This window comes from Lissotriton vulgaris, chromosome 5 (assembly GCF_964263255.1).
Source record: "Lissotriton vulgaris chromosome 5, aLisVul1.2, whole genome shotgun sequence".
Classification (NCBI taxonomy): domain Eukaryota; kingdom Metazoa; phylum Chordata; class Amphibia; order Caudata; family Salamandridae; genus Lissotriton; species Lissotriton vulgaris.
In genome coordinates, this window is record NC_141693.1 from 1,943,282,872 (window position 1) to 1,943,354,960 (window position 72,089).

General features: G+C 43.7%; 1 protein-coding gene across 1 annotated transcript; it reads right to left on the reverse strand.

Annotated features, from left to right (window-relative positions):
* Nucleotides 1-12,309: 12,309 nt before the first annotated feature.
* LTB (lymphotoxin beta) lies at nucleotides 12,310-52,917 on the reverse strand. The gene is made up of 4 exons (XM_086924604.1): nucleotides 52,700-52,917; nucleotides 33,791-33,836; nucleotides 29,479-29,544; nucleotides 12,310-13,130 (listed from the first exon to the last, which is right to left on the reverse strand). Exons 1-4 carry the CDS (start codon nucleotides 52,865-52,867, stop codon nucleotides 12,715-12,717), a joined length of 696 nt encoding a protein of 231 aa, XP_086780730.1. The 5' UTR covers nucleotides 52,868-52,917; the 3' UTR covers nucleotides 12,310-12,714.
* Between the last annotated feature and the right edge of the window lie 19,172 nt (nucleotides 52,918-72,089).

Sequence of the window (72,089 nt, forward strand, 5' to 3'; positions counted from 1 at the left end):
TGTGGAGTGTGTAACTTTGGTTGACGCCATTGAGGAAAGGAACTTTGCTATTTCAGAAGAGGATTGGAAAGAAGCTTGTTTGAAGGATGTCATTTTGTCTCAAGCTTTGGAATTTTCTTCTAAAGTATGGCTTGATATGAGGAATTTATCTGGTGATTTGAAGAATTTTTCTCACATAGCTGAGGAACTTTCTGCGAAGGATGGCATTTTGTTGAGGAGATAAATTTGTTCCGCCAAGCAGATTGAGGAACGTGATTGTAAAGCTAGCGTACAAAGGTCACTTGGGTGTAACAAAGACAAGTATGAGAATTAAATCTCATTACTGGTGGCCTGGCATTGATGCACAGGTGAGGGCTTTAGTGAATAATTGTGAGGAGTGTTTATTGTCAGATAAACATTGGAAAACGCATGATTCTCCTTTGCAGCATACTCAGTTTTCTGAGGCAGCGTGGGAGAAAGTAGGTCTGGACTTTTCAGGTCCGTATAATGTTCTGCCAGAGGGAAAAAGATATCTTATCCTGGCCGTAGACTACTTTTCTAAGTGGATGTATTACAAGTTCCTGGAGGCACCTAATTCAGATAATACTATTTCATTTTTTGAAAGGGTGTTTTTACTGGAAGGAGCCCCTCAGGTTTTGGTGACAGATAATGGCACTCATTTTGTTTCTGACAAAATGCGCAAGTTTTTGGAATTGCATGATATCAAACAACTTAAGGTGGCGCTTTATTCCCCTTCTTCCAATGGTTTGGTAGAACGTGGGAATAAAATCTTGAAAGAAGGTATTCAAACTGCGATAGCTTCTGGATTGGATGTGGGTACATTTTTGGAGAAAAAAAATGTGGAATTATAATACCTCACCACATTGTACAACTCAGGTTTCTCCCTTTGAATTGTTAAGGGGCAGGAAGGTTCATTCTTCTTTATTACCTTCTTGGCTTTATAAAAAGAATCCTAATCTGAGTAAGGGTGGTCAGGAGGAACTAGATTTTGCAGTTAAACAGAAACAAGAAGTGATGAAGAGAAATTTTGATAGAGTCAAAAATGTGAAGGATGTACAAATTGATATTGGGGAGTGGGTTATGATTAAGAAACCCTTCAGAGTTTCTAAAGGAAATTACATTTTTACAAGTCCTGTTCAGGTTGCTAAAATTAGTAAAAATGCTGTGTTTTGGGGGGAGAAAAGCTGGTGGAATGTAAGACAGGTGGTAAAATTGTCTGAAGATCAAGCTGCTTTGATCTGTAAGAAGAGAAGTTTGTTGTCATAAGAAGGGTGTGATTGGATGCACTAGTTGCAGCAGGATGTTAAGTGTGATTCTTCTTCTTCTTCTTCGTCGTGCAGTGCTGAGAAGGTTCCCATTCCTTCTTGCAGTCGGAGTGGTCATATCAGGAAAGTTCCCTCAAGATAAAATGAATTTATTTCATATTGAGTTTTATTGATTTATTTATTTATTTGTTTATTTTTTTCTCTTCTCTTTGTGTGTTTTTGCAAAGAGGGGAAGGTAATGTAGTGGTCTTGTATTTGTGCTTGTTTGGCACGCATATACACGTCATGTGAGGAATGTATTGTACGTCATGTAAAGAATGTATTTCTTTGATTGTGAGGAGCCTTCTGCAGTCTGGGGTTCGATGGGCTTAGTTTGTTGCTTGCCGGACTCCGGGCTGATGAGGCGTTCCTCCTGTGGTTGTAACCTTTGGAATAAACTTACTCCTAAATCTACTTTGGAGCCTTTGGATTATTAAGATCCATTGGTCTTCTACAGTAAGGTACAGTATGAGGTGATGTGCAGGGCATGGGGTGGGTGGTGGTAATGTCTTAGGAGGGGGTAGGTGGGGCACGGACCCAAGTTCTATTTTTCTGGCCCCACTTAACACCCTCCCCATGCCTCAACTCCCGACCTCACCCACTACAGCTGCAGAATATGACAGGTGGTGACATAGAAAAAAAACACTTGCACTGCACCTTTCCACACATATTCATTAGTACTGCTGCCATTTATTATAAAGGTTTTTGCTTAAAATATTTACATCTGACTATGTGTTTAGATATATATGTATATAGATATAAAAACATATAGCACTCAGATTTAAACATTTTAGATAAACATGTACATATACACATGCGATCGCCACTGTGTAGTTATAGTTAGGCCATTGTTTTGATAGGAAATGCGTTTTTTGTGATGCTAATAACTTTGCCACCGTTTGAATAAACTTCACAAAACTTGCCAAAAAAGTGCTCATTTTTGCCTAGTTCGTGCATGGAAAGTTTCAGGATGATCTGTCAAGCAGGCATGAGAAAAAACAGGGGCGGTCCCAAAAGGCAAACTTCCCATGCATTTTCTATAGACTTCTTTAAGAAGGGCAACAGCAAAATGTGCTGAACGGAATTACAACAAATTTGGAGTGAATCTAGGTCTTGGTAGGCAGATTGTGTTTTTTGTGATTTGGTGTAAATACGTTTAGTAGTTTTAAGAAATTAACGTTGAAAAATATTTGTAAATCTGGATGGTTGGGTGAACCCAATTAAAAAAAATAAAGCATTCGGATTGGCCCAGGGAGCTTTTTCCCTTGGACCACTTCACTCCTGCGGGAGCAAGCGCTCTGATTGGCTGACAGGAACATGAGAAAATTATTGCCGGCAGCCATCACAGGACGTGGGGGTCTCCAGTCCTGAAGTAAGTAAAAAAATATATATATATAAATGGGCAGGGTAGGGAAACCCAGTCCCCCCACGCATCATGGGTGTGGACCCACAGGGACCCTTCCAGAACAACATTTTAAAAAAAGGAAATGTTTTCTATAATGTTGTGGGACTCCCACTGGATTGAAAAAAACAAATTGCGGCCTGGGGCTGCGTTGCTTAATTCAGAGGAGGGGGGCACGCGCCCCCCTCCCCAAGCTAATATAGGGACCAGGAAACCCATCCCCCTGGGTCATATTACATTAGGAAGGTTCATTCCCTACGTTGCTGAGTCATATAGACCTGGGGAGCCAACCCCCGGGTGCAAACTGCCCAAAAATGGGGAGTGGGGCCATGCGGCTCCCGTCCTCAAGCCTTTAAAAGCTCCAGGGACCCCATCACCCAGGGCAGATACATATAACTGAGCTATTGAAGGTCCTGGGGAGCCCACCACTGGGGCCAAAATGCCAAAAAAGGGAGGGGGAATGTGCTGCCCTGTGCCCCAGCACTGGTGAGTACCCTGGGTTGGTCCAGGGCACCCACCTATATTAAAGGTAGGCCGGGGCCTGATATCGGGGGCCATAAAATGCTCAGGGAGGGGACAGGATAACCTCCCCTTTCCTCTAAAAAATACACAGCCCTAGGTGATAGCGTCCTAGGGCCTTTTTAAGAATCGGGGATGGGGGTGCAGAGCCCCCCTCCCCTTCAAAATATATGCAGCCCTAGAGAATGAGGTCCCTAGGGCCTAATAAGGCCCAGGTTGGGGGGTTACATGGCCCCCTCTCCTTTTATTTAAATTATGGTCTCCAGGACCATAAAAGGCCTACAGAGGGGGGCAGCATGCCCCCCCCCTCATATCTAAATATTGGCCTGGCTCCAGGGAGATGGTGATCCCTCGGGCCCACAGCAGCCACGGGGAGGGGGGCTGCATGTACCCTCCTCCCCATAATATATATATTACTATGCCTTCTTGCCCTCATTTTTGTGCGGATAGAATATTTGTGATTTTCACATGGAAACTTTACAAAAGTTACTTTTTGGTCCTGGCAGGGTCCTTGGGAGACCCCATCACCAGCCCTATTCCTACCCTGCCCCGTTCTCTTCTTTTTTACCTTTTTGTTTGTTCAAGTACCAAAAGGGCTGCCAACACTTCCTGCTTGAAATGTTGGCACCCAATCAGATGTCAGAATGAGATCTATTGGATTCGCGAAGGGTCCACACCTCTAGATATCTATTATGGTCTCTGGGATGAGATCCCCAGGCAATACTGGCCACGCTGCACCTTTCCCCCATTTTCCATGGCGATGGGCAGCTCAACTTGCCGAAGGGACTGAAGCATGTGTCCTGCCAATTTTGATGGTGCATTCTTGATGCAGAGGAATGTGAAGACATCTCCACCAAACAAAGAAGCACTTACTTCATATAATTAAGAGGAAGTACCCTTGTTTGGTGGAGATTCAGCTCTTTGTCTGTAGTCTTGTATCTTCTCTATACAAGGATTCATGTTGTCACTGAGTTCTATATGAAGACACTCGAGAAACAATCAAATTGCCAAAATGACACGTATACAAGGTCACTAGAGACATTACCTTGTGGTCATTTATGTAGGTGTAGGACTGAGTATGCACAAGAGAAAACCAAAGGTTAAAGTAATGTTATAGTTAGGTGTCATGAAAAGATCTGTTTTTGTTTGAAAAAACCCATAGAAATGCACTGTAAAAAATAAAGGTTAAAGTAACTCTATAGTTTAGTGACAGCATTAACGTTTGAATTACAAAGAAACCCCACAGAAATTCACCCCCATCATGCGCTGCTTATGACCTGACATATTGTATCACTCATGGAATGTTTTATGACATAATTTATGACAACCCTTCCCGGGCCAATTTTGGCCACGTGAACCCATCCCTCAGCACCAGGCCATTTGAAGCTGGGTGCCCCTGCTGCACCCAGGCCTCCTAGTGTGCAGTGTTGGGGACCGCAAAGAGAGCTTTAAAGCCAACACGGTCGCTGCCGGCTCCCCACTCCCAGCAGGAGCCAACATTGGTCCCGCAGGCATGGAGCAGCCAAACATTCTTCTCCCTGCATGCCTGCCCCCTTGACGGTGGGCAGGAAAACAGATGAAAAGTCAGTTCCCAGTGAGCGCAAGCAGTTTTTCTGCTCCCGCCCGCTGGGAGTGGACTTACTGTTTGCTCTCGCTTGGCGGGATCTGTCAAAGCTCCCGCCAAGTGAGAGTAAAAGGCTCTGACCTGGGATGTTGCGCTCCGAGACATAGGGAGCTGGCTCTGTGGGGTGGCGGTCCACAGGCCCAATAACGGGTCCAGAATTTGTAATTCTAGAGCCTGCTCCAGAGAGGTGGTGGTCCCCAAGGACAAAAATGCCCTAGGAGGAGGACTGTACAGTCCCACTCCCATTTCAAATTATGACCACACCCTGGCGATGTGGTGGCCCCTGGGGCCATAAATGGCAAGACATGGGGGCTGAACGGCCACCCCTTTATCTTCGATCAGCATGGCCCTGGAGAGGTGGCAGACCCCAGGACCATAAAAGGCCTACAGAGGGGGCCGCATGGCCCCCCTCTCATATTTAAATATTGGCCTGGCTCCAGGGAGATGGTGATCCCTCTGGCCCACAGCAGCCACGGGGAGGGGGGCTGCATGTACCCTCCTCCCCATAATATATATCGTACTATGCCTTCTTGCCCTCATTTTTGTGCCGATAGAATATTTGTGATTTTCACCAGCCCTATTCCTACCCTGCCCCGTTCTCGTCTTTTTTACCTTTTTGTTTGTTCAAGTACCAAAAGGGCTGCCAACACTTCCTGCTTGAAATGTTGGCAGCCAATTAGATGTCAGTATGAGATCTATTGGATTCGCGAAGGGTCCACACCTCTAGATATCTATATTGATTTTTGCTTTAATATATCTAAAAGTACTGCACAGATTTACACCAAATCACAAAAGGGCTCTTTCAAGACCAAGAGCTACTTATCTGCCAAATGTGGTGTTGTTCTGTCCAGCAGTTTGGGCTGTAGTCGTGTCTAAAATCCCTATGAAAAATTGAATGAAAAACAGACACATTTTTTGTCCCCCTCCCAGCCCCCATTTTTTCTCTGCCGCACTTGATGGATCACCACAAAAACCTACCTTGCACAGCTAGAAACAGGAGGTCACTTTGTTTGGAAAACTTTGTGAAGATTCATCAAACAACACCAAAGTTATAAGCAAACCCCCACAAAAAATTCCTATGGAATTCCTATAACTACCTTATTTATATATCTGTGTGTGTGTATATATCCTCAAACTCCTGTATGAGAAAGGGAATCATCAGCACTCTGAGTCAGGGTATTGCATCCTATTTGTTCTGTCAGGTTGCACAGGACACTGGAACATCAGAGAGACACGTTTCGGCAGTAACACTGCCTTTTTCAATCTGAGGTGCGCCATGTTACTTTGTCTTTTTCTACTTAAAAACAATCAACATAAATGATGCAATATTTTTTGCAGCAAGATTAAAGATGTGTACGCACTGCGGAGGGACAATTCAAATTATATGCACAAAACACCACTTTGGGGAGAGTTTTGGGATGTGTCAAGCTCTTGCGGTGGCGCTGTTTCTTTGTGCACCACCATCGATTTGGCAGCAGACCAGCATGCAGCAAACTTGGTAGTTGGATATAAATATAATATATATATTACTTGCCAGGTGCGCATGTGTGTGAGTGTATGTGTATATATATATATATATATATATATATATATATATATATATATATATATATATATATATATATATATATATATATATATATATATAGAGAGAGAGAGAGAGAGAGAGAGAGAGATAGATAGAGAAAGAGTGAGCTTTGTAAGTTACCCTACCAGTTTTATCTGTGGCCCAATGTGTACCCCCACCCTAAATGTGACTTCTGGAGACATGATAGGGAGGCATTCTAAGGAGATGTACAGAGTCTAAATGAGTGATGGAGATTATCTCTGAGGAGATGAGTGGGCTCAAGAGGAATGATGGAGATGATCATGCTCTAGATGAGAGATGGAGATGAGCTGGCTCTAGAGGAGCAATAGAGATGAGAAGGCTCTAGAAGAGTAATGGAGATGAACAGTCTCTGGAAGAGTCATGGGATGATCAGGCTCTAGAGGAGTGATGAAGATGAACATGTACTAGAGGGGTGATGGGGATGATCTCTGAGGAGATGTGCAGACTCTAGAGGAGTGATGGAGCTGGGTAGGCTATAGAGGAGGGATGTATGACATCACAACGCATGCTTTTACTCCGCATGCCATTACTCTGAGAGGTGCAGACTAGAGGAGTGATGGAGTTGAGCTTTAGTGTGATATTCAGGCTCTAGAGAAGTGATGGAGATGAGCAGGCTCTAGAGGAATGATGGAGATGAACAGGCTCTAGAGAAGTGATAAAGATGAACATTCTTTAGAGGAGTGCTGAGGGTGATTCATGAGGTGATTAGCAGCCTCTACAGGAATGATGGGGATGAACAGGCTTAAGAGGAGGGACAGGTTTGATCTCCTATGAGATTTACAGGCTCTAGAGGAGTGATGGAGATGAACAGGCTCTAGAGGAGTGATGTGTATGAGCTCTGGGTTAATGTACATGCTCTAGAGGATTTATGGAGATGGGTAGGCTCTAGAGGAGTAATGGAGGTGAACAGGCTCTGAAAGAGTGATGGGATGATCTCTGGGGAGATGGACAGGCACTAGAGGAGTGATGGGAATGAGCAGGCGCTGGAAGAGTGATGGAGATGAGCAGGCTCTATAGTAGTGATGGGTTAAACTCTAAGGAGATGTACAGGGCGTAGAGTGAAAGTGATCAGCTCTGTGGAGACAAAGATTATATGGACCCTGATGTTGAGCTTGGAGGAGCGATATACAGGGAGGGCGGTGGAGGTGGTGATCTTTAGGGGATGCACAGAGAGAGGGATCTCAGCTCTGTAGACATGTTAAGGGCGTGGATTGAGGGCAGTGAACTTTGAGGAGGTGTACCAATCGAGGAGTGAGGGAGAAAGCTCTGTGGAGACTGATGCACTAGGCCTAAAGGGATAAGTGGAGACTTTTAAGTAGACACACACATAATGTGATGTAACATGGAGTATCTTGAAGGCAAACATTGGTCCGCAGGGGGTGGTGTTGGTGGTTGTCTTCAATGTCATGGGTGAGTCCGTAAAAGCACTCAGGAGATGGTGATGGGATAAAGAGGAGACAGGACATCAATAATGACGTTCAGGGATTGTGTCAGTGAGGATGATCTCAGTCTTTATTGGGCCTCAGCTTCAGTGAGGCGGGCTCGTAGAATGACCACTTAGTGTCAGGTACAAGTTGGTTACTGTGCGCATGAGAGAGAAAGCCTATGAGAAGCGCAGGATTGAGACCCCTAAGAACTGCATGCATTGGGGTGCCCCAAGAAAACCTCAAGAAGATCTGCAGCGGTGAAGTAGCCCTTTAAGGGTACCTATACTTAAGTGGGTGAAGAAGACGGTCATTGACGGGGTCCCAGGCCATGTGAAGTTTTGGGGGCTTTGATGTAAGACAGTGAGATAGAAGTCCACTGAGGAAGACTACGGGGTGTCTGGAGTGATGGAGCTTAGGTCTAAGGATGCAGAGCTGGTCTTTTCGTATCTCAGTACCATTTCACAGAGCTTTATTGAATGAAAATCGAACAAAGTAATACATTTTGCTAAACTTGTGTAGACATTGACAGTTTATTGAAAAGCATTTGTTAGAAAACCTTTACATTATAAAGCACATGCCTTTTTGTTTTCAAAGAAGAAACTATTTATTGGGTCTGTAAATGTAACATGACCACTTTAGTGGCAAATGACTTAACAATTAACATATTTTTTGCACACCAGATATGTGTGTGTGGCAATTATGAGAATATATGAGCTCGAGCCATATACAAGGTCATCAGTTATCCATTAGACTAGGGAACCATGTTGATTCAGTAAGGGAATCAGTTCAATGTAGATACAGTTTCAGCAGCTCCTTCTCCCCTGTCATTTGTGGTACAACCTGTGCCTTGTGCATTTTGCCCCAACTGTTTCCGACATACTCTGCTACCCACAGTGGTTAATTTGTAAAAAACATAAGTGCTGGGGCTCTCGTCAGGAGTCAGCTACCAAAAGTTCAATTCTCCTGTTAGCACCGCCAAAAACTGAAACAAGTACTAACCATGAACTTGGGGAGAGGATGTTGCATAACGGTCAGAGCTGCCAACTGAGGAGCTGGGGAACCAGGTTCGAGTCTTGGCCTCAGCTCAACAACATCCTGTGATTCTGGTCAAATCACAATCTACCCGTGCCTACTATAAATAGAGGTGTCCTTAACTGGTTCTCTGGAAAAGCACTGGTGTTGATGTTTAAGTGCCTGTGATGAGCACTGGAAACCACTGGCTCAAATTAAGCACTGCCCAGCGTCCATCCACCCAGCTCTTCGCATACTTGTTGGGGCAGTTGCGATCTTCAGATGCTACTCTTTCAGCTGCCATGCACCAGTTCATGCTGTTTTAGTCTACGAACGTCTGGACCAGTGGGCTTCCCCGTTATTTTGCGATGTCTCTTCTGAACCCCACAAGGCCCTCGTTCACAGATCGGTTTTGATATCCGGTCATATCATGAATTCCCAGGTCTCCATGATCACTGCTGGAGCAGTTAGCTCAGTTGTTTTGCCGATGGCTTCCCAGACCCCTGTCCCACTTCCTGAAAGAATTTCTCTATGTGGGTACAGTTCCACGCGGTATGTCATAGTTTGTCCTTTCCCAATAGTCCCTAAGGCAGTGGTCTTCAAACTTTTTAATTGCGCCCCCCCCCCTCAGTTTTGAAAAACAATTCGCCGGGCCCCCCCTCAAAATATTTCACAATTATTTTATTTATTGGCAATATTTAAATATGTCTAGACTTATTTAAACATTGCAGCTAAGTTCTATCACTGTTTTAGAAATGCAAACAAATACAAGATTTACAAACATACTATTCCGGTGAGGCAGGCCTTACTATTGTGCAAAGGATCCAGTGTGGTTATTCAAAATGGCAGTGGAGAAAATTTGAAGTCTCTTCCCTTTTGACACCTTCTCCCAGCCAGTATTTAAATGACAAAGGATGTTAATGATGGCCCATTACAGACGTTCTTACAGCTGCTCATTTTTTAAGGCTGAAAACAAAGCTTAATGTTTCTTTTGGCCAGAGTCTGCCCCCCCCCCTCCACCCCCCCTGGGATCACTTGAGGCCCCCCCAGGTAGGCCCGCTCCCCAGTTTGAAGACCTCCGCCCTAAGGCATGGATCATCTCTTGGTACCCACATCTGTGTAGGTGTCCCTTGGTATAGTATATTTTATGCATTATTTTTAGATAGACTAGCATGAAGGTTGACTTTATCAAATACTCCCCTGGGCTAAGTGTCCCCACCCACATGTCGTCTTCAAGTGTTGCTGCGTCGTTTACCCATCAGCTCTCTGGGCGTGTTAACCATGAGTGTAGCGTAAGTCTGGGATACCGCTTTCTTCTGCATGGCTGTATTGAGCAGTTCATTTCTAGCAATGAGTTTTCCATTGTTTCCATGTCTGCTTCTATGCATGCAATCAATGCATGTCTGAGCTGTGGGGACCTAAATGTTCATGTTTTGCTAAATATATATTTAGTTTGTATGTAAGTGAGTGGGGCCATGCCAGTCTCATCCCAGACATTCCAAAGGATGGAGATACACATTTTGACTCAATCAAGGAACCTGTCGAGTGTATTCACTGTTTTACTTCTCAGGCCTACAACACAATGGTGTCTTATGGTCTCATTACAAGTAATGGTGCTAATTATCGCACCTGGTACATAACGATACCCTGTGGTTAGTTATTGATTGGGTGCGATAAATAGCACCTGTTATGAGATATTGGGAATAATATGCAGATTTTAGTGTTTAACACACCAAAAAGCCACAAGGTGCGGTACATACAGTACACATTTCCCCTGTTAAATTTCAGCAGACTTGACCAGCAGATATGTAACAAATGTTGAGTTATTTAACACATCCGATAATTATCTGACGCATTAAATAAAACCAAATTTGCAATTCAGTCTCATGCGTAAACAGTGGTTTATGCATGGAACAGAATTAACCAACCAACTTGTAATGAGGGCCTTAGTACTTTGCTCCAGCCCATTTCTCCGTTGAGTTGTTACCATGTCTGAACCACAGTGGAGGAGCTTGGCAGCATGTGTTATTGAAGGCGGCCTCCATACGGTACATGCAAATATCCCTTGCTGTCAAGTATGTGTTTGTCAACCCCCGAAGACCAGATCTTCAAGGGGTATGAACGCCCATCAGTTGATTACTTGTAGTAGGGATGCCTCATGTTATTTCTTTGTTTTTAGGAGACCTATGTCTCCCTTGTCTGTGGATCTTTGTAGGGTTCTGAGTGCTAGTCTATGGGAACTGACCACCGAAAGTAATGATCTGGTCATGTCACCTATTTTTATTTTTAAACCTCAGTATAGTGAATGGTGTATTGTGTAGCACATACAGGAATTTCGCAAGAGCTACTATTTTGAACTTGGCTGCTCTCCCCAGCAGTGGCAGGGAGAGTTAGATGTCCATCCCTCGGTTCCACAAGAGTGACTCTGTGTTGTCTCTGAGGAGTATTTAAAGGGTTCATATTCGGGCTTAAAGGGAATAGATCACATTCTAGTTGGGGTCCAGTATTCCGTTGGGAATAACAATGAATTTTCCCAGTTTGTCATAGATCTCAAATATACATTTCAGTCACCAAGTAGTTGCCCAGGCCCTTCATATACAATAGTACATCGTTAACATATTATGATACTCTTTCATCCTATTCCTGGTTGCATTCCCATATCTGAACCCCTTCTAATCCACTCCACAAAGGATTCTATCTTCAGCGTGAACAGCATGGGTGATAAGGGGCAACCTTGACTTGTTCCACTGCCGATAGGAAATATCTTGAACTGTGCACCAATAACTCGCACTTTGGCCATCAATCCATTGTTGTACAGTAGTCTGGCCTATGACATGAAATGAGGACTAAAGCCCATCTTTATAGCACCCAAAACATGAACTTCTATTCTACCAAGTCAAAAGCTATATTAATATCGAGTGACAGTACGGCAATGGGTTAATTGGCCTTTGTAACATGGTAACTTGTTAGAGTCATCTTAAATTCAATCTAGTCAATTTCTGTGGCGAAACCCCAAATTGGTCCTGATGTTCCAAACCAGTTATCAGTAGTACAGCCAATTAGCTAACACCTGATTCACAAAGTTAAACTTAGACTCAAAGGCACGTTAATACTAGTCACTTTATTTCTAGTAAACTTACCAGTAGTTAAGTTACTACTAAAATCAGTAGTAGTTACTAGTAGTAACTTACCTTTGTGATTACTCGCTATTAGGAAGGGGCGTGCCAAGGGCATCCCTTCCTAATAGTGACTCGCACTTCAATATACGATTGTTTTGCGACTGAAATTTGCTGTTGCAAAACACTGACAGTTTACCACCAGCTTCAAGTAGGTGGTAAGACAAAGGCGTCCTCTGGTGATATTTATGGGTGAGCTAGGAGTGTGCATGTAGCACGGGAGGAGCTTTGCATGGTGTTGGAGTAATGCTGAATGCCAGTGCAGAGATGCACCCGGTGTGTGAGGCTGAGAAGAGAGCTTCCTCTGAAGAGCTTTAAAGAGTTCTGGAGTGAGCTAGAAGACCTAGGATGTTGAGTGTGGATAATAACCTTGCGTATTATGATATAGTAAACCCCTCATTCCCTTACGGTTGACTAACGTAGTACCAACCTGCCCTTAATAAAGGAGGTTCATCCTGAACCCCAAAACCAAGCAGCAACTTTAAGCATGGCACTGACTTGCTATGAAACAACACTTAGACATTTTAGCCTGGTATCGAATTTTAGCCACTAAAATGTAAATCTCACAGGTGGCCCCCAAAATATATTTTTGGTTCTTAATCCTCAATACAGCATGTGGGCTTTCTGTATCTGTTGTCCACATCATGGCACCACCACGGCCCCGAAGAAGGTATACCCTTCACGGTAGTCCACCAGATCAGGATGACTAACTTTGACGGACAAGCGATGATTCTTTAAAAGCTGTACCAAGGCCCCCTGGTTGATGGAGGTGTACCAGACAGTTGCGTGGTTTCCATGGCTGCACACGGTCTCCATGGCCTGCAGCAGTCGGATGTCCTCCTTGTAGGAGCTGTGGTACGTATAGAGCTCGCTGTATAGAGTCAATGAACTTCCACTGCTGTGGCAGCTGCTGTTTCGGAATCCCACCTGGCAGTAAACGTAGTAGAAGCCGGCACGCGGGATCACCAACGAGAAGCTGTTGTCCTGTGCTTCATGGTTTGAGAAGACCTGTTTCCACACCAAAGTCTTCCTGTGGTTTAGGTTGCTTGGGTCCATCCCTGTGGGAAAAGGAACAAAGGCAAAATGCTGTTCAGTAAATTAATTTTTCAGTGTTTCCATCAAAAACTCTATGGTTATTAAATATGGAGTTACTGTGGGGGGCTCTTCCACAGCACAGGTGATGTGGAAAAGGGTGCACATGATGATGCGAAGTAGGGGGGCACATTCATTTGCAGAAGGTGGGCACAGGGTGATGTTAGAGATGTGTTAACCTACTCCATGTCAATCATGGACATCACTGCCAGTCCTGATTTCGAGTACTTGCAAATTTCGCATGCAATTTCAAGGGTGCAAGGGTGTCAAAAGAACACCCTATTGTACCTCTGAATTTGTGATGTGCACCCATTTTGCGCACACACATGCCCTTGACCCAAGGGCAGGTGTGTGTTCTAACCTGAAACTTTGAAAAATGCACTTTAGTGCATTTTTCAAAGTTTCCGCTAAATACCATCAGTTTGAAATAACTGGTATTTAGCGGTATTTAGCGCTCCATAATAGCGAAATCGCTATTTTAAATGCAATCTTGCATTGCATTTAAGGAATCGCCATTTGCGATTCCCTAAATGCAATCTCAAATGGTGATTTTTGCATTTAGGTTGATGCATCCCAAATACAAAAATTGTGGTCGCAAAGGTGCAGATTCAGTGAATCTGCCCCTTTGCGACTGCACTTTCAAATGATGCATGTGCCCCTAAATGTTTAATTAAAATTAGCTTGACTAAAAGTTTTGTGATTTTGAAATTGACTTTGCTTGTTTAGCGTGTTTTCAAGGTTTCATTACCTAGAGAACGGAGTATTTTGTTTGTATTCGTTTCTAGATAGTACAGTCTGACAAAAGAAATCTTCGCAAGAAATGTGAAGTCCTAATGAGCAGATGTAGCCTCCTATTCATCGTGTGTCAGGAACGAGGAATGCTCAAGGTTGCAGTAACTGTCCAAGTTCTGTGGGATGGGAACACCTGGTGATGCTGCAAACACACAGCACAAGAAGATACATCATTGGTACTTGGTGGGGTGGAAGGCGAGATACAATAGTGTTCACACTGTTAGAAGAGAGTCGTTTCCCATAGACTTTGAGAGGTTCAGACCTCTCTGCCTCCTTTATTCTTGCAAGTGTGAAGCTTCATGCTAAACACTTATTCCTGTTGTGTAAGGCTTTCGCTGGAGTCAACATTAGGCTGACACCTTCTGGAACTTCTGAAATTTCCTTCAGACCCTATTCTATTATAGCCTTATAGCCCGCCGTAGAGGGCTATACCAGCTATTAAAGGCCCTCTCCAACGTTAAAGGCCCCGAGCCGAAGGCAAGGGCCTTTAACAAGGGAGAGGGACTTTAATAGCGGTATAGCCCATCTACGAAGGGCTATAAGGCTATTAGAACATTCTGTCACTAGAGGACAGAATGTTCTAACAAAACAAACAAAGCCTTTTGGGAGCGTGAGGGGATTGGAATCCCCTCAGGTTCCCTGAAGCCTTTTTTCACAGCCAGAGCTGTGAACAAAGAAACATTGGAATGTTGGAGCTCCAGGCTTATACCAGCCATTATAAGCCCAGAGCACTCCATTGTTTTCAATGGAGCTCCCAACATTCCAATGTTCTAATAACCATTCTTATTCTAAACTTAGAATCTTGATTAGATGACTTTAGAATGTATTCATGTTTAGGAGAAAAAATCGGAGTGTCTTTAAGAAACACCTATTTCTAATTTTCAATTTCTGTATTGCTGTGGCTGTGATAAATTTATCCTATTAAAACTGAACTGATTGAGATATTTCAGCTTGTCAGCTGTAATCGTGTATCTTTTTAATATTCTCCTGAAATGCATATATGTTGGATTGACTTTAATTGGAAATAGAACAAGAATTCAATTACTGATTCTTGGCCCTTATTGTGGGGCCAAATGGGCTTGACAAAGATTGTTTTTTTTTCTTGCCCATGCCTTGAAACGCCTCTGCCTTAACCGTTCAAAGATTGCTAAAATAAACTTAATTAAGCTGAATAATATTGAAACCTGGAAGCAAACGTGATAAGCCCACAGATGATATTCAGAGAACACGGTAACTTCTGTCTACTTCCGGCTCCTCACAGGAGGATGTTACGCGGTTTCATTCTTGGTAAGACCGCCTAGCGCTTCTCCGAATCCAGCCCAGCTGAACTCTTTGCATGTGGAGAAAGCTCTGAGCTCTCCAGTTCACTAGCAACACTACAGGATATTGTGCATTAAGCTGTGTGTGCCTCGTGCTGCCCTAACCCTCCATGAGGTGCTTCGCCTGTGGGCAGGAGGAGAACGTGGTGCCTCATGGCAGCCCTCGTACCTCTGGCTTCACTCCCAGCCCTGCCAAGTCCACACATTGCGGGTTAGCCTAACACAGTTGGATGTATGACGTTACAACGCATGCTTTTACCACGCATGCCTTTACAATGTGGTTTTTACAACGCATGCCTTTACAACGCATAGTGCTTTGGGGCGCTGGATAGTGAATAGTTTAATTTACTATTCCAACTCCTGTCCCCGTGGATAGTAGGGAAGGTGTTGGATAGTACATTAAACCTATTCCCTATCCTAGAGTGCCCCCCAGCGCAATGCGTTGTAATGGTTTGCGTTGTAAAAGTTGCGTCGTAATGGTAGTGAGTTGTAAAAGTTCCGTTGTAAAGGTTGTTTACCAACACAATTCAATGCTTGGACACGCAGTACCTGGCCTAAATTGAAGGTCAGGCAAATTTGAGCTCTTCTTAGATTGCTGAAGGCATTTGTTTTTTAAACGAAATATCAAACTGGTGCCTGGAGCAACCACCTTGTCTTGTGATTAGGGAGACGCGCTGGAGGATTTCAGAAAGCACAGAAAGAGAAAAAGACACCTTTTCCCAATCCGGTCAGCCGTGAGTGGAGGACGATGCCCTTCTCCAGGGGCTGGAGGTGCCGTAGTGCGTTTGAGAAGGTGGAAAGGGGTAGGAAGGGTCACTGCTTCCCTTTGCCTGTGTGAACACAATGACCTGTATCCAGAATGGCTTAGAGAGGACAGAGAACCAGGCCGATCCTTTGCCATTTGGTTTCCATGTTAATCATAACCATTGAAAAATACCTATGCATAGGCGTAGCTTCAGGGGGGTGTTTGGGGTGTTACACCCCCTAATAGATGTACTTTCAGATGAATAGTTGGGAACAGATGCTTTCAGTCGGGTATAGTGAGGTGTCTGTCGAATTTCACCTGGGAGTTGTGCATGCACACACTGAAACACACACACAGACGCACACACTCACTCACTCACTCTCTCTCTCTCTCGCATCTCTGTTTTGAAAGTCCTAAAAAATGTTGATTATTTGACAAAATATTGTGCTTCTTTCACTTAGTACTCATACCGTTCCCATTCCTCTGCCTTTCCACTGCCCTTTAAGCCCATCTCACACAGTCTCCATGTCATATAATGTATTTTAACATTATACGCCAACACAACTGTCTGGAAATCTAAAGTTCACCTCCCCTCCTCAATCTTACAGACCAAGCTACGCCCCTGTAATTATGTTGTAACCTGGTACAGTTTACCAGAGTGGTAATTGAACAGATATTGATTTCATGACAGTGGCACAGGGATTCCCAGGTTATTTGGTGGTGGCTATCTGAGATTACCAAGCATTGTCCTTGATTGACTATTATGGCTTAACAAACGGTTAGTTTTAACTGCAATGTGTACTAGGCATAACATTCAAGGTCATTAAACTGTAGTCATGCTCCCAAAACATGTATTCTTAATAGGGCTCGGTGTAGATTGCGAAGTAGCGCTACGTGAAGCTACGCAAAGTGCACTTCGCACTACGTGAGCTACGCGTAGCACTATGCGAACTGCGTAGTACCCTGTTCGCACTGTGCAAGATGCCGTTTTCAATGATTGCACAGTGCAGACAAGCATCCGGCACTGTGCAATCATTGAAAACGGCATCTTGCACAGTGCGAGCTGTAGTTTTCTGGCGCTCGAGTAGATTTTTACTCGAGCGGCAGCTTTCTCATCACGAGCATATGTGACCACTCGCAATGAGAAACCTGACCTCCCCGCGTTGAGCATCTCGCCGGGAGGTTTATTTTCCACGCTCGCGATCGGCAACTTCATGTTGCTGATCGAGAACGAGGAAAAAGTCTCGCCGGGATGTCATTTTGCTTGCTCGCGGTCGCCAACTTGACGTTGAGGACCACGAGTACGCAAAAAAGGACCGCTGCACTACGCTACGCGTGTTTGCACTGTGCTACGTGCAGTTCGCGTAGTGGGAAGTAGCGCAAACTTTGCAAACTACGCGAGCGTAGCACTTTGTCCAAGGTTAGTGTTTAATTGGTTATTACAATGCCAAATATATATATGTAAGGTGACCCTGTTAGCAAAAGAAAGTACGTCAGTGTATGTCAGTGTGCTTATGTAAGCCTTTTCGGAATACCGCTGGGCAGTTCTGAGGCAGTTTTTATACCACAACCGTGGGTAATTTGGGGAACCTGTTTTACTACATAGGTATAAGAAGTACCCTATGCACACACATCTATTAGTCAGATAGTCAATATATTGTCAAATATGTAATAGTAACACAATTAAAGTTGCAGAGGAATGATGATTCTTTTTGTAGATTAAGATCTTCAGTTCTTTATTTGGTCAAACATGTAACAGCACTTCTTTTTCCTTGACATACGGGTTTCATCCAGCTTGCTGGTTTAACTCATGAATGGTTAATAAGGTTTTCCATTCACCCAGTTGCACCACCAATACAATTTTTGCTTAGAACTTATACTCCTGTGCTTCTATCATAGGCTGTGCGCCCATTGCTTACTGACACTAAAAACCTTGTAGCTATAGTTACTACATAGGTATAACTGTGGTTCTCTTTTCAGTTCTCGGTTCTCTATTATGCATCACTGAAAGTAAACACATAGGGCATTCATATGTCCCACATAAGAAAACTGAATATATGGATATGTCACACATAAACAGTCTAAAATATTGGCAGCCTTTGAAATGTCTTGAGACCTGCAGCAAGCCTTCTTCTGGAGAACACAGAGTTTCTTCACACAACTCCTGCCCTGCTTCACTGCCCTGGGTTCCCACTCATTGTATTTATTTATTTAAGGTGACACGTTAAACATTTACCAATTGTACTTTAGTACCCCAACTGAAAAACTGTTTCTAAAATACTTTCCAGACTCATTTTTGGTTTCTCAGGACTCTTGTTTCATCCTATACATATACAGGACCGCCCCCTGCTGAAAGCCAGCAGAGGCAAAAGACAAAACTAAAATGACAATAAAACATTTTACTACCATTTTATTTTTCATCCTGCAGGCTGGAACTGAGCCGAAGGAGGGGTGTGGCCACGTACACTGGAGGGGGGAGTGGTGGGCACTGCCAAGTGCGCGTGATGGTTTGGCCAGCCCTCTGGGGCCAACCAAACCGTCATGTGCACTTGGCATTTCTCCATCTAGCTGCATTGTACAGCTGGTTGGAGAAACCAACACCGGCTCCCAGTCTATGTCTGAGTGCCGAACCAAGGTGCTCAGACTAATCCCAGCGCTGCTCACATGCTGGTAAAAGTACTCCTAAAAAAAAAACACACACAAGATGATGGACGGAATGTTGCACATTGGCAAAACATTCACCCCCAGTCACAGATCTCGGTTTAATCCATCGTTATTTTGCTCACCAAGCAACCCCAGCTCAGACATGGCCATATGCAAATCAGTCTTGACCCTGTGCGTCATGGGAACAGTCCATCCCGAACTGCCAAGCCATGTCTTCCCTGGACCGGAATCAAGCATCCTAGGACCGGTTTCTGGCTATCAGCCGTCTTCAGCTAGGATAGCTTGACTCCAGTGGCTTAATGAGCACGGGACCCACGTCTGGGCATACCCTTCACACATAGGGTGAACAGAAAAACACACAAGAATAGTACTCCTAGCATGTGAGCAACGCCGTCATTGGCAGCTGGGAGCCTGTGCAGTAGCATCTGGACGTCTGGCTGACAAGGATCTGGAGGAAGGCGGCAGCCTCCGGAGCAGGTAAGTGCATTTTACTTTCTTTATAATATGTTTTTTGTTTGTGTTCCCTCCTCCCCTAGTCCCTACCACTTGACAATACAAATGGCCACTCCTTCTTTCAGGAAGGATGTAAGAGAGAAAAACACTCCAAACATTGCGTTACACAGTAACCCTAGAATTGTAGTAAGTGTTGGGTGACATTGTCAGAGCCTTTGGGGGGTGGTGGGAGTTGTCACAGGGCAGACAGGAGCTACTGGGCCACAACCTTGGGGGTTGAGGTCGTTTGCCTCTGATGTACCGGGGTCTGTCCTTCTGGGGCTCTGCAAACCGGGCCAAGTACAACCATTTCTGCACTTGTCTCTCAGGTTTGCAGGGCGAGGAGACACAGGCTTCACAGGGATCTAGTGTGTGGGACAAGAGCCCAGAACTCAACAGCCACCATAAACTTCTCTCCAGCTGAATGCTCATCTTAATATAAACACAGTAATTTAATTTAATAGCAAAACAAAATACTAAGCAATACAATCCAGTATACAGGGCAGTGATCCTAGTAATGATACTCCCCCGGGGTGTAGCAGGGTTTCCGTTCTCCCACAGAACTATGCATAGAGATCTAGAACCTTAGTGAATTAGGGTGACCCAAAACTCACCTCAGTATCCAAAATCCCCTTACCTAGCTAGCTACAGTGTCTCATTGGTCATTACAAACTCCCAATGACTTACACAAACCAGAACATGAACTTAGGTTACCTCAGGTATCGTGGAACACATGAACACTCTTTCGCTCTATAATCATTTCAAACCAGAACATGGAGTAAAGAGGACACATGCAATTTTGAAATATTTATTAATCAATGCAATGTTCTCAAACGCAGTATCTTGTACAATACTAACAAACAGATTATAAGAATCAAAGTTATCAGCATAGTTACTAGTCCATAGTACGCAAACGGTGATAGCATATTATAATGCTAAAATGAATAGGAATTAACAACACCTATTTCTCACCTCCCTATTTAGCATATTATATTATATTATGAAGGTCTCTTTTGGGTTTTAGCAGGGCGGGCCCATACCTCTAAATGTCAGGAGGAGAGGATCACATCATCAGCTACCAGCTCTCTGCATGCGAAGCATCTTCAAGTGTGTTTTTGCATTTCCTGTAACTCTATCTTAAACCCGCTTAGAGCCCAATGTTGGCAGCAACTGTATTTATGTTATGTCTAATGTGGTGCGAGGATCAGACCTCCCAGCAACCTTGTATCGAGTTATTCTTAGAGGGTTCAGCACTCACTGTTCAGACAGTGTACCAAGCAAAACTGATATCAGAATAATAACACATTATTCTCAAATAAATCACATCACTCTTCTAGTTTGAAAGCTACAACAACAAGTATGTGTCGTGTGCAAAACTGAAGCCGAAGGAAAAATGGCGTTTAAACATGTAATAAGTTCATGCTAACTTAACACGGTATATATAAAGAAGTATCTATATGACAGGGGCACTACACCCACACATTTCCCTACATTCTAAATTTCAACTGGGTGACCATTCATAAGATTGTCCATTTACACATTATGGAAAAAGAAGCATGAATACATCTCAAGTGCAGATTCTGGAGCCCCTAAAGTCAAAAGTACAATCAGAACCATCCAAGTGTCTATTAATTAATCCTTTTACCCTTCTACCCACCCACTGATTTTCACCTTTACGTTCTATCATCCATGTATCCTTTCATCCAGTATTTAGTCTTTCACCAGTCCATCCATTGGCTATTCCATCCAGCCATCTGTTCACACATCCATCATTTATGCATGCTCCCTTCCATTCAACCATCTACTCAAACATCCATTGTTTGACTTACCCATCCATCAATTAAGCCTTTCATCCATCAATTGATCTGTCCACCCATCCAGCCATAATCTCAGACTTTCATTTACTCTGCCATCGTTCAACTCAGTGATACTCAAAGTAGCATGCGGCCGTCCTGAACTTTATATGCGGCCCCCCTGGTCAACAGCAGGACTGGGCTGCTGTTAATTCAGCATAGCACTAACTTTAAAAAGATGTTAAGTAAAAAAGTCACGTAAATCAAAAAGAGACTAGCTAGAGATGGGGTTAGTCTGACATTAATGTTATTATTGTCATAGCGACTCAGTATCGTTTTGCCGATTGGCAGTGGCACCTGTTGGGTGTCTTTGGAAAGCCCTCACCCACCAACCTAGTTGGTGGCATGCTTCATCATCGGGCCCACCCAGTGACACCTAGCGTGTCCCGGGTGTGCTTCGACGCCTGATTACAGCGGAGCAGGTATGTCACTGTGTGTGCGGTGTAGGGTGTTCAGGTATGTGAAATTAAAACGGCTTGGCGGATGGTCCCTGGGGTGAGGATATTTTATTAAAAGGGCCTCCGTCAGCGGTTAAAAATAAGGCTCTGGGACGTTAGAGGCGGGTTACGATCTCCTACGTCCTATGAGTGTCAACATGTTTCAGCCAGTGCCTTATAACTAATCTGGCTTTCTTCAGGACAATAAAATATGTGTGGGTTAAAATAGGGGTTCGCAGAACCGGAGGAGGCACAACAGGTCCCACGCTGGTGCTGGCCAGAAATCCTGGCCACCCCTTGCCACTTCAATAACCTTGGAGCAAAAACAAGCCTTGAAAGCGTGATCTTGAGAAGGGAATCCCCCCTCTCACAGTTAGATACACTTTAGGGCGTGTAGACACATAGACTACACTACACAACCCCTAAAATCAGTGGGTGGCTTGGAACCATCCAAGCGTCTATTAATTAATCCTTTTACCCTTCTACCCACCCACTGATTTTCACATTTACGTTCTATCATGCATTTATCCTTTCATCAATATTCAGTCTTTCACCATTCCATCCATTCGCCATTCCATCCAGCCATCTGTTCACACATCCATCATTTATGCACGCTCCCTTCCATTCAAACATCTACTCAAACATCCCTTGTTTGACTTACCCATCCATCAATTAAGTCTTTCATCGATCAATTGATCCGTCCACCCATCCAGCCATACTCTCAGACTTTCATTTACTCTGCCATCGTTCAACTCAGTGATACTCAAAGTAGCATGCGGCCGTCCTGACCTTTACATGCTGCCCCCCTGGTCAACAGCAGGACTGGGCTGCTGTTAATTCAATACAGCACTTATATTAAAAAAGATGTTAAATAAAAAAGGCAAACATGTATTTGAAGGTTATTTAAAGTTAAAAAAAGGAAATAATTAGGGTGTCCTGTACCGTTTAACTTTAGAAACACCTTCATTTTCAAACACATCTTGCAGAATAAGTGCTAAACAATGATAAAATCTAAAAGTATATTTCATTAACATGCAGAACTGTTTCACCTTAGTATATCAGATTATATCATTGCAGAGTTTTTTTTAAAGAGGGACAGTTTTCAAACATGAATTTGGTAACATTTCTTCTTCCACTCCCCTCACCCTGACAACAATGCCAATAGTGAACTAAGAGGTAAACCAGTTGTAAGGTGCACTCTTTGGGTGGCCTTTGATCCTATTATACATGAACTAACATCATAGTTTATTAAATCTAACACTCGAGAAAGTTTTGCACAGCACATATCCTAAGGTCATTTATTTCAAGGTTCTCGTACATGTGATTATGAAGAAAGAGGAGGGAAAGTGAAATACAACAATTTCCTGGGAGAACACAATTTTGTTAAGTGGAGAAGCTGGGATTAATCCCAGGTTTCTGGTTTTATATTGTGCAGTTCTGCCATCAGATGTGTATGCTTCACTTCCCCTACACCCACCTTACCATCATCTACCCCCAACCGACACCCTGCAGGCATCAGTGCGACTCTCGGACACATCACTGAGCATACATTTTGGCCTCTCGAAAAATGTTTGCGAGTAACCATGGTTTAACCCTTCTATTAATCTATCCATTCACCCATCCTTTCATTTACTCGCCCATCAATCCTTCCTATGATCCTTCTATCACCCTTCCTTTCTATCACCTTTTCTTCCTTTTAACCTTCCAGCCTTCTTTCCCTTCACCCCATCTTTCTTTCTTCCTTTTAGACTTAATTATGAACTTTTGTCTGCTGAGTTGCAGGTAAAGGAGGATCATAAAGATCTCAACTCTGCATGAGCTGTTAAAGTTTCTGGAGATTTCCTCCTGGGGTTCCTCAAAGCTCTCAGCCAGTCCTGATTCAGTGAGGGTTTGCCAGATTGCCTTGAGACAAGTTCCCGGTCAAACATATGGAAGTCATACCTCCGGAGCTTTCCAGCGGGACGAATCAAGGATCCAGGCCGGCTCGCGGTTGAAGGTGGGTGGCTTGGCTCATGTGGTTGGTCTAGTCATCTTTTATATGTACGTACTTAAAAGCATTTACAGAGCTTTTTTTCGCAGTGTACCTCAATGCTCTTCATCAGTCCAGATTTCAAGCAAGTTAGGTCCACGGGGCAATAGTTCCAGATTGTGAAGGTGCAGTCAGTCAGAGTGCAGGGCCGGTTTGGTACAAATCAAACTTCTCTGCAGGCCCCTTCTTCTTCTTCTTCTTCTTGTTTCAAGCAGAAGATTTGATAGGCTCTGCCCCTCTAAGATACCTATTCAGTGTTCTCTGGGGTCATACAAGAGGGCGCTCCTTTCCAATGAGATGCAGGACGACACCCCAGAGCATGACCATGTCCTCCAAAGTGTGTCACAATGGTCTCCCAGAAAGCACTATTTTTCCAAAATTCAATACGGCTGAAGTCTCAGCAGAGAGGCAAGAGCTGGATAACCCAACCTCAAGGATGGCTCATCTCCATATTCTCCCTCCCCCTGGGATCTGCACTTTCCTTCCGTAAGCCTGCTATCTGGCTGGGTTCAAAGAGTAGGAGTGGTAATGAAACTGGTTTCTCCCACCTGTATCCTTCTGTTGCAGATGATTATTTATGACCCCCTCCCACTTGCTCTAGCATACCTAAGTAACAGAACCCTCTCCTCTCAGAATGGCTCCTTCACCTCAGGGCTACTTATCACCTCATCAAAGCAGCCTGGCTAATCCACTTAACTCTGACCAATCAGGAAATGCAAACAGTTCCTGATTTCCAACACTTAGTAAATCTAAAGTAACGCAAGACAGTGCAAGTCGCTGCCTTGTGTTACGCTGCATTGGGAAGGCATTCCATGGGTGGAGTGTGGACGGTCCCGCGCATCCACACCTGGGGTTTAGCGCACTTACAAATTTACTAAGGGTAGTAAATGTGGGAATGTGTAAAAATGGTAAGCCATCCCAACATAGGCGAAACGAGGAGAAATATTTTCAATTCTCCTCGATATTTCCTTGTCTTTAAAAAAGGAACTAGCCTCTGAGGACTGTTTTTGAGCTGAAAGGTGCTCCTTCCTGCACAAAAATAATACTGCCCATAACTCAAGCACTTGCACCATGATGTAAGGACGCCTGCGTTGGGGCTGGGCAGCACTCTGTGCGTCAGCGCAGACAGAGAGCAAGACTCTGCCATATCTGAGTAAACATGGCTCATTGATGCTCTCTCCATTTGACACGGTGCAGCTCAGCAAGTTGCCTTGCACCACATGTTAGTAAATGTGGGCTGACAGGTTGGTCCTGAATACATCGGAATGCCCCTCTATGACTCTCCATCCTTCCTGCTGATTCCTAAAATTACTACACAGTCCCCCACATGCTCCATGGTCCCGGGGAACCCTTTGTATCTGAACCAGTTTTGGATCCACAACTTCATCTATGTTGTGGCAGTTGCCTGTCACCAGCACTGGCAGAGACGGCCTCAGTAAGTAGCTTCACTCTGCTCTCGATCCCTTGCTCACCTTGCCTCTGAAGGTAACCAGTCCGTCTCACAGGCTGATACAGGGACACCAAAACAAGAATAAGTGCTTAGTGTCATCACTTGGCCTTGGCAAAGAACATCAAAGACATGCTTTGATTTGTTTCACAACTGGAGTGTCAAAAGCAAACCGTTGAGAGAGGGTCCGAGGGATATGAAGTTTAAAGACCCACCTCCCCCAAGACTCAGATGCGAGCTTGAGGTACCGACGGAGAGTGCGGGGCCTCGTAGAACCTGAGCAAGGTCCAGGTGAGGTGAGGTCAATTCCCCTACCATGAAGGAAATCCTACTTCTTAATTGACATCGAGGGCTAATGTTTCCGGTTGTTGCAGGTTGTATCGTATTCAACCGTTTTTCTTAATTATTCCACTTTGGTGTTGGTGGTGTTTCTTTTGTTTTTTAATCACTTCAAGTGCAACGAGTGAAAGAACAGAGGCCCTGATGAAAGCCATGGGACAGATTGCCCGATAGGCAGAAACATGTTGGCCCATTACTAGACAGATACTTGTTGACTGTCTCTCTTGCACTGTTCTAGGTTTTTAATTAGGAGGTGTAGTTCGGCCGCAGAATAAAATTTATACAAGGAGGACATATCATCCTATTTTAAACTCACTATATTGTTTTTGTTGCACTATAATTCACTTAACCATTAAAGATCAGCCATCATATGACGGTTCATTTGTGTTGGTGGACCAAATCCTAAACCAGCAACAAATGGTGTGGCTCTTTAGGTCCCAATGATCAGGGGACTAGCCTTACTCACACCTGGGTATGGCCAGATGATAGGACTGATCACCAAGTCAATTTGATGGTAACCCATTGCTAAACGGTATGGATTTTGTAAACAAATTTTTGAATGACCTATAAAGTGTCTGGTTTTCCTATAAACATAGTGTTCACCCCTATTTTTTTATTAGGCTGTCTTTATGTGATTTAGACACTCCGAGATCTTGGTAATTCGAATTGGCAGCCCAGCTATATAATTTGGCTGTTAGTTAGACCCCCTGTGTTCTTGTGTCACAACAGGAGTGGTCAGGGTTTCATAGGAAGTTCTCCATATCAGACCTGACAGCTACTGGAGTCTGTAATGGGAACTCATATTCACAAAGTTTTCCATGGGAAATTCTGCAGTAAAGCATATTTTCTCTGGAATTTCTAATTCCCCGCCCCCAAATGGAAATAATACTCTTTATGAAACATAATTTATTTCAGTTTGGGTTCCACTTGGATGTCACCTGCAGTTCAGCCAGCAGTGCTGCATTATATGCCATCTGTATGGATTACCCTGGGAACGCTCATGCTCAGTTTGTCCATACTGTTGCAGTTACTAGGGTTGTCTGTCCTCTGTGTAGTAATCTTACCTATGAAGGAGAGATGTGTGGGAGATGCCTGTAATATGAACCTGAAGCTACTCACTGTACCGACTCACTATAGTGACTTTTATATTGGTAGACCACCCCCCTGCCTCAACTTGCAGGTACTTGTTTGCTTCAGACTCCTTTCAGTGTGATTTTAGTAAACGCCATTCCACTTCTGAATGCACCCATGAGGATGAATCGCGATGTAACCGGTAGCAAGAATACAAGGTTAGGTCAAGGATTCTTCCAAACAGATGTCATCTGGACAGAATAAGTCATCATAAGAAAAACATTTCATGCTATACGAATCATGGATGCATTAATATTTTATTTCTGATTACAAAGGTGTTTTAAAAAAGGATTGATTGATGTATGTAATGTAATGTGTCTTGTAAAGCGCACTGCTGCCCTGAGGTGTCGTGGCGCTGTAGACCGCTGGGGAACCCGTCCTGGCTTTCCCTGTGAGATGGTCCCTACTGGGTATCTCCAAGGTGAAACCAAGCATCCCTGGCGAATGTGCGGGGCCTTTGTAGAGATGAGGCAAGCTAATGCCCAGAGTTGCCGAGTGTGATCCTTCTTTAGAGTAGGCACCGAGGTGAGAATTATCGAGTCTGCTGACCCTGGTCCACGACCCTGCCGTGTCGGGAATTGAACCCTGGTCCCAGGCCGTTCTCTGCTTCTGGGTCTGCCGCTCTAACCAGTGAGCCACACCACTCCATTATACAATGAGAACGTAACATTTTTTACCATTGCTGTTTAAGTTTATTTTTTACCATAACGGTTTAAGTTCATTGGTGGACAGATCAGGGGAGGTTGAACGATTATGGAGACTGCATGTAGGGTGGAGTTGGGAAACCACGTGACGGGAGTGATTACAGGTGGGGCTGGAGACGTTAGATTTAAAAGCGGGGTTTTCCTGAGATGTTGAAAACAGTGGTTCAGCTGGGATTTTGAGTGGTCGAGACAACAAAGATACTGCAGGTACATAATGGGCTGTTAAGGTATGGATATATTGGTTATTATACACGAAGGGTTGGAGTTGGTAAATTGGAGAGATTAGATCTCGAGGGAGGGTATTTGAGGAGTAGGGAAGTTATCGAAAATATATCAAAAGAAAGTATTTAAGATTGGAAAGATTGGTATAGAAGTGAGCATGGAAAGGGGGTGGTATGTTTAAATATGTACTCGTGGGTTTTTTACAGGATTTGAACTTTGTGATTATACAGGCTGTATTAACAACTTAATAAAGAAAAGCAAAAACCGGGGAGATGGAGCATGGGCGGTATATATGGGAGGTTGAAAACTGTAGTGTTTGGGGATTGAAACAATGGGTATTTTACTCAGGACACAGAGGAATTTTGAGCTAACATCACATTGGTAACCTTGAAAGGTAGGTGATCCAGGGGATACATGTTTACGGATGGGCACGTTTGTTTTTATAAATGATGGTTTATATTTTGATGTCATACAGAGCAGCACAAAGTCTGCGTTTGAAATTAATTTTGATTATGAATTGTATGGGGCTGACGTGTACTTTCAATATTTATAGATACCCCTGAGGAAGGTCTGAAGTTAGACCGAAATGCATTGGGTGAAAAAAATATGCAGGAGGAATGGAGACAGATTACGTGCCTGGAAGTAGGCCCGGATGGGCAATTCCAGTGTCATTTACAATGCTTGAAAAAGTTGATCTTCATTTCCTTGACGTAACGGATAAAGCTGGATGAACTATGCAAATAAAATTTGGATGAACTTTGACAAAATTATTGAGTACGTGTAAATATTTTGCAAATGTGCAAAAAGGCTGTGCAACTCACTGTGACACGAAAACTTGCGTGTCACAATCTTGGGATTTTATATTAGTAGACCATCCCCCTCCCTGAACTTGCTGGTACTCGCTGTACCGTCTCACTATATTGCCTTTTATATTGGTAGACCATCCCCCTCCTTGAACTTGCAGGTACTCGATGAACCGTCTCACTACATTGCCTTTTATATTGGTAGACCATCCCCCTCCCTGAACTTGCTGGTACTCGCTGTACCGTCTCACTACATTGCCTTTTATATTGGTAGACCATCCCCCTCCCTGAACTTGCTGGTACTCGCTGTACCGTCTCACTACATTGCCTTTTATATTGGTAGACCATCCCCCTCCCTGAACTTGCAGGTACTCGATGAACCGTCTCACTATAGTGACTTTTATAATGGTAGACCATCTCCCTCCATGTCCATGCACCTAAGTGCAAACAGAGAGACAAGGAATGAGGGGTGGAAACTAGGGAGGAGGGCTGTGAAGTCATTGTGTTCAGTTACCAAGTGCTTTGTTGTGCAAGCTATGTCTCAGTACCTCCTGAGTAACTATGGTCAGCCCATGGTGGAGAGAAAACTATGGACCACCAGCTTTGTGCTCTACTACAGTGAGTAACTTATGCTTTGTTATCAGTTGTTTTCACAGTCAGTGTTCCTTTTGTTCAATGTCTTAGTACAATGATTGTCACAAACTTTTTTTAAATCTATGTTTTAACTAGTTAAAACCAGCCTTAGAGGCATAAATCTCTTGCTCTTTGTACTTTTACAACACCGATATCCTCCGCTGTGGCTGAGGCATATAACTTACTCCTCATTGCTATCCAAGGAGAAGAAGGAACCTCATACATTCTGCTTTTGTGCACCATCACACCACTTAGACAGGAAACCTCAGGTCTCTGGCACTATTGCGGACATCACTCCTGGTGCATGAACCCTTCGCTCTGGGACCATGTGCTTCATAAATACAATCCCTAGGCCCTGAGTTGGCTTTTGTAACTGCAGCACCAAGATCACACTTTACACAAATCCCTCCCTCACACACCCTATCCCTCTGCTTTGAGTACACGATTGTGTGTGATTTTCACCTGATTATGACACAAGTCAGAAGAATACAGAAGGTGGATCTTAGCTACCTTGGGAAATGCAGTGACAGATAGACTAAAGTTAATCCCGTGTTGACATTCCCCCAAAATCATGGTGAGTGTCTGCAGCTTTTTGTTTATGCTCAGTGTTATGTTTGGCTTTTCAAGTCAAATTGACTTTTTGTTTCGCCACCCTATGAGATTCCTGGTTGAGCATGCTGTTCATGTGTCTCCCTTTTACTTACCCATTAGATGAACAACTGGCTTGATCACATCCCCATGCTGATGTCTTTCTCTCGAGTTGCTCTTACCTGCAAACAATGGACACATAGCACTGATTAGGGTGAAAATATGTTATGGAAAGAATGGCTACCAAAAAACAGCAGGAATGTTGAGAGAAGAAGCCTATAGATTGCATTATAGATGTCTAGAGCGTAATCGAAAGTTAATTTTATTGAAACAAAGTCAGTAATGGGGGATTGCATTGCAAGAACTGTTGTTGCATTAGAAGGCTATACCAGTAGCTATGCTAGTATTTGAGAGGAAGTAAAGCTGTTGTGATTACTATAATACAAGGGCATTGTATGATTTTAGACTAGGATTAGAAAATAGCATTACAGGAGTTTACTCAAGAATCCAGAAGGAGTTTTGCATTTGTTTATACTTATATTAGCAGGGATGATGATATAAACATAAACTAAGATCTATTATTAGGAGTTTAGACTGGGATTGAAAGAGATAATAATACAGAGGTATTCTGGGATCAGAAACCTGTATTATAGGCTTTTAGATTAGCATAAGAAGATTATAGGACTAGGAGCAAAATTCAGTTTTGTTTAAACGTTTAAATCCAATTCAGAAGAACATGTTATAGATATATGTATAACACCCATGAGAAAGTTCTGGAAAGTTAGATTAAAATTACCTTGTTGAAAACTTTAACTGGGACAGGAGATTGTATTAATAGAATTAGAAAATATCAGAGGATAGTGTCAGTGGAGTGGGGTTATTTCCCAATGGTGTGAGGACTCTAGTCCCACTCACACATGCACGACTCTTGACCTCTCCGTGGGGTATGTTTTGGAGTTACTTTCCCCTTTCATGTGCATTCAGTTGACCTCCAGTCGAGGTGCGTCGCGCGTACAGGTGTCCTTCATTTTCTAGGCACAATTTATTGACCTCTCCGGAGGTGTGTTGTGGGATCCTTCCCCATCTCGCTGTGCATAGCATTTTCCCACATCTAGAGGTGTGTCCATACATGGACATCACATTACATTATTTATGCCCTCACTATAGTGAACGTTTTACCTTTCTTTAGGTTTTTAGTGTGGGTCTAGTTTTGTTTTGTAACAGTGCACATATCTTTACCTCCACTCGAGGTTGCCCATGCATAAGCAAAGTTCTACCCTTAGCAGGTGTATGGTCTCAGTCGTCATAGTGCATGTGTTATGTTACTCTGGGCGTTCTTTCCTTATAACTAGTTGTGTTTTCAACACTGTAGCCCAGTTGTATTTTTCTATTTGTAAATCATTTCTTCATATATTTGATGGAGAAGTAAGAGTTTTTACATTCCTCTTCTTCTCTGTCATCTTGTTTCCTCCTGATGTGAGCTGCCTTCTTGCATGCTTACCTGGCCAGTGGGTGTGGAGAGGGCAGTCATTTCTATTCTTTGCCCTTTTGTGTTCCTATTCGTTTGCCATCTTTGGAGGGGAAGATGAGTTTGGTTTATGTTATTCTCATCTCCCTTCATTATGTTTTACCCCTACTCTCTCTGGTGCTCTCCTCTTTTCTAATTCCTTTAGCCTGCTTCTAGCTTCTGCCCTCTTCCTCTTTTGTTATTCTAAATGTTGGTGTTCCTTTTGTTTTCTTTTGGGAACAAAGGAGGATATGTAGTATCCTGGTTTGTTATGGTTCCTGATACGCCAGTGGAATGCTGCCTGAATGATGCAAGATGGAATGTTGGGAGTGGGAACTTACAGTTGGAGAATGGCTGAGCGCCTGGCTGGCTGCTCCTGGTGGGGCTGAATACTACTGCACTACTCATCTGTAACCAACTTAAATAAATCTTCTTGAAACTTCACATTCAGCCTGGACTTGATTACTACATCAACGTAAATTTCTTTTCTCCTCTCACCTTCTATAACACGCCACAGGCTGGGCCAGGGGTGGTTTACAGTGTCAAGGTATATAGGCCCACACGCGGACACCAGTTTAGCGTGGGAGGGGCTAGAAAATGCCACAGTCCAATCGGGGTTGTATAATTTCATATCATAACTTATTAAGCACTTGATTGGCTGTAGAGAAGCAGCTATCCTTGTCAGTGTTCTAGAAGGAACACAGTAGAGCATATTTCTATGGCGCTTACTGTCCCTGGGAAAACTTGAAATGTCTGCAGGGCATCAAGATACCCAGGGTGCACGTGGGAAGACGGTGTCTATCCATTCTTTTCATAGGGTGGGCACTGTCTCCCCTGTTAAGAAGTTGGGCACCAGTGAAATATGTTGAATTCTCCCTAGTGCAATATTCAGCCACCGAGACATATTCAGCCGCGTCTGCTTTCATTCCGAGCAGCAAGGTGCAGGCGACGAGGCTTTGTTATTTTAAATTCCATCTGAGCCCAAAACAAAGGCCAAAGTTAAGTGGCCATCAGGCCTTCTTTTGATTGAGTATCCTGGCTGGGAACTATCTGGAACCTCACACCTATAAGCAATGGCTGGGAAGCAGAGGCACACAGCTTATTAATTCACAAGTACTTAAAAGAGGCATGGTTTGGACTTGTTCAGTCATTGTGTATATGAGATATGAATGCACTGTAAGAATGTCAATGCGTTGGCCTGTCCCAGTATTTACACAAGTAACAATTAAATACCATTATTTCGTTTTACTACATTTAGAATGCTAATCATCCCAACGCAGGGTGCCAAAATGCTTTATTTCACACATACACATTATTCATTGACAATAAATCATATAAGTGTATAAATCAATGTACAGGGCGTATTACATAAGACAGTGAGAGTTATAAGACGTAGGAGTCACATGTCCTTTATGGCTCGCTGTGCTGTATTAGAAGGATTACAATTTATGAACCGTAATTAACAGAAGAATCTCTGTGTTGAAAGCAGTAACCACCTTTCTCCATCGCCATAAAATAAAAATCTGTCATCTTCATAGTACATGATGTTCTTTCAGGAAGACATATTAACCTTCTATGTTACTTTGAGTCTAAACTGGGACTAGACAAAACACAGATCTCTCCAACAAGGGCATTAACCTCCAGAAATATCTCACCATTATTATTATTCCCTGAGATTTACTGGGCACATGAAGATCTCTGCAGCAGGTGCCTTAACTCCACAAGATATTTTAGAATGCAGACTTTGCAACCAATAAAGCAGAACAGATTTAGGGGCGTAAATTACAAGCCCCTGTCGCCACCACAACATCACTTTTCAGGAAATTGTGGTGGCGATAGGGGCTTTGCCTTATTTACAAGGCAGCGTTAAGCCACTTAACGTGGCTTAACGCTGACTTGTAAATAAGGCCCCCTTTCACTCTGTGTTTAGTGTGAAAGGGGTGGCCAAAGGGTGATGCAGTGGGCGTTCCACAGCAAGACACATTGATTTTGCTGCTGCCCCCTATTTACAAGGGAGCCTCAAATAGGAGCCGGCTCTTAAATTAAGACCATGAAAAACCTGGTCTCAACCTGGCGAAACGAGGAGAAATATTTAATTTGTCCTCGTTTTTACAAAATTCCATGGATTGTTTATGTGCAGGAAGGTGTGCCTTCCTGCACATAAACAATCATTTAAAAAATGACGTTTTACAATTTCTATGTGTGCTGCAGTAAGCAGTACACATAGAAGTTACAAAACACCATTTAAGGGGAGACACTACTGCACATAAACAATCTTCTCCTTAACGCAGACACCCTTGCACAAGGGTGTCTGCGTTGTTGTAGATATGATACAGCCCTGTGTTTCAGAATAGGCAGAGTGCGGCGTAAAGCCAGGACGTCACTTCATAGTAAATATGGCCCTTATTAGCCTCATGTTTTTCTTTGTTGCCAAATTCTTTGTGGCTGGATTTTAAACAATGTTTAAGTTGAGCCTCAAATTTTGCGCGCGAGTTGTGTCCCTTTTTTGGCACAACTCCTACGCAAAATCTAATTTATTAAATATTCTAAAGTGCTCAAGTGTACTCATGATAGACCTGCTAAACATATGTGAGGTCTTCAGATCTAGTGTCACTTCTTTTGATGTCACTTTCTGTGAGGTCATACTTGTGATGCCACTTCCTATAAGGCTACTTCTGCTGTAGCGCTCCATGATGTCACATGCTATAATGTCACGTGTCATGATGTTACTTGTATGCTGCTTAACTTGGCTAGTACCACTCACTTCTTTTTTTAGGACTTGTGTCCTAGCTACCACGCTCATCTTTTCTGATCAGCTCATTTACGTGACAATTTCTGCCCTTTGCGGTAATGCAGGGGTTTGACCTAAAAAGCGGTAATCTAACACGTGATGCGTGTTACTTGGCAGAGCTGCATCTTACCATGTCGAAATGCCTCAGCCGTGCCGTCCAGGGAAGTCGCCTCCAACTGCAGAAGGGAAGAAAGACAAATGCCTTACTGGGACCAGTGACACATGTAAGGATTTCTTTCAATCTTTTAAGCACTTGTGGCCCTAACAGCGGAGCACAAAACTTTAAACACCTCCTGAATACCTAAAGGGGGAACAAGTATAGGCCCCTTATTTGAAGAGAGTGAGACATTATGTAAATGTAGGTGTATTTATATAGCACAACCTGTCACCCAAGGGGCATCCTGGCGCTTGCTTAGGGAACCCGTCCTGGTATTCCCCTGTGAGAAGCCCCGGCAGGGTGTCCACAGGGTGGAAGCCAGGCATCCCGCCACGAGGGGCCGTCGTGGAGATTAAGCAAGCTATTGCCCAGAGTTGCAGAGTGAGACCCCGTGAGTTGAGTAGGCACAAGAGCGAGAATTGTCTGGGCCGTGGAATTTTGAGCCCGAGACCCACCGAGGCGGGGAATTGAACCCTGGTCCACGGTCGATCCCAGCTTCTGGGTCTGCCGCCTCTAACCAGTGAGCCACACTTCTCCACCTAATGCTGCACATTTTGAAGTATTTATTCATGTGTTTGTCATTTACACACATTAACACACATGCCAAAAGTTTTACATCATTAGAGCCAGGTTAGCGCCCAAATACAGCAATAAGCAACTGAAAGGTGACCAATTTACCTTTGCAAGGAACTTCCCAATGCACTGCAACAATTAGCCCCAAGATTTTAGTAACTTTTGATCCGTTTGAGCTAGAAATAGTTTTTTCTTAAAATTGCAAAATATACAGCTGGTGATAGACTGTGTTGCAAATTCATAACTATGCAGAAAATGCAGCCCCACAGATTTGAATCCTTCTTGTTGTCCTACTTATATGGTACCTGCTATATATCAGTGTACGGGCGTGCTATACACAATGTTATAGTATTCAGTTGTGTTCAATACAGGAATTATGAGTTATGTCACCTAACTTTGTACGGTGGGCTGCAGATTTGTAGGTTATGTCATATTGATCTGTTCAGGTTTTATTTCCTGTTCAGTGCTAGCCCCATCTGCTTTGCCTGATTACCAGTTTCGATTTAGGAGTCTCATTCTCCTTGTGAGAGTGCAGGATGTACTTTGTGGTTCCTCTGCTACTCTTGTGTATTGCGTTTCATGTACTTCCGACTTTCTGATTATTGCTCACCCCTGGGCATATATTCAATATATTACCTGATATTATGGAAAGTGTTGTCTAACGAATGTGTTGTACATTACCTAGACTCGCCCCACACTTCTTTCAGTGAGTTAACCTTTCACTATTCCTCCACATATACCTGTGATGCGTTCTCTCGGCCCCATTCCTCCCCCACCCCCTTGGGCTGCTGGGGTAGAACTTGTACTCCCTGACGCCAGGGCTCAGTCAATGCATCAATACGAATTAGAAATCAAATTGAACTGCAACTCATACACAACCCGCAGTACTATGCACAAGGTATTTTCTGGAAATGATCAGTCCCACAAGATTAGTTCACATAGTGAAACACAAAATCCTGTTTTGTCAATAAATCGTAGCACACTCAAAATAGCACTAAGGAACAGGAGAGGTACTTTAAAATCTGTATTTTAAAATCCTAATCAAGTACATAAAATATGAACAATAAACACACAGAATGCAAATAGGAATGTAGTAATGCATTTCATGGTCAGCAAAAAAAACAAGAACATTTGTAATGTGTGTAGCAAGTTCTTAACATTTTAACACCCTAAAGATATTTCTAGGCACTATGCACATTTTTTTTAGCTTAAATCATTAATAACAAGCCTGTTCTAGTTTCTTTAAATGGATCACGCGGCATACCTCTTTTTGTTAAGAAAATAGCAATTCAGCTATGCTGCATCACAGCTTTTCGGGAAATGGAACACAGCTAAAGGCCACTTCTCTGCACTGCACTTGGCTTCCCCTCTGACAGAGGCTGCTTGGCACTACAAACCATGTGCGACCTTTGGCACGATAGTCCTAGGGCAAAGTCCTTTCCTAGCTAAGGATGGATACCTAGGGCCTCATTTATAAAAAGTGACGCATCGCTGTGTGAAAACAGCGATGCGTCACTTTTCACTACGCTCTCCCTGCGACACAGACGATGCATCATATTTACAGTACGAAGCATCATGTCGCAAGGAGTTACAGATGCGTCAGTCTTTCTGACGTATCTGTAGGCGCAAAAGTGACGCATTGCTGGAGTGTGTCACAAAAGTGACGCAACTCCAGCAATGTGTACTTTCACATGGGCAAGTCCCATGTTCTTAGTGCCTGCGCCAGTCTTACGCCTGCCATGAGGCAGGCGTAAGATTTTGACGCATTAGCATCCAAAAAATGGCGCAGAGAAATCTCATAGATTTCACTGCGTCACTTCTACGACCCTTCCTTGCGTCAATACGCCCCCCTTGCATACATTATACCTGACGCAGGTATCATGTGGCGCAGGGGTTTACAAAGTGACGTATCTACCTAGATGTGTCACTTTGTAAATATGGCGCAACAAGGTGCATTTTTTACGCCACTGGTGCGTCACAAAAAGTGACGCACCAGCGACGTAAAAGTGACGCACAGCCTCATAAATGAGCCCTCTAGGATTTTAGAGTATATGATTGTGAATGACATATTAAACTTTGAAAAGAAATGATGGGACCAGGAGACACCTAAGCACGAATAAGACAAAGGGCCTTATGTATGAACACATTTTCCCATAGAAATAGAATTAGTCAAACCCTTTGATACATCTGGCCCAAAGAGTCATGGCGACAAATGCGTCAACTCGATTAGCATGTTGATTATATGCAGCCACACCTAAAAACAATAACATGTCAGTCTGTACAGCGGGTGGACATGATGCCAGCCAGTCTAGGCACTAAGTGAACATGATGCTAACATGTTGGTGCATGTCTAAAAAACGTAACACTTTCTATGAAAAGAGATCAAAGAGTGTGAATAGGCCAGGGATGGAAATAGAAGAATTGGGAAAGAAAAATGATGGAAATAGTATAATCTGAAAGGGAACGGTCATAGTGCTTATGACATCCGCGGATGAACCCCTAAACCAAACGATAACCATAGGAAACCTGACTGTCCTCGCAGTCACTGGTTGAACATTTGCAAACTAAACAGGCATGCGCATACTGAACTATTATGAATGAGGTATTTTGCATAATGTTAATTATCCCAACTTTATGACACATTTGCAGAGAAGAAGAATGTGCCAGAAACGAGCACTGAATGGACTCATTTACTCACTTGTTGCATGTTCAATAACATGTTTTCCTACCAAAATGAAAATGTCTCTGCATTGAATAATACATTAATTATAACGCACAGGGAGTCCGCCAGGGTTAGAGAGGCCTCCTTTCTGCTGCAGATCTTGTTTGAGGAGGGGGGTTGTAAGAGTCGTGAATTGTGGGGTGCTCAGTGGCTCCTGCATCTGCGTGCTCTGGGCACTGGTCGTTACCCTGTTGTTCCTGTGCACTGTTGCTGTACCTGTGGTCTGTGTGAGGGAAGCGTACGTTTGCACTGTTGCTCCTGTGCTGTGTGTGAGGGTGAAGCTTGCACTTCTGCACTTTTGTTCAATTTGAAAGTATTATGAGAGCTGAAAACTTTCAACAGAATATGAAGTTGTTACAACATGTCTGTCGGACGCAGAGCCCTTGCACCTAGTTCGTGCAAACCCTCCGGATGTGCAGGTGTGGAGGGGGCTAGGGCGTACACTAGTGAGGTTTGTGGTTTGGAGACTTCCTTGACAGCACTGGTACTGCTTTCTGTGTATAGATACAGATGAGTAGGATGCAGTGGCGCGTGGGGTCACAGTCAAGTGAGCATCTCGGTGCAGAACGCGTCCTCCGTTTGCACGGCTGCAGGTCCACGGTAGGAATGAGCATTAAGCATGGGCGAATTTTGCGAATTGGCAATTCGCGAATTTGCGGATTTTCGAATTGGCAATCTGCAAAATTTGCGAATTCTCGTGAATTTGCGGATTTCTTTGTTTTTGCGTGTTCGCGGGTGTTCGCGAGGCGCTTTGCATGTTCGCGGGTGTTCGCGAGGCGCTTTGCAATTTCACTGTTTTTTTTTTTTGCCTGCCTAATCACTGCCAACCTCTTGATTTTTATGCCTATCTGCCCTCTGTACCACTCATTTTTTGTCCCCTTCTGCCCTCTGTCCCACTTTTGTGCCCTTCTGCCCTCAGCCCCACTTAGAATGGCGCCGGCAAGCAGCCACCGCCATTCTAAAATAGCTAGAAATAGCTTCAACAGGAAGCACTAATAGATAAAGTAAAGCAGGTGCTCCAGTTGAAGGTCAAATTAAGTTACACAACCATTAATCACCCCAAGTTTGGGGGTGATTAATGATCGTGTAACTGAATTTGAGCAGCACCTGCTTTACTTTATCTATTAGAGCTTCCTGTTGAAGCTGACTTTTGTAACTATTTTAGAATGGCTCTGGCAGCTTGCTGGCGCCATTCTAAAAGAGTTACAAAAGTCAGCTTGAACTTTTGACCCAATCCCCGTTCACGGATTTCCGTTCGTGGATTTTGCGGGAAATTCGCGAATTGCGAATTTACCGAAAATCCGCGAAGTCCGCGAGCGGAACGGATTTTCCGCCCATGCTTAATGAGCATCCGGCTCCAGTAATGGGGAACCTCCCACCGCCACTTTATTTCTTGAGGACCATTGATATTGTTAGTATAGCGCACAATGCTAGAAGCAGAACTGTGACTTAGGCACTCTTCGTTTTCTACAGATAAGAGAACTAACGTCCAGGTACAGATACTAGATTTGTCCAAGATCACACTGTGTGTTCGACTTGAAATTACATAATTCGAGCCCAGGTCTCTTGTTCCTCATTATATAACATTGTCAGTAGATGAAATGTTGCTACATTCACTGCGCTCCAGTTTGACTGCTTCCTGGGGTGGGAGAGCTGTACAGTGGGGTTTGGGGGAGGTGATCTTGAACACTTGACGGACACTAGTCTGTGAAGGTCCCCAAGTCTAGAGTCCAAAGTTTACAGAAGCTGTGTACACTGCACTTTCAAGGTCTTACCTCCATATTTCTTCCTCCTGATTTTGGTCTGGATTAGTAGCTGAATTAAGCTTTAATGACCAGTTTGCATATATATATATATAAGTTGCTCTATAGCTTCGAATGGCCTCATGCACTAAACATAGCGCCTTAAATGTGGTGTTTTTTTGTCCACTACAAGAGCTCTTTTGGGTTTGGTGAGATGTGGTGCCTTTATGTTGAAATCAGGAAGAAGCACTGTGCTTTGTTCTGGATCTGCTCTGGAGCGGTTCCTCTAAATCCGTCTTCAGTACTGCGGTGTAGACCATACTGCAGTAGAGCAGGCCGAATAGTGCAATGCTCGTATGTGGTGTTCTTTACAACCACTAATGTCTGATGACTGAAGGAGCGGTTCGGAATTGAAGTAATTGCGGATAGTTTTTACTTTTGTCCAATTCAGCTCAGATGGCCATTGGAAGAGTCTGATTCCATCTTGTAGGCCCCATCACCAGGCTTGGGCAATGCTCCTTAGTACAGAAGATGTTTAGCTCAGATGGTTATCTGAAAGGTCTCCTTGCCCTTCTTGTCTCTCCTTCATCCAGAAGGTTAGCTCAGATGGTCGTCCGAAAGGTCTCATTGACCCTCTTGTCTCTCCTTCATCCAGAAGGTTAGCTCAGATGGTCGTCCAAAAGGTCTCATTGCCCCTCTTGTCTCTCCTTCATCCAGAAGTTTAGCTCAGATGGTCGTCCGAAAGGTTTCATTGCCCCTCTTGACTATCCTTCACCCAGAAGGTAGCTCAGATGGTCGTCTGAAAGGTCTCATTGCCCCTCTTGACTATCCTTCATTCCAGAAGGCACCTCAGATGGTTGTCTGAAAGGTCTCATTGCCCCTATAGTCTCTCCTTTATTCAGAAGTTAGCTCAGATGGACATCTGAAAGGTCTCCTTGCCCCTCTTGTCTCTCCTTCATCCAGAAGGTTAGTTCAGATGGTCGTCTGAAAGGTCTCATTGACCCTCTTGTCTCTCCTTCACCCAGAAGGTAGCTCAGATGGTCGTCCAAAAGGTCTCATTGCCCCTCTTGTCTCTCCTTCATCCAGACGTTTAGCTCAGATGGTCGTCCAAAAGGTCTCACTGCCCCTCTTGACTGTCCTTCACCCACAAGGTAGCTCAGATGGTCGTCTGAAAGGATTAATTGCCCCTCTTGACTCTCCTTCATTCCAGAAGGCACCTCAGATGGTTGTCTGAAAGGTCTCATTGCCCCTTTTGTCTCTCCTTTATCCAGAAGTTAGCTCAGATGGTCATCTGAAAGGTCTCATTGCCCCTCTTGTCTCACCTTCATCCAGAAGGTTAGCTCAGATGGGCGCCCGAAAAGTCTCCTTGTACCTCTTGTCTCTCCTTCATCCAGAAGGTAGCTCAGATGGTCTCCTGAAAGGTCTCATTGCCCCTCTTGTCTCTCCTTCATCCAGATGGTAGCTCGGATGGTCGTCTGAAAGGTCTCATTGCCCCTCTTGACTATCCTTCATTCCAGAAGGCAGCTCAGATGGTCGTTTGAAAGGTCTCATTGCCCCTCTTGTCTCTCCTTTATCCAGAAGTTAGCTCAAATGGTCATCTGAAAGTTCTCATTGCCCCTCTTGTCTCTCCTTCATTCAGAAGGTTAGCTCAGACAGTCATCCGAAAGCTCAGATGGGCGCCCAAAAAGTCTCCTTGTACCTCTTGTCTCTCCTTCATCCAGAAGGTAGCTCAGATGGTCTCCTGAAAGGTCTCATTGCCCCTCTTGTCTCACCTTCATCCAGAAGGTTAGCTCAGATGGGCGCCCGAAAAGTCTCCTTGTACCTCTTGTCTCTCCTTCATCCAGAAGGTAGCTCAGATGGTCTCCTGAAAGGTCTCATTGCCCCTCTTGTCTCTCCTTCACCCAGAAGGTAGCTCAGATGGTCGCCCGAAAGGTCATATTGCCCCTTTTGACTATCCTTCATTCCAGAAGGCAGCTCAGATGGTCATCTGAAAGGTCTCGTTGACCCTCTTGTCTCTCCTTTATCCAGAAGTTAGCTCAGATGGTCATCTGAAAGGTCTCACTGTCCCTCTTCTCTCTCCTTCATCCAGAGGGTAGCTCAGATGTTCGTCTGAAAGGTCTCATTGCATCTCTAGTAGGCCCCATCACCTGGCTTTGGTAACCCTCCTTCATCCAGAAGGTGTTTAGATCAAATGGTCGGTCGAAAGGTCTGATTGTATCTCTGCTGTTTCCATTATCCTGAAGATGTTTAGTACAGATGGTCATTCAAAGGATTTGATTGCATCTCTTGTAGTCTCTGTCATCAGTCTTGGGTAAGTCTCCTTCATCCAGAGGATTAGTTGATATGGCCATTTGAAGGGTGTGCTTGTGTCTCCTATAGGCTCTGTCACCAATTTTGAGAAGGTCTCCTTCTTCCAGCTGATTAGTTAAGATGTTCATTCAAAGAATCTGATTGCCCTCTTGCAGAGCCCCTTCACCCGGCTTGAGTAACTCTCCTTATCCAGAAGGTGTTTAGATCAGATGGTTGGTCAATGGGTCTGATTGCTACTACTGCCACTTCTTCCTCCGGAAGGGGTTTATTTCAGATGGCCATTTGAAGGGCCGGTTTCATCTCTTGTAGTTCCTGTCACCGGCTCGTCAAATTCTCCTTTATCCAGAAGGCATATTTTTATGTTCAGTTTTACCATCTGATGCTTTCAGTTGTCCTGCTTGTCATCACTGACCATAGGTAATTGCAGATGATCCTGAGTGGTCACGTCTGCCTGTGGCCATATAAGGATGGAGAGTTGCCGCAGTGAAAGAGATGTGTGGAACTTCCATTGTAGATGTTTGTGGTGGAGCCTGTAGCAGTGATAATGCGGTGGTTCTCTCACTGTTCATGAGGAAGGCTGTGATGATGGCTCCAGACCATTTCTCCAGGTGGTCTCTAGAGCTCAAGGTTGATTGTAACGTGTGCTGATGATAAATGATGCTGGATTGAGGTTTCAGGCTGATATGCGCAAGGGATGAGAGGGGATCCTCTCCAATTCCAGCCATGGTACTCTGTCTCCTGAGATGTCTATTTCAGAATTTACGATAATGGCAAATATTGTGATTTTGCACTAAAACATCTGAAGTGGGTGTGCAAAGCTGCATAATGTTTGCCAAATAAAAACACATATTTCGTGCAAATCCTACACAGAAAAATCCATAGTTCAGCATGATGGAAAACTAAACATGATAACAAATGGCATTAAATATACGCACAGGCTACCAGTGCAACACAGTTTCAAATTACACGCGCGAAACAGCTAAGCAAGGTATGCACTCACATACAAAATACTCAAGAGTTACTGTATACATGGTTGCAAAGTACTTGAAAGAAAAGGTCAAACAATGCCAATGAGTTTCCAGGAACCAACTCCAGCTTAAAGGAGAAGAACCACAAATGTGCAGGAGTAGGAAAAGCAGGAAGTCTTCACGCTACAGATAGGCCAATAAATGGGAACTCCGCAAGACCGCCCTAGCATGTACTTGGGGCTCTGTTGGGCTATATCAAATCTACTGTGGCACAAGGTGTCTCTCTCTCTATGTTCCACCTGGTCATTACATCTCGTGTGAAAGTTGACTTGATTTTTTTATCCTTGTTCATGAACTCATATGTAGGGAATTTTCACTGCTCGCCCAGTCCTCTTTAAGGTTGCCAAACACAGAGTTGGTTCTATTAACAAAGGAGAAGTGGAAGGAAATATGGACTACTACTTAGCCTCCAGAATATGAATCACTAAAAAACAACTTTCAGTGCTATTATAAACAAGCACTGGCAAAGCCAATCGGTCTGGCCGTGACAACTGTGCAATAGTGTCATTGTTTAAAAAAAATGAAACAAAAGCAATATGGAGAACAAACGGCAAAATAAAAAATACACTGATTGCATTCCATTCTTTTTCAAGAAGCTGTTCATATGTGATAAGGCAACATGTTGTCAGTCACAGGTAAGATGAAGTGGGCTGACCCACTGACACATGCTGCCTGCTCAAGTGAGCTGAGCAAAATGTGAATGACACTAGAACAGATCAATGCATGAAGAGGGTTGGCTTAACATCTTCATATGGGTATATGTGCATACTTTTATGATATGTTTTGAAAACATGAAGCTGGAGAGACAGGTAAAGCTGTGTCTAGGCCAGACCTAAACATTACTCATTTGTTTTGGAACTTCTTTTGCCTGTGAAGGAGGCATAGTGAGAACAAATATTACCATATTAATGGATGCGGAACCTCCCCCACCAGATGGCTTACTTCATCTTCAACGCTGTTCATAGATATGCACGGGGGATTAGCGGGAGCTCCTACTCTGACTGCAAACTCTTTGGATTATCCAGTGGCTTGCACCTTCCCTGCACTAATGAAGAGAGGATAAGCGACGGCTATAGCGCTATATCACTGGGAGCACAAAAGATCAAAATATAATTAAAATGGCCTATGACAATGGATGGCCAGCTGCTGTTTGAAATTAAACGGCGACAAGACAGAGCTGAGGATTCTGGGGAACAACCTGTGTCCCAGGCCTGTGATCAGCTGGCCGGGCGGCATGGGAAATCCTCCTGTCCCCAACTCCCCCCACAAAGAATTTGGATATGTGGATGGTTAAAGCGCTAACGATGGACGATCAAGCAAAAAAGCTAGCTGCCACAGGCTTTGGCTGACTCAGAATGATCAGCAAAATTTTATAGATTACCGCGGAACACCTAAGAAAAATTGTGATTCAATTCCTGGTGGTGTCCCGCCTGGATTATGGTAATTCAATACAAATAAACTGCAGATTGTAAAAAATGTGGCGGCCGGGCTACTTCTCAAAATCCCAAGACGTGAATCAGTGAAGGCGTCCCTGAAACTGCTTCATTGGCTGCCTATTGATGCAAGGATCACGTTTAAATCACTTTACCTGGTACATTAAGCAATAAATGGCAGGCACCTCTTAAAATTAGAGGTCTTATCTCCCCTTATATTCCGACTAGATGTTTAAGATCAGCACATGAACGCCTCATAAGAACTTCAAGATTCAAGAGATCAAGACGGGGAGGCAGATCATTTTCATATCTGGTCCCGAAGCTCTGGAATTTTATGCCCCTGGGGTGTGACTGCTGGAAGAGGAACCCAGCTCTATAAAAAGCTCAATGCATTGTGTTATAATGTGCCATTTAGTGCTATAAATATTCACTGTACCTTTAACTTGTGGAATCCTGTATGGGATTCTCTCTTGGAATGGAGGCTTCTCTTGAAGTCAATTGTTAGTTGATCGTTGGTGGATGAGGTTAATAAAACCCACTTATCTACACTTGAAGTCTCCTGTTTCCTCCTTTTAATGTGGTAAACACCACATTAATTTGGCGATGATCGGGAAAACCCGGTGTGGCGAACAAGTCATCAGATTGTTTATCAAGGCTGGTTAGTGTTGAGAATTTTGTTGAGGAGGATTTGTGTGAAGCAGATGAGAACATCAGTGTGTGTGAAGTTACTGAAGTAGCAGTTGATGAGTGTGAATGGAGGAATGAGTTGGTGAAAGATGAGGAGATTTCTAGAGTATTTCTTCATTGAGGAACAATGTTCGTTTGGAAAAGCCTTGGTTGTTAGTTTCAGAGGAACTTTCTGTTACTGATGATGGTCTTCTAACTCGTGGGACGAAGTTGATTCCACCAATAGGTATTAGAAAGAAGTTGTTGTCACATGCTCATTGTGGTCATTTAGGCATTGTCAAAACGAAGGAAATTCTACGTTTGCAGTTTTGGTGGCCTGGCATGGATCTAGAAATAGAGAGAATGGTGAGAGACTGTCCTGAATGTTGTGCGAGTGATAAGATTTTAAAGACTAAACAGATGCCTATGGTTAAAAGAACTTTACCTAATCATCCTTGGGATGAGGTTGCGATAGATATTGTTGGTCCTTTGTCTGGGGTTTCTGATACTCCATATTTGATTGTTTTGATAGACTTGTATTCAAGATGGATTGAGGTTAGTGCTGTAAGAGATATAACCTCAGATGCTGTTATTAGATTTTTGGATGGTGTTTTTTCAAAAGAAAGCTTTCCTAATAGTTTGCTTTCGGATAATGGACCTCAGTTTTGTTCGAGAATGTTTGAAGATTATTTAAAGAAGTGTGGTGTGGTTCATAAGAAATGCTCTTTGTATCATCCTGAGTCGAATGGAGCTGTTGAGAAAGTCAACAAGACACTTAAAGAAGCTATTCAGTTGGCAAGGTCCTCTGGTTTAGACTGGAAGGTGTCTCTTACGGACAGAATTAGTAGTTATCGTATGGCCTCTCATTCTACTACAGGAAGGTCTCCTTTTGAGTTGTTCAAGGGCAGAGTTCCCAATACTTTGTGGTGTCCAGGTTGGATGAAGTTGAATAAAGGTTTGGTGGATAATAGTACTGGGGAATGGAGATGTAAGGAGTTGGATAAACAAATTGCTAGGAAGGAATATTTTGATAGTAGGAAGGGTGTGTTTTTTCAAAAGTTCAAACTTGGTGATCTTGAATGAATGAATGAATGAAAATGGATTTTTATAGCGCGATTGCTGCCCTGGGGCGTCCAAGCGCTAGAGGAACCAGATGGAGGTGTAATGAGGATAGCAGACTGGGAGGAGGGGGGAGGGATTGAGTTGTTACGGGGATTTGAACAGATGTGTTTTTAGTTGTTTGCGGAAGGAGGCGAGGTTGGGATTAGATCTCAGATGAAAAGGAAGGGAGTTCCATATCTTTGAGGCGTTGAGGGTGAACATTCTTCCGCCTGATCTAGTCCTTTTAATTCTGGGGACTGTTGCCATAAAAGCCTGACTAGAGCGTAGGTCTCTGCCTGGATGATATTGGCTAACTAGGCTACGCGTGATTTGGGGCCCCGAGTCCCAGAAGGCCTGGTGGGCAATACACATTGCTTTGAAAGTGACTCTCTTGCGTACTGGTAGCTAATGAAGGCTGGTCAGTGCCTCCCTGACTGGGGTTCTGCGGGGGATTTGCAGTAAGGTACGGGCAGCACAGTTTTGTACCAATTGTAGTCTATTCAATGTGTACTCTGGGGCTCCCAGATAGAGGGCGTTGTTCGAGTCCAGACGTGACTGTATTATGCCCTGTATGGCTGTTTGCTTTGCCTCCATTGGGAGCAGGGTAAGAACCTTCTTCAATGTCCTAAGAAGTCCAAAGCAGGTGGCGGAAAGCTTTGTGGCCTGAGTGTTAAGAGAGAGATTCCTGTCCAGCCATACCCCTAGGCTTTTGATGTTTTCTTTCGGAGCCGGGGGGGCCTAGACAGGTGGGCATAGTGACTTGAAGAAGGTCGGGTCAGCCGGGCCCAGGAGCATGAGCTCCGTTTTGTCACCGTTGAGCTTTAGTGATGACAGGGTCATCCAGGACTTCACCTCCTCCAAGCATTTTGTTAGTCCCCCTGAAAGAGGATGTTGGGCTTCCTGCGCTAGGGAGACCACCAGCTGTGTGTTGTCCGCATAGGATATGATCTTAACTCCATACGGACGAACCACCTCCGCCAGTGGCCTCATGTAGATATTAAAAAGCGCAGGGCTTAGAGAGGAGCCCTGGGGGACTCCACACTTCAGGGGTATGCTGAGGTATCTTGTACGCATCAGGGCACCTGTTGGGTGTAGGCCTTGGTCTAAGTACACTGAAGTTCGTTCTGTGGTGAAGGTTTTCAAGAATGCTGTCAAGACGGAAGATGGAAGGATATGGAACAATAGTTGTGTGGTTTTGGTTAATTCAAGGTTGCCTGTTGTTGATGTGGGTAGAGATGTACCCTGTGCTGTTGGTGGTTCGTGTAATTCCTTTAAGGATACTCCTGGGGCTCCGGGTTTGTTGTTTTCTTCAAGAAGAAGTCAAAGAGCGCGTAGACCTCCTTCCTACTTAAAAGATTATGTTTAGTTTTTTTTGTTTCTTTCTTTCTTTCCTTTATTTGTTTTGTTGGGAAGGAAGATGTGTGATAATGTGCCATTTAGTGCTATAAATATTCACTGTACCTTTAACTTGTGGAATCCTGTATGGGATTCTCTCTTGGAATGAAGGCTTCTCTTGAAGTCAGTTGTTAGTTGATCGTTGGTGGATGAGGTTAATAAAACCCACTTATCTACACTTGAAGCCTCCTGTTTCCTCCTTTTAATGTGGTAAACACCACACATGGCTGTTCCCCCGTTAACCACTGAGCCAATCATCCCTATTGTCAACACTCTCAATCAATGTTGGGAAACCCGTGGGCAGCTGTGCGCTTTACAAAAACATAAACATAAAAATAAGGCTAGACAACAACATTTTTGTATTCATGTCTTCTTGAAGTAAGATTTAACACCTTAGCTGCGTGTAAACATCCCTCCCCAGTGCTGCGCTGTCCATTGGAACCAGTGCTGAATGGACATCCAATGGTCGTGCGCAGCACTGGGGAGGTAGCGCTGCTGACGACCTTTGGCCGTCAGCAGCACTTAGGGGTTAAAACTGAGTCGTCTGTGGCTCTTCAAATTAAAGTGGTCAGCACGTTTCTGTGAGTGTACTACCATGAGGGGGTTAGTGACTCTGGTAACCGACGCGCATAGCACCCAACAGTACCTATCAGTCTGTTGGTTCTTGCCATGTATGAGCATTGTAGGACGATGTGTGTGGTGGAAACAGAGGCTCGGACCGACCAGTACTTGTCACCTTGGTCTGTTGGGTTAAGGAATATTACGCTGGAAAGCGGAGTACCTCACTACAGGGGCGTCTCTAGGCTCATCGTGTCCCTGGGCAGGGAGCGTAGGTAGGGGGCCCCGGAAGAGGGGGTCCGGGCGGGGCGGAGCGCGGAGGCCAATGAAGATGGGGGGTCAGGTTGTTTGGAAGTGGAACAGAGCAGGAGGCCGCCAAATCTCTGCCAGGGGCCGCCACGCAAATATGTATCCATCCTCAGAGGATTATTAAATTAAGGATATATATTGGCGTGGTGGCCCCTGGGGTTTGGAGGCCCTGTGCAGGTGCACAGCTTGCACATGCCTAAGGCCGCCCCTGCTCACTAATACATTCCACTCTCACACACAGATGCACAATGAGACAAGGTGAGACACATTTGTGACCCTGGACACACACACATTACCTTTTTGTACATTTCCCCCATCCTTAATTACATAATGAGACAGAGATCCAGCGACCTCACAGAGGCACCAAGATTCAAAATGTAGAAAAGCCCCTCCCACCCTCACCACGTCCTATTTTAGTTGTGTCTTGCACACACCCAGGAGGCCGAGACTTGGGGCCTTTTCATCACAATGGCGGGCCATTGGACCGCCGTAGTCATGGTGGCAGTGCGGGCACCGCCGCTCCGGCAGTCTGAGCACCCTGTTACAACGTGAGCAGTCGGACAGCATTAGCACTGCCGCAACTGCCAGGGATCCATCTCTGGTGGTGTTGCTGAGGTCTGGAGGCTGCAATATGCTTGTTGAGCTGCTGCAGCCCTGACAAGCATTTGACGAGTTTCCTCACCGCTGCACTTTTCCTGGAGGTGTGCCTCTTCACTATGGGGTGCATGCAGGGTAACAATTAAAAACCATTAAATACCTTGCCAGTGGAGAGGCCTGGAATCTAACAAAATTTTATGTAAGTTTCTGGATTAATAAGCGATTATGGTTATTCCTTAGTCCCTCAATTCTGCCATATTCGCTAAGATCTATTAAATGATTACAGCAACTGAGCCCAACCTATGCTTATTAAATTAAATTACCCACAGATTCCTTGAAAAGCTGCGACATCCGCCCAGCTGTATTGCACGAATGACCATCCTTGCCCTCTCCACTGGCAAGGTATATAATGTTTTTTAATTGTTACAGCCCATTCTTTTGGATGCATGCGCGCATAACTTAAGCCTGCAAAAACGCCGCGCACCTGGGTGAGATTAAATCATCTGCCCCCGAACTATTCCTTCTCACAAAAAATGCATGCATAGTAAATTGAACATGTGCATGCCTGGGAATTCATTTCTTCTTTTTAATTTTAATTTTCTCCGGGAGCACCAAAACAATGTCAGATCCAAACATGTAGGAACACCAGTAAAGTACATATAAAAAAGAGAGTATAATTGAATTTTCTGTAGTTTCAGGAGGCTCAACTGTCCTGATGAAGATCTAAAACAATATAGATCGAAACGCCGTCGACCTACCCAAGGAATTTCACTTGTACCATTGTATATAATTGTTGTGTGTTTTTATCCTTGTTGTTGTGTGACAGTTCGTTCACTTTGATCACCTATGTCACGTCCTGCACCGTACTATTCACCTGAGCACCTGCAATACAGTGTATATATATTTTTGTATATTGTTACGAGAAAAGAGTAAAAATAAAAAACTCTAAACTTTTCCTACTACCAATGCTCCCTAGCGACTTATTAAATACTCGCTAATACCCTCCTTCTCCTTTAAGGACCGCATAAGGCCTACTTCGAACCACTGTTCTATAAAATTATCATTCTACCCCAGGTTCTACTGTATGGGGTTCCCTTGTATATAACAAACATAGAGGGACACTCTGGCACAGAAGCAAGTGTTGGAGGAGGCCTGGAAAGACAAGAGGACAGAAGCCAAGCTGAGGGGATCCTGTCGCTGGGCTACAGGTTGCCATCAATGGACCACTTGATGCTAACACCAAAGAAGCATGCGCGCGCCCATACCACCTAACAGAGCCGGACTGGTGACCAAAAACAGCTCTGCTAAAAATATTCAACCCAGCCTTGCTCCATACCTCTTTGCTCTCTCATTTCTCTTTCCTTCTCTGTTTCTCCTCTCTCTCTTTATTTGCCCTCTCTCACCTGACGCCCCGACCCCTCCCGGTCCCACGTGCCTACTGGGATTTCCTGGTAAAGCTAGAGAGAGTGACAGAAGCAACAGCAGTGGCAGCCTGCCCTTAAACACCCCCCACCCCCAAAGGCACCAGCCCACAGGGGAAATGCCTGATGGAAAAATGGGCACTCCGAGCCAGCCAGCCAAACATTTCCCTTAGCAATGCAGAGCTCTTTCGCTCTACCACCCCCCCTGTGAGCCTTACAGCACAGACACTCATTCAATCTACCACCCACACATAGATACAGCGGAGCGACACTCATTCTACCACCCAGACATCGAACCAGCCGCTCAACACACATAGACCCACAACCCATCGACACACCAGCAGCGCAGATCAGCGGTGGGTGAAACTTGTGGAGTTTCACTCTGCAGAATTCTGCGGAGTTACATAAAAACTCAGCGAGATTCCACAGAGTTCCGCCAATGGGCAGAGAATGAGCCACTCGCACTGCAATTTAGCGACGGTAGTGCTAGCAGGGCTGAAAATCAACATGAACGACACCGTGCGGTATGCAAGAGGGCACTGCCATTCGAGTAGAAAATATACTCGAGCTGCAGCAAATCTAATCGAACTGCAGACCTCTGACCGCAACCACTCACAACCGCACACACCCGTCCTCGTTAGAAAAATCGTGCCAGCGGACTCCAACTCTCACTTGTGTTCACCAGCTTGCATTTTCTGGAGCCCCGCGTGATACAAATTCTGCCAGGCCACCATTAGCGGAATTTAGCCAGCATTCTGCATTAAAGAATTACTCGGAGTGACCAAAATTCCAACAATGCCGCAGGTTGAACAAAACATTCCACCCCTAGTGTAGATGCTCCTCAATCTACCACCTACCCATAAGTCCAGCAGTGCTGAACCTCATGGACTCACCATACACCCGTAGTCCTATCACGTGGGCGACACTCACTCAATTTATCCCCAGACATAGATCCAGAGACATGGACAGTCATTCGATCCAGCACTCACCCATAGACCCAGTGGCACAGAAACTCCCACCCACGGTCCTCTAGGACAGTCGCTTCTCCATTTACTACGCACCCATAGGTGTTACAGTGCTGACACTCAAGGACCCACCATCCACCCATAGACCAAGCGACATGGACACTCCAAGGACCACCCACCCATAGACCTGGTGGCACAGAAACTCCCACCCACGGTCCTCTAGGACAGTCGCTCTCTCCATAGGTGACAATAATCAATTTATAAATGAAATAGTCGAATAAGTTGTGATTATCTCTTCTTTGCATGTAACTGGCCTTAACGCCAACTTGTATTTGTGGTTACATTTGTATAGAAAAGGATATGAAATGAAATGTCTTTTTAAATATAAGGAAAAAAAATTGTAATGTCGACTGACAAAAAAAAAAAATTGTAATGTATGTGTACATGTTTTCTCGTAATATTTGATATCAATCACTACAAACAAAAGAAATAAAAAAAGATATATTTTTGCATAAGACAAGTATGAAGTATGTTATTGGTTAGATATCTATGGTATGACTGCTGCACAATTAAATATTTAGCACTGTGCCCGGTGCAAGACTTTTTTCTAAATAAGTTGTTGTCCTTGTTAGGGTAATATCCTTTTCACAGGGGCGGCCTTGTTTTTATTTCAGATAAAAAAGCTCTCTCCATTTACTACCCACCCATAGGTGTTACGGTGCTGACACTCAAGGACTCACCATCCACCCATAGACCAAGCGGCATGGACACTCAAAAACCACCCACCCATAGACACCGGTGGAGACCCCTATGCAGATAATTCACCACCCTTCCCTCAAATAACAGCGACGCATGGAGAATAAATGTAAGGCCTCATTGAAGACACGGACAAGTGCCCAAGAGAACACGTGGGGCCAGTTCCTGGAAGCATCATGAGTGCAAGGAGTAGTACTGCAGCAGTGTTCATTTACATACTCTTGCACCTCTTTGTAAATCATCAGCGCTAAAACTTCCAACTCCCTATTTGCATAAGTGCAGAGAGGACGCAGTCCTTTCTATTTGTGCAGGTTGTTAGCGAATCTAACAAGAATATTCCAATTTGAACCCAATTTTAGATGATTTGAGTCCAGAACCGGAAGCATGTGAGAGTAGGTGAACAGTACTACCTCCTCTTACATGCCTCTGTGGATCGGCACCTGTGAACAGAGATAAAGCGCCAAGCAGAAGGGGAAACAGCACGTACAGCACTAGGTAAAGATATGTAACACCACAGCATTTCCCATCTCTATCAGAAACTGCCAGTTCAAGCGGATTGTATTCAGCCTATAAAACAGCAGATGTAGTGTACACATGACATACGTGAATGTGACCTATGACGATCTACATGGCTAAGCACCGCAGATGGAATATATACATGCATAGGACCTTAGCTCAGCAAATCAAACGTCACAGGGCACAGAGCTCTTTCTTGTTCGCTTGCCTGAGTCTGGGCACGTGAGATGGACTCGCTGTATCTCAGAGCTCTCTACTCTCTTCCGCGGTGAACTCTAGCGCCTAGAGGGGATGTAGCTCACAGCCTGGGCTGTATGGAAAGTGCTCTGTTCTACCAGTTACATTTCTGTTTTTTCACAGCCCGCTGACACAATTAGTTGGTAAGGGCGCTATAATAAAAATATAGCGCCTTTGGCTGGCATACATACAGGTTACACCTGCGCTCTCTGGATCGTGCCGTACGTCCCAGCGCCCAGTTAGCAAGCAAGCCCGAGGGCGCAGGTGCATAACTGAAGAACAGGGACAGAGGTCAGAGATCAACCTGCGCTCACTGCTTCAGCTGAACCGCTGATGTCCAGAGGTACCGCGCACTGAGTGACCTTGTGCGTTGTGGGTAGAATAGTAAGCGACGCTCCCCTCACCTGGTGCTCCCTACTTCCATAGGCACTTCCCGCCATCTCTGGCCCTCGCCTGCACTGTGTGATCTTGTGCCTATTGAGCAGGAGCGTTACAGGCGCTCCTATCTCCGGGCCCATTAGTGTCTACCCCCAGGCCAGTCTGCCTCACTCACCTGCCCCGTGGCATTGCCCTGCTCGCCCTCCTGGCCGAAGTAATGCATGAGAAAGGCGGTGGCGGGCACCGAGAGTGCCAGGGTGCTCAGCACGGCGCAGCCCACCAGGGCCCAGCTGGCGCCGCTGCGCCTCTCTGTCTTCGTGGCACTCATCTGGGCTGGTGGCATGAACTCTATCCCTGGGCAGTGCCAGTCGGCTGCGCTGCACCTCGCTTTTAGGTGCAGGAGGGAAATTCTGATGTACCCACATCAGCCCCCCGCCCCCGCCTCACCGCACCGCCTCGGTTTCAAAGGGCCTCGGCGGCTTCCTGCCTGCTCGCTGTCCCACAGCCCGTAGGGTGTGGGGCCTGGGTGGGCAGCGGGGAGGAGGCTGTGTGCGGCATGTCGTGCTGTGTAAGGTAAGGTGGCACCACAGCTCGCAGTCGCCTCAGGCACGTACCACAGCGCAGTGGGCTCACGCACGCACCGCAGCGCTGTAGGCTCACGTGCGCACGCACCACAGGGCAGTGGATTCACGCACACATCCATTATAGACATTTGTGTGGGAGTGGGACCCGAAGTACCAGTGCTCGAGTAATCATTAAGGCCTGTATAATAGCGCCTAGGGACCCGACACGTGTTATATCGCGCTATATTAAAGAACTTGTGATTATGTACTATTACTAATACTTTTATGTCAGGTTAGAGGTTATTTTGGCTTCTCGTATAGCGCTGTATATCACCCACGGCCCCCAAGCGCTAAACGTGCAGGGAAGATAGAAAGGAATGTCGCACAGGGGGTGGAAATGAGGAAATATGCGCGAGAGAGTGAGGGTGGAACCTTTTCCATGAATTGAACTTCCTAAAACCGCTCTTCCTTGTAGGAGAGAGTGAGAGGGTGTTGTGGGCGCTGCCCATAGGCTCCTGGGCGGTGGGCAGGGAAGGGGGCAACCGGAGTTGCAATTAGGAAGGATGAAGCCGCAGGAGGGCAGAAGGAGCAAAAAGATGGAGCGGGAGAGAGGGGAATGAGCGGGAAGGATGGAAAATGAGAGAAAGCAGGAAACGTGGAAGGGTGGAGTATGAGAGGTGACAGAAAAAAACAAGCATTTGCAATGCAATATGTTTTGAATTTGCAACAGTTTACCCTATTGGCATTGTAAATGACAATGCCTTTTATTTATGTGTTGTTTTTAAAACAGATTTACAGCAAACAAATGATGGCTGGAATGCTGACAATGCAAACATTCTCCCCCAGTCAAAAAATCTGGGTTAAATCCATTGTTCTTTTGCCCAATACGCCACCCCAGTTTGGACCCAGCCATATGCAAATCAGTCTTGACCCTGTGCTCCATGGGAACAGTCCAGACCGAACTGCCAGGCCAGGTCCTCCCTGGACCGGAAACAAGCATCCTGGGACCGGTTTCAGGGTATGTCACCCTTCTTCAGCCAGGCTAGCTTGAATCCCGTGGCACAATGAGCAATGGACCCATGTCTGGGCATACCCATCCCACTTAGGGTGAAAAGTGTTACAGCAAACAAATGATGGACGGAATGCTGACATATCCCCCAGTCGAAAGATCTGGTTAAATCCAACGTTATTTTGCCCAATACGCCACCCCAGTTTGGACCCAACCATATCAGTCTTGACCCTGTGCCCTGTCATTTACAATGCCAATAGCTCAAATTCTTGTAAATGCAAGATCTATTTAATTTCAAAGAAGCGGCCGCCATTGTCCCTGGCTGCTTGGAAAGTGAAAGCGTGCATGGCGAGCTGAATGATGCAGGAAAGCATGTTGTGCCTGCAGTAGGAGAAACTGATTAAAGAAAATAGTGTTTTCAGACTAAATAAGACATACCCTGTAACAACAGAGGTTAAAGGGCCAGTCCTCATGGGAGGTTACAAATGAAGACAAGGTGATGCGAAGGATGGACTAACAAGCCTATTAACTAATCACAAACCAGCTTAGATAAGCGCTTCAGGCGAATGGGGTTATAGACGATTGCACCTATCTTACGTCATGTATTATACAGATTTTAAGGTGCCACGGACCGGAGATTCAAAGTCCCCTAAATCTCCCAGGGCAGAAAACTGTCCTTGCATACAAGCTCAATACAAAGTTGGTCCAGCACACTTATACAGAAAATAACCAAGTTTTAAATACACATATTATTCATTCAATGGCAGAATCAGTGGTCTTGTGGAAGCTCATTCTTTATTAAATCTTCATTTAAAAGTCTGTAGCCATAGCCAACGCGTTTCGTCCTTCGCAGACTTCTTCCGTAATGGCCATTACGGAGGACGCCACGCCATGGAGCCGGCTGATATCTAAACCAGAACGACCTACTAAAGGAATTATTGTTTTTGAAGTTATTCGCCAATGTGAAAGCGAGTTACCATCAATTTAGAGGAAGCACTAACATAAGGAGGACTTAAAAACGTTTTTGAGACCTATGATCTATAGCTGTCCAAGATAGAAGACACACTGAAACTGGCTTATGACCACTCTATGATACAGACTCATTTCGCCCTGAAGAAGTCAGTGAATAAAGAATGAGCTTCCACAAGACCACTGATTCTGCCATTGAATGATTATTTTGTGTATATAAAACTGGGTTATTTTCTGTATAAGTGTGCTGGACCAACTTTGTATTAATTAGAAACCAGCATTTATGAAGAACAATGACACAAGCCAATGAAAAATATGGCGGAGAGTGGGCGGAGCTTCAACTCCATACTCAAATATAGAATGCCTCGCAGAGCAGCGCATGCACTGCCCAGGCTCAACCTAAAGAGACGCTATCTGTATGAGCAGGCCAACGTATTAGAAGCAGGGGTAGCCATTTTTGCGGGATGGATTTTGCTTTAGTTGCTAGGATCATTTCACATCTCTAAGCAGCTTCACATCAGTGCTTGTCGGCACTTTCTGCAGAGATACCCCGAGCAGCCCTCTCGCAGTAGGAAAGGGAGACTCCTCTCCAAGGCAGATCCACAGAGCAGCCAGCAGAATGTTAGAGAGTTATTAAAGGTATGTCCCCTGACCAGACCGGGAAGCTAGCTAGCAAAGACACTAGAACTCAGAAAATTCTGCAACACGAAAGGTGCAGCACTTACTTTGAGCCGGTGGTTTACGGTGCTCAACACCAGCAATTAATTGTCAGCACAAGCTCTTGTGACAGTCCACCACATGCTGGCGCTGTCTGCCTAATTTTGAGATGGAGTAAAAATCGGTGGGTAACCCAATACACCCTTGCAGGCTCGGGCAGATACTGTAAATTCAAAAAAGTGCCAGCAAGGGAATTTATTCAAAGAAATATTTAACAGAAATCAGACTAGAATGTTATTTGCATTAATTGGTCTGATCCAACCTTATTGGTATCTGTGCACAGCTATTCGGTATGTCTAACCTAAAGACAAAAGAGAGCAATAAAGCAAAAAACAGCAACACAGGGAATCTTTTTTATCAAAAGATATTTCTTTTATATATGTTATTGTTCAAAAGTAGAAAGGGTACATATCAACCATTAAAATTGATCAAAATGCATTCAAAGGAAAAAGGGATTAACACATGTTTCCTACAATACATCTGAATAAAAAGTCCAATCCAAGGAAAATAACAAATGACTCCTGTTTTTCTCAAAGTGATGGTCACTTGTGAAATCAATAACAAATGTAGAAATGGACTCCATAGGTGACGTTTCGGTCTTTTGTCGTTTACTCCTGAAGACCTTCTTCAGGACAACAGATATTTGCATGTAGAGGTGACCCCTTATATAACTGATCCTAACATAATTTCCAACAGGTAGATTTTAAACAGGCTCTCCATGGTAGTCCTGATTTTCTGAACAATTTTACGTCACGTAAACTGGTCTGTATATCAGGATATTTTCTCTCACAGCCAAGATTTTCTTTAATTCTTTTAAACTTTGTTTCTCTCTTTTCACATTAGAGAATTTGCAAAAAGTACTCCGCGTCGGAAAAAGTCCTTCCGGATCGAGATGCTATAAACTTCCGAAGTCACGCAAGAACAGCAATCTTGATTCATTTTGAGATGAGCACAACACGGTTTGCTGAGTTTTTACATTTGTAGGAGTGCAGTGGTTAGTAGTTCAATTGGTTCTGCTATTGGCAGTGCTGGGAGGGGCAATGGGTGGTGCAGGCTGCAGTGGCCTCCCGAGTAGGGCCCTGGCGCTTACTTTTTTTTACAAACTAAGCCCTGCATACATGGCGCTGCCTATGTTGGGCACTGAGAAGTTCTTGCTAACAGAGATTGTGCATTCCATGGAGCCATCCTCGATACCAACACTTTGTGTGTCCATTGCCAAACAGGTCACCACCACTCGTTGTGTTTAGGTGATGGGGGTCAGGAGTGGATGATGCTCGGAGCCTCCACTCGGAGAAACCCAAACACAGGCACCAAGGGATAGAAAACCCTGGGACCTTACACTCTTAAACTATCCTTGAACAGCAACTCCAGGGGAGGAAATGGGAAGCCCTGTCAAAAGGCAAACATTTGAGTTCTAAGGAGCCAGGTGTGTCCAGTCTTCCTACAACTCCAACCAATTTAATGGGGATATCACTGAGAAGGGCAAAAGGACAGAATACAGCAAATGTCTGCTTCTCCATATATAAAGAGGCTGATGCCTCCATCACTCTCACACTCTGGAATTTGACGCTATACAAAGGTTTCAGGAATGCGAGTAACACACATTTACTTGGACTTCTCTTAGTGGTGTCTCCAAGCAAGGAATAAGAAAATATATCAGCACCAAGAAACCTGTTGGTGAACGTGCGCTCTACACATTTTCAATAACATAACATAACAATGCTTGTCAGACAGGGTGTGTTTACTGCAGCACGCTTTCAGAAGAAATTCAAGATGGACTCCACTGAAACCATGGTCTTGTAACCCACAAACTCCTGGTTCATCCTTCTGTGGACAGCATGTAAATCTTGACAGTGCCGTACGTCACAGCGCCCGGGCAGGTATCTATAATCATGCACCTCCCACTGCCAGCCTTGTGTAATCCGGAGACCAGTGCTAGTGCTACTCTCAGGCATGCTATGGAGGACATACATTGCCTTTCCTTCCAGATGTCAGAGTCCCACTCTAGGTCTCAAGTCATAACTTAAGTGGTCCTCAGCTCACATGCATGATGGCTAGAGACACACTCCTCATATACTGCACAATCAAAAAACATGTATTTGCATCCTTGTGTGGCACAGTTCACAAGGACACAAATATTGTTTGTATCCATTGTGGACTTTTTTTCAACAGGGCTATGTCTTTTCGGAAGCACAAATAGGCTCCCTACGTTCATACACAAACATTGAGGTCACTACTCTACCCTCTTCGCACCTCCTGCACCATAGGTAGTTCACCAGGAGAAACATGGAGACGTGCTCCCCTGCATTGCAGGGTTGTAGCTCACGCTGAGGGCAATTGTCATGAGCATAAGGAGGTGCCCTACGATGAAGCATGCCGCCTTCGGGTGAGTGAGGGTATTCATCCTTTAAAAGTGGGACTTCTTCACACATACTTGATCAAACCAAAATCATCATTGTTTAGTTAATTAATTAGCCTTTGGATACTTTGGGAGTGATATTGTACCTAGGGGTGATACAATTTTAGGTCTCACATTCCCCCTTTCTCCTTCTTTTTGTAAGAATATTATTTTAATAGTTAAACTATTGATTGTGTTACAGGTGAGGGTATGTTACAGGGTAATCCTGGCTTGGAGTAATTGCCAAACTATGTCATGTTAATTGCAGAATTCTGAAATTAGCACGTTTTCCCTATGAATCCAGGGTCCCATAACGACTTCCCATGGTCTCTTCTCACCTTCGGTCCCATAATGGAAAACATCTGTAGGTTCTGAGTTGCTCACCATTCCATTCTGTAACAAATTCCAAATGTGTCAGCAGCTGTTAGATGGGGATTTCCACAGGTAGCATAATATAAGAGCCTTGAGAGGGTGGCATTGGGCTCCCGCAGAGCACAGGGATGCTGTCTAGATCCAGACGCTTGCAGGCAGATTTGTCCAGAACACAGACATTAAGGTGATCTTCTCCTCCATCTTGCATGCCATGCTCTTAAGACCCCTTGTTTAGCATCTGTACAACATGACAGGCACTGGGAACAGCTCCCTCTATTCCCTCTATGTCTATATACCTTGTGATTGTTATCTAGCCAGATATATCTTGCAAGGTCTTCAGCAACTATGGACAACATCATGCTATCTGTCCATTCAGCGCCTGGAAGCCACTTGTGGTGAGTTAATGTTTTATAAAAGAAGAACATTTAGCATAACATATTACAGGTGAGGATCTGCTTGAATTATAGTTTAGGTTTAACATTTAATTCGTGAAATACCACAAAAATAAATGATATCTGATTTACATATCAACAGATCTAGCAAAATCAAACTGTATTGCTCATTGTCATAAGTTGGATTGGAAAAGGAAAGCAATGGAAAGGATTGATTTCTCCCAACAAAAGGCCTCTGGGGGTAGCAGTCTATTCTCATTGAGATGAGAATAGGTTTTTAAAAAAGTGGGTGTGTTGCTCACTTGCAACAGCAAATCTTGTTAAAAAGTACCTTGATGGGGAATGGCTTGATGCCATAGCAAGATGGCCACCTTTCACCGAGGCTGCAACACATTCGCGAACAAAGGACGAGTGGATGTGCACACACGGCTGTATATCAATGGCAACAGATTGAAGTGAATCCGGGAACTGCTACAGATCATGTAGGTGTGTTGTAGGGTTAATACACTGCAAAATTAAGTAGGGTTAATACATTGCAATATTAAGCACTTTTTTCTACAAGCTTGGTGAGCACGTTAAAGGGAAGATCACGCCTGCCATTTTGCTTTTGTCCCATACCCCCGGACGATGCTACTGTTTCTCCTCCCTTCTCCCGCTACACGTTATTTGCCTCAGTTGGGCGGATACATTAATTTCATCAATGGTTTTACATGGTAATATTGATGAAATGAGATGAAGCACTGACAAGAATTAATTCAGCCATTTCCTTTTGCATGTTATTCATCAGTGATGGCGTTTTTGCTTCTTTCTCCTCGTTGCGTTGTCACCCCGACCTCTGCATTTGAAAACTATGATGCCAGCTAAAATTTCTTCCTAATATAATTTCTAACACATTTTAATTAGCAAGTTTGGTAGTCTACTAGAGGTCCTCTGCTTTAACTCTGTCACAGTTCATTTACTGTTGGTCTATCGTACTTTGGCAGTGTTCAGTGTGCTACTGTGGTGTTCACTTTATTTATACATGCCGACAACTTCAAGTATGGGAAGGACCAGGAATCTCAAATTGCATGCTCCTACTTCATCGGTGGCCAAGTTAGCTACTAAAGTTGTTACCTCTAACTCCTTTCCTGTACTAGATATGGAAGAGAATGTGGATAACATTCATGATTTATTAGCGTCTCCCTCTATTATGTCCAGAGCTGCATCCTCATCTACTGCTAAGATGTCCTCTAAATTTCCTTCAACGTCTAATGTCGCTGCCACGAAAGATATAAAAATGATCCTCCCTCCTATCAACTCTACCACGAAAATATCAATGGAATTCCTTCTTGAGGAGATTAGGGCACTTAGGCCTTAAAAGTTAGACACTAAGAAACAGCTTCAGCTATTAGATGACAAATGGTCTCACGTAGAGAACAGAGTAAGTCAGATGGAACAGAGGTTTGAGATTCTTAAGGATTCAGTGCAGATTGTCAAAGTATTGTTTTAAAAAAGCATGATGAGGACATAGAGAACTGTAACAGAAGGAATAATTTGCTTATTTACAGTTCGGTTGAAGGAGTGGAAGGTTCGGACCCTACTTTGTTCTTCAAATCATTTCTTCCCCAGATCCTAAATCTTCCTGCTTTATCTTCTTTAAATATACAACGTGCGCATAGACTTAGACATTCATTCCTCTGGAATTGCATCAACTTCACAGAAACCTTGATCATTTACTTCCTAGAATATCAAGATCTTCTTAGAGTCATCAAGGCAACCAAAGCTAAGGGTTGCATTTTGTGGTCTGGATATACTTTGTTTTTTGTGCAAGACTTTTCCAAAATTACGGCTGACAGGTGGAAGAAATTTCTGGATATGCATCAAGCTCTTCGCTCGCGAATTGCCAGATTTGTTCTTTTTCACCCTTGTTTATTCAAAGTAACTTATACCAATAAGACTCCCACTTATGAGAACCCCTCTCTACTCCAGAAATGTATTCATAGCTGAAAAAGCATAACGATGGATACTTCCAATTCTATTGTCTCCTGATATTTCTAGTTCACTATTTTTCTTAGAGTATTGGTATGAAACTTCAAATTGTTATTTTTCTAGTTCCTGCTGGTCGTGTTCTTTGATAATTGTTTGTTTTAATTACAGGATTTCCTACTTGTTATCGACATGCTTTACCCTTCCTTTTCCTAGACATTTTCAGGTTTCCGGAAAAATTCACTCAAGTCTGTTATGTGGTCTTTTGCCTTTCCCTTCTGTCAACTGCTTCAAGTTTCAGATGTGCCATCCTCCTTATGTGGTTTCAACACCATCAAGTATTTGTTATATAGTTATGTATTTGTGTGCTCTTTTTGTATCCTATTTGTTATCATCCTTCTACTCTTTTCGTCCTTTTTCTTATTTTCATGACTCTTTTTCTCTTATTCTCTATCCTTCTAATACTCATATTTTCTATTATAATTTTCCTTAAAACCTTTTATTCATTGCTTACTTCTTTAATTCTCCCATTATTTCTAAATTGTTAATAATATATAATTATTATTATTATAACCAATATGTTATAGATTGTTTCCCAAATTTTAATTGGCATTAAGAGTTATTTCATGGAATATTAAGGGCTTGTGCTCTCCAGTGAAAACACAAAGAATATTAACACACCTCTCAAGGTTAAGAGACAATATTGGTCTGTTACAAGAAACTGTTGTGGTAGAAACAGAGGTTGTTGAACTTAAAAAGCAGTGGGTCGGCCATATTTTCTCTTCCCCATCTACAGGCAACCGCAATGGACTGGCTATACTCTGTAATAAATCCTTAGACATTCAGGTTATATCCTAAGATTCAGACTCTGTGGGTAGGTTGATTGTTGCTTCAATTATTATCAACAACATTCCTATTATAATATTTAATGTATATGCTCCTACACAGTTATATAGATCTTTTTATCCTGAATTGCTATCTATATTAATGAACCTCACTGATAATTATTAGATTTTTGGAGGTCATTGCTACATGGTTCGGGATCCATTCATTGATCGCCACGCCAATTCTAAGTTTATTCCATCAAGTTTGCATACACAATTTACTATCTCTGTTGAAAGTGGGTTATTAGTAGTTGCAAATGTATATTTACCACTGTCAATAAGGCCACTACTACACTCTAATATAGGGCTCAGTACAGGTCTATGAAAATTATCCCCATGCTCAACCCTTGGTAACGTGGCTGCCAGCAGGCAGGCTTAATTTCGAAGACAGGTATGTAAAGCAATTAAAAACACCAATTCAGTAAATAATTAAGACACAACACACCATAAATTTTCACCAGCAATTTATAAAAATAGGCAATATTGTTATCTTTAAAGTGACAACAAAACAAAACAAATCCAATGTAGGGAATGGAGATATGATTTTTTAAAGGTTTAGACCTATATAGCAGATAGAAACCTATAGCATTTATTGGGATATCGGGTTGCACTAGACCAGGACAAAGTTAAAGTTTCAGGGCAACCACGATGGAGCCCTGCACAGCTACCCCTCATAGTAGGTCTTGGTCAAAGTTTTTACCTTCAAACTTAGAAACGTTCCTGGAGCTTTTGTTCCTGGGGTCCCTCGAAGCTGTCAGCCAGTTTGGGTTCTGTGAGGGTTCGCCGGCTTGCCTTGTGACAGTCAAACTTATGGAAGTCAGACCTCTGGAACTTTCCAGTGGGACGAACCAGGGATCCAGGCCGGCTCGAGGTTGAAGGTGGGCGACATGGCTCCTTTTCTACGTTCGGACTTAGAAACTTTTACAGAGTTTTTTCTCGCGGTGGTCTCCTGATGATCTTCACCAGGCCGGATTCGGTGAGGCTTCGCTGGCTTGGGTTTCAGCTTACTCCCGGTCAAACTCTGGAAGTTGGACCTCTGGAGCTTTTCAGCAGGACAAACCTTGACAGCAGGCCGGCTCGCAGTTGAGGGTTGGCAGTTTGGCCGGCCAGGTCGCGTCAGTCCACTTATGGAGCTTTTTTCCAAAGTTGCTCTACACTTCTAAAAACTTCTAGAACTTCATACTGAAGTTCCCCAAAGGGCCTCAAAGTGTCCAAAACTTACTCTAAGGTTCTGGAAGCTCCAAAATGGTCCTTGAAAGTTTGGGACTTCAGTTGCCACAATCCACCTGGATAAAACCCTTACAAATGCACTGGTAGTACTCGAGACTGAGGATTCTTGGTGGGGATGTTTCAGGTGAGGTCTGTTAACCTGTTGCTTGCAGGGAGTTGACACTTTAGTCCTTTTGACACAAGGTAGTCATCAAGGCAGTAGTTCTAGATTGTGCAGCAGGCGCAGTCTTCAGAGTGGTTGGTGCAAATCAACTTCTCAGCAGGGATCCTTCTTTTTTCTTGAGTTTCAAACAGCAGATCCGAAAGGCACTGCCCCTCTCAGAAACTTATTCAGTGTTCTCTGGAGTCATACCGGAGGGCACTCCTGCCCAATGAGGTGCAGGGCAAAACCCCAGAGCATGACAATTTCCCCCAAAGTGTAGCACAATGGTCTCCCAGATGGCAATAATTAATTGTTCAAAATTCATCATGGCTGTTTTTCAGCAGGGATTAAAGAGTTGGCTAAACACACCTCTAGGATGTTTAATCTCAATAGTCTCTCCCACTTGCATCTGCTCATTCCTTCCTTAAACCTACCATCTGGCAGGGTTCAAAGAGTAGAGGTGTACATGAAACTGATTTCTCCTGCCTGTCCTCTCCTTCCATTGAAGAATATTGTTAACAACCCCTTCCCATACTCTGACATTCCTATGTAGCAGAACGCTGCCCTTCCAGAATAGCTTTCTTACACCAGGGGCTATTTATCACCTCATCAAAGGAGCCTGGCTAATCCACTTAACTATGACCAATCAATACAGACCACTGCAAGGCTGAATTTTGGCTTCTAGACAAGAAAGTCTTATAACTTCTTGTCTGACTCTGTACACTTTAGGAAAAATTCAACAATACCATATTATTGGATTTATCAATACCATTTTAGGAAGTCCTTGAGTGTGGTTTTTATGATTCTCCTAGAGGGAACTATTAGTTAATAACTTCTTGCCATGTTAACCTATGTGTCAGGGGATTTGCAATGTGTGCAAGCATTTTCAATGCAAGAGGTCTCGCATTTTTCAGAGTTAGAGCTATTGGCATTGTAAATTACAATGTCTTTTACCTATGTGTTTTGGTTTGGAATGTAGTGGATGTAGGAACAGAGACACAGCTGCTGCACTGTGTAGAGGACTTAGAATGAAGAATTACCACTGGGACCATAGAAGTAGCTGCAGCACTGTCCAGAGGACTTAGAATGAGGAATTACCCATGAGACCAGAGAAGCAAGTAGCAACCCTGTGTAGAGGACATAAAATGAGAAATTATCACCAGGACCACAGAAGCAGCTAGCAGCATTGTCTAGAGGACTTATAATAAGGAATTTCATATGAGACCAGAGAAGCAGCTACAAGTATACCTATAAGTTATAAGTATTTAGACTTGCAGCACTTGTTTTTAATTTATTTAAAAAAAAGTTTCACATATAAAAGAAAAATGCCTCAAGCACAAGACCCACTGTGCCCTTTCCTAGTAGCTGAAGAACCGGGTTTTTAGAACCCAGCGGCGCCAGGGGCACGCCCAAAGTCTTCGGATTCGCCTGTCTTGGTATACAGAGACACTGGATAGCGTCAGAGATCAAATTTATTAGCTGCAGCTAGTAACAGTAATCCCAGCAACACAACACAGTGAACAACTCAGGAAACTGTTTAACTTTTGTAGAGCAAGACATCACTTTTTATCCACATTTTTCTCATTATAAATGCACACCCACTGCGACAAACACTGACGAATGAAATACATTTTCCCACACATTATCACATCATAAAAGCTCGATTTACATTGTACCAACTCATAAGTTAATTATTAGGAAAGTCCCAAATTCGATTTCCACAAGCCGGACAAAACTCATAATTGAAAGCACTACCCATGTAATGAAAAGTCGTAAGAAAAGAAACAATTTCAGATGCTGAATAGGATAAGATATGTGCAAGAGAACTAAGGTTAATGATATCCTGAACATTGATTGGCAATCTCAGATAACGATCAGCCAGGGAAATTGGCTTCGCAAAAGGGTCAGTTTCAGGTGACGGGGTCAGCGTCCTACAGTTCACTCACAAGTCAGAAAAGGCCTAGTTAATACGTGCATGAACAACAAAGCCCATGCAACTTTGTTCGTTCGGTTACCTCCATGGGCCTACGTGAGGGCAACACAAAATGGCGTCACAAACAACTCGAACAAAATGGAGTCCGGTCCGAGAAACACAGAACCTCAAAGCTTTTTCTGAGAATTCAAGGTAGCCATAAACAGTGCTACACTGCTCCTTTTTTGGTGCACTGAATTTTGCAGTGTACATATTATAAGCAGTTTCTTTAACTAAGAAGGAGTGCTGATCCAATATTGGTGCCGAAAATTGAAAGTGCCAAGCCGATTGATTAAAGCGCTTTAATACCATTATTTGCGCTATATAAAAATGCAAAAAATAAAAAGGAATGAAAGGAGAAGGGCCTGCAGGTTTTTGAGGTGGGGGAGTGAAAGGATGCACTCTCTACAGTGATTAAATAAAGAATGTTTGTATATGAGGGTGCTCTGGCTGATTGGGGGCGATCTGGCTGGGGTTGATGGGGGAAAGGCGACAGAGGACAGATGGAGTGTAAACAAAAACATGAGGACTTTGGGGAATGATTAAAGAGACAAGATTCACAGTCAATTTCTAGCATAACTAAATAAATGCGAAAGATAAATACTATGTCTTTGAAGAAGAAAAAAAGCTTTGAAGTGCGTGTCTTTATGATAGTGTGATTACCTCCTTCCATGTCATTTATTACAGACTCTGCATTCTGTCTGGACGTACCCGAGATAACCTAGTGTACGCTGGGTGTTGTAGTCTGAGGTTGTTTCCATTAAACTAATACACAAACAGAATTCTGAATACAAACAAGCTGCGAGGGGTTGGAGGTGATGTTCTTTGAGGCACAGGAGATTAGGTGAACTAGGAGCAGCAGTGAGGACAGAGCGAAAGACAAAGTAGTGCACTGAAGGAAAATGTATGGCCCATTGCAGTAGCGGCTCCTGGTGGAAGCGCTACCGGGCAGTGACGTGGGGCGTGGTGGGAGTAGGGTGGGGGTAGTAAACACAGGAGTATGGATGAATGCAGGTAAATTGACAATTAAATCAATAAAACGAATTCCGTTGGGGTTTACAAAACACCAATTAAAAAGATTGGTGTTTTTAAAGCCCCATATCTAGATTCAACATGTGTCTTCGAGACAGCACATGCGCTGCCTAGGCGAGACCTAAAGATGACTTGGTCCATTTTTCCAACACCAGCGCTTATAAAAACATCTTTTATAAGGACCCTGCCTATATCTACAGACCCCCAACCCTGGAACACCTAAGGGAGACTTTAGAGGTTCTGAATATGTAAAAATATTGCAGAACCTCACTCCACAGTGCTCCTAGCACAAAAGTCGATTTTGTGAAACACTTTATCACAACATGGGGAGTGAAATGTGCAATTTCACTAAACCCAGGGCATATAAAACTCATTTTATAAAGGTCCTTCTTATAAATATCTGACCCCCACCCCAGGGACACCTAGGTGAGACCCTGGGAGTAAATAATATGCCCAGAAATTGTAGTTTATCAATTATTAAGTGCCCCAAATACCAAGGTCGTGTTTGGGCACAATTTGCTTTTTAAAAGCAGTCCTGCAACACAGGGCTGCTTTTAAACTGACCTCAGGATTCAGCGGTGCAAATATGCAAGTTCTGAAAAGCTTCTGGACTTTAAACTGCCATGTCCTATTAAATGCTAGGATCTTAAAGGTAGTTTTAATCCCCTGCCTTATTATGTACTGGGGCCTTATAGGGGAGGTCATGCGGTTAGGGGTAACCTAAACCCTAGCATACCTTAGCGTATGTAGATGTTATCACTGTATTCTAAGTATGTCTTTCAGAGTAGCACTGAGCCTGGTTAAGCAGAGCCCAGGGTCAGTTAACACCAGTACCAGTCAGCAACAAAGTTGGGGGTGCCCAGGGCACAGTATGATTTTGTAACAACCACTATAACAACAAGCATTGGCATAGCCAATAGGTCTCTCTTTTGGGACCATATAAGTTTTTAGTTATGCAGCACAATATCCTTGGTACAACAACATTAACTGTTGCATGGTTAAACACTTGTAAGGTCCCAAAGGCGAGACCTATTGGCTATGCCAATGCTTGGTTTTATCATCCCAAAGAAGGATGAAAATCAGAATCCGCCCAGCCGGATTTGAAACTGCAGATTCCCACTACTGGGTTGGGATGATAACGTCAGTTGTTACTTGTCAAACAGAAATTGCTTGCCTGAAGCAGAAAGCATGATACATGTGAATGTCATCATCAGAAGGGTTGGTGTATGTACATGAACTTTTTAAAGAGTGTTCCTCCTACAAACAAACGTCTGTACAAATACAGAAAGTGTATATATACCTGGCCTTCTTTCACTAGGGCATAACAGAGCACAAAACGGAGCGCATCTCAGAGGGTACATCCTCAGCAGATAACAATGGCATAACTTGCATTTTGTTTTCTACCTCAAAGCCTGAATGTAAAAACACCAGCTAACGTCTTCATGCGTAGTATCTGAGAACTATAATCTTCCAAACTCTGAAAGATTAGTGGTTTCCTTAAATTACATGTTACCAGCGTGCAGGATACAAGTAATTAGCATCCACTGTCTTTAATTGATGTCGGGCAAAAGTGCCACTTTGATGCGGTCTCCATTCATAAAATCTTAATATGAGTATCTGTAATACAATACCATTTCTGGGAACCCAAAAAAATCCTATTAAAAATTATACTGATGTGTGTTTATATAGTGCTTACTTTAACAGGCGCACTGCACTGCCTTGACAAGCTGCATTATTATGCAACTCACTCGATATTTTGTGTTTAACATCCCAAAGAAGGATGAAAATCGGAATCCTCCCTGCTGGATTTAAAACTGCATGTTCCCACCGATTTATGTAGCAGGTTTATTTAAGTGTCTATGGAGGCGTCGAGGATCCTCCTAAAGTTTTAAATCTGTGCGTTAGGTGAATAGTTTTTATTCGCACATGTTCACAGTTCTGGATATTTGAATATAAAACAATTTCAAATCTATTTAGAAAGACACCTGCTTTAAAAATAACCGAAAAAATATAGTATGCTAAACCAGCTTTAGAAGGAGAAAGAGGATATCCAATGCTACCTACTGTAGTATGTATGCACATGTATTAGAATCAATAAGGTAATAATGACACAACTTGTTTTGCCATCTTTAAATATTCGTCCCCGGCTCAACGGCATTCATTTGATCAGTTCCTTAAGAAGTACCATTTTGATTCAGCGCCGCAGGGATTCAACCTGATAAAATAAATAAAATAAAAATGTACGTTTTACAGACTAGCATTGGCCTCGTGGCCGTAAAAGTAACGCCGCACGGCCACAAAATGAAATCATGTTTTTTTTAAAAACGCGAGTGGTGACCCGAGTTATGCGGGCTCGCGTGACGGGGAAAAGTGGTGTGCACGTCGGGCGCACTTGTGGGCGTAATAGCAAGCAGGTGGCCTGCCTGGGTAGCACTTTTAAACCACCTACTAAATTTCTCGCAAGAGCAGCGCATGCGGTGACTCTAGCAAGACCTAAAAAGCACTAATTGGTGCTTGGAGAGTTAGTAATCCTACCCAGCAAGAAGGTATATTTGTCTCTCTTGCTCATTTCCCCGGATGCTGAATAGATTATCCATTTCACAACCCCTTGTACAAAACATTTTACAATCCGAAATTGGTTCCATATAAATCTCGGTTCACACTCCAGTTACATTGGATTTCGATCTTATTCCACTTACCTCTGGAAACAAATTTACCTTTTTAATAAAAATACAAAAATAGATCTTGTAAATTATTTGCTAATTACCTTAAAATTAAAAAAAATGGTGTTAAAATAGAATATATATTATCTTATTCTAATTCTCTTGTTCATGAAAAGATCTCCTATGGGAATTTTCAATTTTGTTATTTATATTACCCCAAAACCAAAGTCTCTAAAGAAAATATTCTCAAATATTTACCTTCCATTAAGCCACCACAATCTTCTGATATAGATTTCTCCTCACTAGATAAGCACATTATTTTTGAAGATATAGATATAGATTGGGCAGTGCGTTTGATAAAAAAGGGGAAAACTCCAGGACCAGACGGATTCACTATAATGTTTTATTTACATTTTTCCAAACTTGTAATACCCAAATTACATAATCTTTTTACTCATTTTATTTCCTCACAATCTGCTGGAGGCTCATTCCAAGAGGCTTTATATGTCATATTCCCAAAGAAAATAAAGATCTAAAGACGTGTAAAAATGATAGACATATTTACTTAGTCAATATAGATTCTAAGATTTTTGCTAAAATTCTATCCCTCCGTCTGGATCCATTACTTCCTCAATTAATCAGGAGAGAACAATCAGGATTGATTAAGAGTAGACATCTCTCGGATAACACTTGGTTGGTTGTCAATGTATTGAGCAAATCCGAATCGTATATGCAATCATTAGCCGCTATTGCAATAGACGCAGCGAAAGTGTTTGATGGAGTTGGTTGGTCCTTTAATCTTTCCATGCTTTCTTGGTTTTGTTTCAGTTCTAAATTCATTAATCTGGTTTCTTTACTATATTCCTCCCCCAAGGCCTCCATCACTGTAAATGATTTTATTTCTTCATCATGATCTCTTCATCAATCAATCAATCAACCAATCAGAGTACTTGTAAAGCGTGCTACTTACCCGTGAGGGTCTCAAGGCGCTGAGGGGGTGCCGCTACTGCTCGATGATCCAGGTCTTGAGGAGTCTTCTGAAGGTGAGTAGGTCTGGGTCTGCCGTAAGTGTGTAGGGAGGGTGTTCCAGGTCTTGGCCGCGAGGTAGGAGAAGGATCTGCCGCCGGAGGTTGTTCGTTGGATGTGGGGGACAGCAGCGAGGCTGGCGGAGCGGAGCTGGCGGGTGGGGCTGTAGAAGCTGAGTCTGCTGTTCAGGTAGGCTGGTCTGGCGTTGTGGAGTGCTTTGTGTGCATGGGTGAGGAGCTTGAAGGTGATCTTCTTGTCGACGGGGAGCCAGTGTACGTCTCTCAGGTGGGGGGTGATGTGGCTACGGCAGGGGACACTGACGATCAGTCAGGCAAAGGCATTTTTGATGCGTTGTAGTCGTCGTAGGTGTTTGGCTGGGATTCCTGTGTAGAGTGCATTGCCGTAGTCCAATCTGCTGCTGACGAGGGCCTGTGTCTCTGTTTTTCTTGTTTCGGTTGGGATCCACTTGTAGATCCTGCGGAGCATGCGGAGGATGTTGTAGCAGGAGGAGGAGATGGCGTTGACCTGTTTAGACATGGAGAGGGAGGAGTCGAGAATGAATCCTAGGATGCGTGCATGGTCGGTGGGTGTCGGTGCTGTCATTGGGGTGTTCAACAAGGCTACCCTCAGTCCCCACTTTTATTTGTCCTCGCCGTGGAGAAACAAGGCATCAGTCAGGTTCCCTGCTTGTTCCCTCTCACTAAACCATTGCTATGGCCAACATATTCCTTGCCACCATGGATTAAAGATTGCACCGAGAATCTATGTGGTCTTCTCTTCAATATATAAAGTGTGGACTTCAAACACGTTTACTGAAGTCGCTAACTAGTTGAAAGAGAACTGTCTCAAGCTCAACACATAAAGACATGAGGTAGTGATTTTTGGCAAGAGCCCTTCACCATGGCACTCTAGCTGGTGCCCAGGCCCACTTGCACCCACAACCAGAACCAACGCCAGGAACCTCGGACTAATCATTGGCAGAAAACTGGAAATGACCGCTCAAGTCAACGCTGTCACTGCATTTTGTGTCCATACACTAAAAATGCTGTGGAAGATCTTCAAACGGCTCCTAAGAATACTAGGATATCTGTCACTTATGCCCTAGTCACCAGCAAGTTAGACTATGGGAACACTCTGTACGTCGGGAGCACCAAGCAACTCACTCGAAAAAATTGAACACCATTCAGAACTCGGCAGCCAGACACATTCCCATACACATAACATATCATCACATCGCTTTGCATTGCATCACATCACCAATGAAAGTTGGTGTTATGGGTTTCCTCTCACAGGTAGATGTTACTTGTGTGTGTTGCCGCACATTTCCTTCTCCTCTGTGTCTTTTGTGTGGGCATGCATCTGAAGATAGGCAGTCAGCCTTTTCAACCGCTGGAGATTCTAGGTATGAAACGTGACAATGGGATGTGACCAGGAGGAGACTAGCCAAGGAATGAGAGTAGACATTTTTGCAAAACACTGTGGCTAAGGTGACACAGGTAATAATAAAGAATAAAAAATGTGTATTTATCATAGGTAACCAAATCTGATGCATCTGTTGAATTTGTCATATTAGTACATCCATATCCTGCAAATTTGAAGTTTTTAGTATTATCCTAACCGAAGTTAGAAATGTAAGTATTTTGTTTTTATTCATGTTCAACTTTAAACAGTAGGTCCCTGCAGCCTGTGCAGATAACATGGGCTTTTAAGCATGGTATCCTTTTTAAATGAAAGTGGGAGAATATTGGTTTCATTCTTGCAACGCATATCTGCAAATTATGGCAGGGTGTAAACCCTTTGTTCATACATACAGTTGATTTAATAATGTGCCAATTAAGATGAATTTCAAAAGAAAACTGTATTTTTTTCTTTCAAGTGTAGAACACATTTTGAAGTGGAGCTGATCAGTAGGCCTCTGCTGCTGCAGGGATCAGAGTTCAGATGTCCAGTTCAAATTGAGAAAACAAAGCAAAAAAAGGGTTTCCACAAAGTTATACATTATATTGTATAATAGTTTTACATTTAATTTTGCAGCTTAGTTTGATTTGAAGCTTATGCATTTCTTATGGAAGCGTGTACTTGCATGTTCTGATTTGTTACTGCAGGTTATGCAATATGCTGTGTTTAGATTTTATGTATACATTGGCTTGTCTATGTCAGTTATAGATTATGTCATGTTGTAGAAATAAAGCATACATACATACATACATACAGTTAGGATTTAGAGAGTG

What these genes read in the sequence shown, in the direction of transcription:
- LTB (XM_086924604.1), bottom strand. Translation starts at nt 52,867, where the DNA reads ATGCCACCAGCCCAGATGAGTGCCACGAAGACAGAGAGGCGCAGCGGC. An exon ending in AGGGCAATGCCACGGGGCAG is followed by an intron (nt 33,837 to 52,699) that starts GTGAGTGAGGCA and finishes TCCCTTCTGCAG; the next exon opens with TTGGAGGCGACTTCCCTGGA. An exon ending in GCCAGTTGTTCATCTAATGG is followed by an intron (nt 13,131 to 29,478) that starts GTAAGTAAAAGG and finishes CTTTTCCCACAG; the next exon opens with GGATGGACCCAAGCAACCTA.